This window comes from Rhodamnia argentea, chromosome 5 (genome assembly GCF_020921035.1).
Source record: "Rhodamnia argentea isolate NSW1041297 chromosome 5, ASM2092103v1, whole genome shotgun sequence".
Lineage (NCBI taxonomy): Eukaryota > Viridiplantae > Streptophyta > Magnoliopsida > Myrtales > Myrtaceae > Rhodamnia > Rhodamnia argentea.
In genome coordinates this window covers 16027594-16099682 of record NC_063154.1, presented here as the reverse complement: position 1 = coordinate 16099682, position 72089 = coordinate 16027594, and the positions used below count along the sequence as shown (strand labels likewise).

At 39.4% G+C, this 72089-nt stretch overlaps 3 protein-coding genes across 3 annotated transcripts; all 3 read left to right on the top strand.

Moving 5' to 3' along the window:
- The first annotated feature begins 43075 nt into the window (after window positions 1-43075).
- On the top strand, window positions 43076-49890 carry LOC115731316 (oligopeptide transporter 4-like). Its single transcript, XM_048278781.1, has 6 exons — window positions 43076-43703; window positions 44408-44505; window positions 47754-48317; window positions 48423-48675; window positions 48767-48949; window positions 49043-49890. The coding sequence occupies exons 1-6, from the start codon at window positions 43167-43169 to the stop codon at window positions 49655-49657; spliced, it is 2250 nt and encodes a 749-aa protein (XP_048134738.1). The 5' UTR covers window positions 43076-43166; the 3' UTR covers window positions 49658-49890.
- A 6065-nt stretch (window positions 49891-55955) lies between these two features.
- Window positions 55956-62751, top strand: LOC115746617 (oligopeptide transporter 4-like). Its single transcript, XM_048278780.1, has 6 exons — window positions 55956-56598; window positions 57307-57404; window positions 60351-60914; window positions 61020-61272; window positions 61364-61546; window positions 61640-62751. Exons 1-6 carry the CDS (start codon window positions 56062-56064, stop codon window positions 62252-62254), a joined length of 2250 nt encoding a protein of 749 aa, XP_048134737.1. The 5' UTR covers window positions 55956-56061; the 3' UTR covers window positions 62255-62751.
- Window positions 62752-67617: 4866 nt separating this feature from the next.
- LOC125315103 (magnesium transporter MRS2-3-like) lies at window positions 67618-71792 on the top strand. The gene is made up of 6 exons (XM_048279158.1): window positions 67618-68031; window positions 69661-69849; window positions 69943-70071; window positions 70908-71068; window positions 71168-71399; window positions 71508-71792. The coding sequence occupies exons 1-6, from the start codon at window positions 67618-67620 to the stop codon at window positions 71790-71792; spliced, it is 1410 nt and encodes a 469-aa protein (XP_048135115.1).
- The last annotated feature ends 297 nt before the right edge of the window (window positions 71793-72089 follow it).

Here is a 72089-nt window from a genome sequence, read left to right as displayed (position 1 = left end):
GCAAATGCGCACAGTTGTATGCGTGAATGACTTATTCACAAATATTTGATGGAAAATTTAAACAAATGTCCTTAGGGAACTTTTTAAGCCTCATTTGTATATTTGGATAATAAAAAATATACCATTTGAAGAAGATAACTTATTAACATGGGGAAAACTGTAAAAAAAGGCCTCAACCTTTGGCATTGATGTCAATTTAGTCACAAACCTTTTATTGATGCCAATTCAATCATAAATTTTTTATATTAATGTCAATTGAGTCCATTCCTGCTAGTTTTGACTAGAAATCGCTGACGTGGACGCCTGTTGTCCGACGTGGCACAATTGGCGCCGATGTGCATAATTTTAAATATTTTCATAATATTTTTTTAATTTTTAAAGTAAAATTTTTATTTTTTTTTCTTAGCTTTCTTTCCTTACACTTTTTTTTTATTGGCGGTCGGCAAGGGTCCCCAGCCGACCATTGCCTGCCTCAAGAGAGGGCCGTGAAGCCCATGCGTAATTCCCTATTAAAGGTTTATGGCTTAATTGGTACCAATGCAATATATTAATGACTTTTTTGACGATTTTTTTTTATTTACGTGTATAATTCCTTTTCTTATTTTTAAAGTATCTCAACGAATGTTATTTATATTTCTAGTTTACTTAACGATTTCCCAAACGAGATCCTAATTCAATTGATAAAATCATTAAAATAAAGGAAAGTCACAGGCCAATTGTGAAGATCTAAACTTTGGTCACGCGCAAACTACTTATGTACATGATTAATCAATCCACAGGATTAGAAAATAGGTGATACAATTTTATTAATTACTACAGAACTACTTTATATGTAGAAACAAAAGAAAAAATTATAGGAAACCAGTGACAAAACGTAATTATTAATTATTCTCCTTGCGAATTTTCAAATTTTAAAATAAGAATTTATCTACGGATTCGTTATCTACGAAATGGATTGTACAAGGAAGATAATTGCCAACGAGGCACTTTATGAAATTCGGGACTAATAGGGGAACTTTTGAAAGTTATGATGATAATATATTTAAGAACTAAAATTTTTATTTCAAGCTTTTCAATCTAAAGATTGTGACTTTGGATATATTTGAATCCTTCGGATAATTGCCAAAAAAGCCTTTAACCTATCTACAAATGTTGATTCAGTCCCAAACCTTTCATTTGACAAATTGAGTCTTAAACCTTTTGAAATTTCGACAACCAAACCAAACATCACTTCCCGAATTAGACTACCGGTGAGGATCGGAGTTACGTTAAAGCACTACATTATCGTCTCAACTTCAAGTTGAAACCTTTTAAAGATGCCATGGATATATGCGAAAGAGAGATGCTTCTCATGATTATAGCTTGAGGAGTGTACCCAACATGCAATCGAGTCAAGCCCGAAACAACCGGCTGAAAGAGCTTGTTGTTTCATCCGCAAGCAAATCACATCCTGACAGAACTTACTGACAACGACGATCGACATTTCCAAGTTCCCTCTTGCACTTTCCATTTTTTTTTTTTTTGGGTACTTCGTAACATGATTTTTAACATATTTTTCTTCAAATTTCAATTACACATGCCCTCCTACTATTACAACCAATGCTTAAAATGATTTATTTGTCCAACTTCCTATATTAGAGTGCAACTAGATTTTTCTTTTTGTTTAGGAATCAAAATTCTTGTGTGATTCAAAATTTCTAATTCTCTGAGGAGCTGTCATGTGATTATTAGCAAGTACAACTTTTCTTATTTCCAATTCTTGAGACATCACTGCATGAATTCTAATCATTTCTGCACAACGAGTTTAAAACTCTAATGAAAAGTCCCGATTCTTCAGAATCGTATAACATGCATAAGCCTCGTGATATGATTTAAACTCCATATCTATGCAAGGTGTCGCAAGTTCCATGTTCTCTTGGGCCGTGACTCCTTCGTCACTAGCAGCTTCAATTGAGCCGTTCATCTTTTCATTAGTCAAGTTGCCTTTAATGCGAGCTCCATCCATATGAGAGAAAATAAAACTTAAGCATCGTATCTCCATAGCGATAGAATACCAATTTAAATTTGACGTCGAGAAATATCTCTTTAATTTCTTGCTTGCAATCAATAGAAGCATAGGTTAGTGAACCTTTCTCCACACATGACTTAACCGATTTACCAAATCCTACCGCAATCTGAAATCCCGAGTATTGCTAGAGATTCAGTTATTGTTTAGGAAGCGATATCCACTATTCGCCGAGGAGATCAATATCCACTATTTCAAAAATCTCAGGGGAATCCTTCAAAAATTGCTTGTTGTTTGTATATAAATATTCATTGTTTACTTCCTTGTGAAGTCGTCGAATTTGAGGAGGTAACTAGATATCACTGAAGAAACTGAGAAGCGAGAACCATGGAAGCTCTGGGACTGCGACTGCCCCGGCTGTGGCAGCCACGGCGACCTCGCGATGATCTCGAATATATCCGACGGTGGCAGCCACCGCAACCTCGCAGTCTCGAACCAATCCCAGCCGCAGAAAGAGCAGCATGTTGTAATGCTTGTCGCCGGGTATTGTTGTTCGTAGCCGGGTTCTTCCTTGGTCTTCTTGTTGCCGACCCCGAGATACTCGAAAATCAATCGCCAACGGTGCACGTGGCCTCTCTTTCTCTCTCCCTTCCCTACGCGCCGTCACCCTCGTCCCCATCTGTCGTCAGCGGGAATTGGAGCGCCACTCTCTCGTTGAGAAACCGTAACCGGCGGAGTCAGCTAGCCTGGGACAACGCCCAGGTCATGCTTCTCTACCGCGACGAGTTCGTGGCGGGGATGTTTCTCGAGCCATTCAGCGTGGATGCAAGTGGGAACGCGACTCTGGAGACTGGGACGATCGCGTTCCACCGCGAGGTCGGGGACCAAGCGGCGCGGGCCATGTGGATGGACAGCGAAGACAATGGAGTGATGGAGTTGGAAGTGATGATTCTGCACAATGACGGGGGCTTGCATTACCGGTTTTCGTGGAGTAGTTTTCATTGCCGTGGTTTGAAGGTAGGGTTTTCGAGCCAAAACCAAAGCCGAGTGGGTTTGCTCTTCAGTGACTCGCCACACAAGTGCGGATAGGTTTCCATGGCCACTTTTGCTTCTTTCTTTCTTGATCCTATTAGGAGATTTTCATGTTTTAGATTTAGATGCGAATTCTCTTGACATATACACGCTAGTATATGAAAAAGTTTATGCCCGAATTCGCGATTTTCCACGGCTTATAGCCTGCGAGTTTTCTCTCGTGGATTCTCTAGACTTGGTTAATGTTTGATCGATCGAATTAGGCTAACCACATGTTGGAAAGTATCCTAAGATTTTATCTTATTTCAGATATTTTAAGGTTTCCCGTATAGATAGACCCAAATTAAAGATCAATAGATGGAAATTCTTTGGTCATACGAAAGATCCGATTGTTGGAACAAAGCTTGGATCATGACGTGTATCTGGACGATCTCTTTATTTGAAACGCCATATCTAAGAATCTCATTTTTATTATACTAACCACAATTAATGAAGCATTGTCATTCAAAAGAATGTTTAAAGAGGGTAGTTGGTTTAAGAAATCAATTTGAATGATCGTCAAAGGAGAGATTTAAATTCGCTTTTTTTTTTGTTGAAAATTTCGATGTTTACGGGACGAGCTAAGGATTATCTTGACGGTCTAAATCATGAGTTGATCAATGTTGTTAGCACAATCCCACTTGGCAAAAGATACGGACATTTCATGTTGGAATTCTCTGAAAAATAAATTGACATTGAAAGATAAATTTAGTATCAGGGCTTTTGTTGTCCTTGTCTTTTACGCGCGACTTCAGGAAGGCTTAAAACCACGCACGACAATTGAGTTCAAATTCGAGATGGTCTTGAATGATCACGTCAGCGTAGTCTTGGGTCATTCTGAATTGCACGCCACATGTTCGCACGATTACCTCTTTCCCTAATCGGATCAGGATATGGAGTTTTGTCGTAGGGGTTCTATCGTTGAAGTCTCCGGTGTTAAGCTAATTGGGTTTGTGTCGGGTCATAAATTGTCCTATCCAAATAGACCCACTTAACTTGTTTATGGCCCAATTATTATCATGAAAATCTAGTGACTCGTGTCCAACCCGACTCATATTTCTAAAATACTTACATATTTTATCTAACCTAGAAAATTTCATACCAAACCGACGTGAGAGTGCAGAGTGAGTCAGTCGGACATTGAATGATAGTGAAAGAAAATGAAGAGAGGGTCATAGAGGTGGGTTGACTCTAAGCAAGTTGTAAATCCATTTATAAGTTATTTATATAAATATAAGTAACTCGTTTAACAAGTACATTGAAAATGGTGTTTAAAATTAGTTTATGATCTATTTTGATAAGTCTATTACAGGACTATACTACATATTAGCATAGTATAGGATAATAGTACATTGAAATTGGTGTTTGGAATGATGCTGCACTTATGCTCTCCAATCGGCCACCGACGCCACGGGGTCAAAAACAGCAGCAGCACTCCTCCAAGAGACAGCAACAACATAGAGCTGCAAGGCTGCCCGATGATGAAAAATAGAGGAAAGCATAGTGTCAGAACTTTGAATAGGATGAATCTCACTGGCTGTGGTTCTCCAATCTATACCATTTAGGCAGTTGGGTCCTTCGGTTTTTTTCTCTTTACTTGGAGTGCAACCCAGTGAAGACTAAAGATAAACTCATCCCTTGAATAAGATAAGAAAGAGAGACCGAACAAAAGTTAAATGAGAATGCTCAGGACCCTATCATCCCGCAAGACAGCCGCGATCATTCTGTGGAGGCAGAGGCGGAGGAGGAGGTGGAGGTGCGTACTGAGGCGGTGCCATCGCTGAAGGATGAGGGGCTATATTCACACACATGATGGCGATTAGCAAACCTTGGCTTCTGTAAAGAGCTTATGAAACATGTAACACCGTGCACGCTTTCTGGACCAGCATTTGATCCATGATCAAACACTTTCCCGATTAGACGAATATGGTTGAAATTGTCCAAAAGAACACAGGCAGAGAAGGGGTCATTTCCATCATTTCCAAGTTGACGATGGTTAAGTGCAAGAAGTAAAGAAAACAGCGAGGATTTATAGGAAAATGGGAGGACAAAAGAGAGAAAAAGGCAAAGTAGACGCAAGAACATATCTTGGCCAGAATATGGGTATGGATTCATGCTGATTTCTGAGAAATTGCAGATGAAAATCTCTGAATCAAATAGAACAAGTGCTGATAGATCTGTTTGGATTTGGCCGAATGGGTTCTCTTTATACCAAGTGAGAGGAAGAAAGAAGGAAAGAAGAGACTGACCAAAGTAAGACATCTGAATCCCAAGACTCGGTCACATTTGGGGTAGTGCTCATCTCTCTTCTGGGGTAACCCCTATTGCATTTAATTGCATCTTAAGGGTTAAGATTGCTTAAGGGTTAAGACAATTAGTATGATTTTTTTTTAATCATGTTTTGGAAGATGTGAATGTTGCTCCTCAAATCGGATAGTTTTCTCGAAAAGTGCTCCTCTTCAGTTATTAAAAAGTGTCCTGATACATTCCGACAAGGAATAACTTTCGGCATTATCGCTCTCCCTATTTTTAGTGAACTTAACTAATGCTCTTAAGTGCTAAGGCACTTCCTGACAAGATATGTATGTCTGTATAGACGAACACACGGGTGTAAGTCCTTCCGACATGACATTTACGATAATGGAAGTGGGTTGCGTAACAAATGGATTGCGCAAGCTGTTTATTCTATAACAATTGTGATTGTAGTAGTAATAAAAAACAATATGGGATTCCGAATATGATTTCTACAAGTTCTAGTTAATTTCGAAACCTTAATTATTGTGGTTCATGGCTGTAATATGATTAAAACAAAGGTTAAGGCTATGCTTGATATCTATCTAGCATAAACTAGCCGCACTGGAATCTTAAATTGCTCCGTTGATTGTTTAAGGAGCTTGACAAGGAGCTGAATGGTTATTTCATGAAAGTGGGAGAATTACCAAAAAAGTCCTAAACCTATTTAATTGAGCCAATTAAGTTCTAAATCTTTTTTTTTTTTTGCCGATTGAATCTTAAACCTTTTGTAATTATGCTAATTCAGTCTATTTGACCGGTTTGATGTGGCAATTTTTTAATAATATTTTAATTTTTTGATAACTTTTTTTCTGTCCTTTCTTTTTTACTCTATTTTTTTTAGGGTTTGGCAATTTCATGAAAGTAGAAACAAATCAAAAAAGCGGGGACAAAGTAAGAGTGTTGCTAAGTGATGATACAACTGAATCAACCGTTCTTTATATATCCAAAATGGCTTTGACAGTAACAATTATTCCATTACTCATATCCCAATTTACAATTTTGATTTTGTGGGGTTCTTGCATATTGAGTATACTAGCTAGTACAGCAACTAATTCCGAGTATTAGACTCCTTACTATTTTTTTCTTCGTCGGTACATTTGCAATTAGCAATTTATTGAGTAGATCATACATATAGAAAGGAACATTCTGTCTTCAGAAAGTTTGTTTTCCATTTTCTAAATAAGGAGGTGCATTAATGAAGGGTGTCGACAAGGATCATGAGCTATTCACTCAAAAAAAAAAAATTAAAACAAACTTTCTTAAGAAGGAATTACATGGACTTTACTCCTCTCATTAGTATAGGATATCGATGAGAATCATATTTTGTAAGAGAGAATAGTTTATTCTAAGACACGTCATCTTGGTAATATTTGAACCAACTAAGATGATACAACCAAACTAATGAAAGGTACATTAAGTAACTATATGTTATGTAATATTCGCTTACCGGTCCATGAAAATACTGTTAAAAGTTACTCTTATGCCTTTGTATGGCCACGCACAGCATGAATTTTCAGGCCGTAATAGTTATACTCCAAGAAAACAAAAAGGAAGGAAAAATTGGAAGAAAAATTGAAATTTCGAAATTTTGAGGCATAATAAAAAGAAAGGGATTCACATGACACGTTCATAAATATTGTCCGCTTAGCTTCGGAAGGGGACGGAGCTCCAGAGACGGGCGCGATCGCGCTCTCCCGTGATGTCGGGAATGGGCGGCTCGGGCCATGGGGATGGACAGGGAAGACAATGGAGTGATCGAGTTGGAAGTGACAATTTTTCAACATAAGGACGGCAGTTTTTACTGCCGTGGTGTGAAGGTGGGATTCTCGAGCCAAAACCAAAGCCAAGTGGGTTTGCTCTTGAGTGGCTCGCCAAACAAGTGCAAATTGAAATAGGTATCATGGCCACTTTTGCTTCTTTCCCTGATCCTGTTCGGATATTTTCATGTTTTTAGATTAAGATGCGAATTTTCTTTGACATATACCGCTAGTATATGAAAATGTATATACCCACGTTTCACAGTTTTTTCGCAGCCGATAGCTGCGAGTTTAGTCTTGCGGATTCTTTAGACTTGGTTTATGTTTGATCGATCAAATTAGGCTAACCACACATATTTGAAAGTATTGTGAGATTTTTCTGGTAGATTAGTTCATGATTCTGGCTAGCAAATTCCATATCTTTTGCCAAGTGGATTTGTAGGGATAAGTACACCGTGAGTGCCATAACTTGTGTACGGCGTTCACTTGAGTGCCATAACTTTCAAAACGTTTACTTAAGTGCCATAACTTTCAAAAATCATTCACTTGAGTGCCATGTTGATGTGGATGTCCGAAAAGGGTGAGTTCTTATGCTGAATGACGATGCTAATTATCAATTTCACAACCATAATTCATTTATTGGAAACACCATATCTAAAAATCTCACTACGACTATACTACACACAATTAATGAAGCATTCTCATGAAAAAGAATGTTTAAAGGGGGTAGTTGGTTTTATATATGAATTTAATGATTGACAAAGGAGAGATTTAAGTCCGTTTTCGAAAATTGCGGAGCTAACGAATACCTTGACAATTTAAATAATAAGTCGATCAATTTTGTTAGACAACGCCATCATAATTCACTTTGCAAAAGATATGGACATTTCATGGTGGAATTTTCAAAAAATAAATTGAGATTGAAATCCTTCATGGATGCGCGCACACACTACGTTTTTATATTCTCCTATTAAATTAGGCTCATGCAGATCTCACTCTTGATTCCCGATACTCTCTTTCACTATATTATCCCTTGCAGATCCCACTCTTGATTTAATATTATTTCTTCCTGTTTTTTTTTTCCTTCTTTTCCTTTGTTTCAATTTACTAAAAGATAAAATTGCCCTCATCCCTTTCATATAACTTTTTTTTACCTAGCCGCTTCTCCTACACCAATAACATTTCAAGTTTCCTACATGCTTGTTTTCTTCTGAACTTTTTCTCCATTGTTGTAATTCGAACAACGCACCACTCATACATTAGAGTAAAAAAATGTTAGTTTTATCTGTAAATTATTGACTTTATTTCCGTAGACTATCCTCATGATGGTGAATTTTTTATTTTGATTTTCAATACAAGTTTACTATAATTTACTCAAAAATTGAATATTATGATTAATGTATGCGTTATTTACAATTTATCCATCTTTCATTATATTATTTTTTTTCTTTTCAATATACGGTTCTATAAAATTCTTATGCATTTAGAATTGACAAAACTTATGTGTTTGCAAAAGGTTTGGATGGATTTTGTTATAATGTGATTACAATTGCTACAAATTCTTATCAACAGTTAATTATACCAGTAATCAAGACAAAGATAAAATTCTATGTAGGGGTGAGCAAATCGGACCGACCGGACAAGAAACCGCCTGGACCGGTGGTTCGGTTCTCGGCTCTAGAGGGCGATGGTCCGGTTCCCGGTTCTTAAAATTAGAACCGATGGTCGGGCGGTTCGGTTCCTGGTTCCAAGGGCATATGGCTGGACCAAATCGTCTAGCCCGGACCCGTTGATTTCAAATTTTTTCCTAATTTTTTAAAAGTAGCTGCTTAAATATAGAGTTGCAATACCACATTCAAAATCTCAACCGCGAAAGTAGTCTCTTCACTTCCTAAATCTTGAGCACGGCAATGAGATCTGAAAAGAATGGAGACCCAACATCAGTGTTAACAACCACCAGCAATATCCTGATCCTAGTAAAATGACTTCCATCAGATGTCTGCACTTTACATAAACCATAGCCACACTCACTTATGTGGGTCAGTATCCCTTCCTTCTCTACTGTAGAAATATTTACAAACTTAAATTTTGTTTGGTGAAGGAATTTATCTAGATTTCGTGCATAAGTTCTTTTTTGGCATGTTACCAGTTCTATTGGACCACTCGAGAACTGGACCGGATCTGTCAGTTTGATTCCCGATTTCGAAAATTGAGAACCGGTACCACCAGGTCATGTTTCCGGTTCTTGAGGGGAACCGGACCAGACCGGGAACCGGTCACCCCTAATTCTATGTAATAATGTCTGGGCAGTATTTTCTTATGCATTTGTGTGATAATAATGGATGTTAGGAATTTTTTATGTGCTTAACTTTGTCATATTTTTAAATTTTTTGAAAGTATCTTTTAAAACATCATGCAATGATGGCATGAAAAATAAATGGTTATAGGACTAATGCATTCACCGAATAAAATGAAAGTTGAGCAGTTAAAAGTACATGGATTACAACATAATGACATATTAATGTTATAATTGAACGAAATTTGTAAAAACAACTAGTAAATGGTTCTTTTCACTCTTGTGCTTAATTTTTTTTTTTTGTTAGTTTCTTAGTAACAAAATAGAGAAATATCAACTCACTAACACAATGATTGGTTAGCTATCTAATAAATGAACTATTCTTTTGGAAGATGAAAACACCAATTTTGTTCCAAACGGAAAAGAAAAGGAAAAAAAAATCAAAAAGAAGAATAAAAGAAGGCAAGAAATAATATTAAATTAAGAGTGGGCCTGACATTGTTGTTTGAGAGGAGCATGGGTATTTCCATCTCTAGCAAAACGGAAACAAAAGAAAATGATGAAAAAAAGGAAAGAAATAATCTTAAGATAAGAGTAGGACCCATGAGGGTTAATGTAGTCAAATCAATGTGATAGGGGGTGTCGGGCTAAGTAGCACCGACACCGATACGGGACACGAGACACGACACGACACGACACTCCGACACGTCATTTCTAAAATATAGAGATTTTCGACACGTTGGGGACACGTTGTATATTAAATATATTTTTATATATGTATGATATATTATTATTTTTATAATTTTTTATAAAATAGAAAATTTATCAAAAGAGTTCTTATAATCAAAGAAAGCTCACACCATGAATACTCCTGTAATTTGATCCCAACCAGCCTAGAAAATTAAAAAAAAAAAATCCTGTTATCTGCACTCTTCCCCTCCTCTCTCACGTCTCCTCCCCTTCTCTCTTTACTTTTTAAAAAATCTCTGACACCTTTCTCCTCCTCTCTCTCTCTCTTCTCTGTCTCCCCTTCTTTTCTGTTTTGAAACTTTCACACCGAAAACCTCTCTCTCCTCTCTGCTGCACCCCGTCTCTTTACTTCCTGAAAAAATCTCCCCCCCTTTCTCTCTATCAATCCTCTCTGTCTCGCGAAGCCAACTACGGCATCGACCACCATGGATTTTGCTACTGCCTCTGTCCTCCGGCTCGTTCGCTCTCTCTGCTCGGCGCACACGAAGGCCGTTCTCTGCTTGGGCGCTCGCGTCACCAGCTCCCTCCCTCATCTCTCTCATGGCCCGAAACGCTCCTCCCCCTTCCCCCACTGTTCTCTGCCCTTTGGATCTGCTTTTCTCCGCCCTCTTTCCACCGACTCGCGTGTCCCCGACGTGTCGCTGGCGTTGACTACGTGTCGGACCTCCGACACGCGTTGACCGCGTGTCGAACGCGTGTCGGACCGTATCGGACGCGTGTCCGTATCCGACGCGTGTCCAACACCGACACGCCGAGGGGTTTGGCGTGTCGGTGCTTCATAGGTGTCAGGAGCCCGTAAGAGCGTCGAAATAGCGTGAGCCTTCTCTATACATATCCAAAATGGCTTGGAAAGTAACAATTATTCTATTTCTCATATCTCAATTCACAATTTTAACATTGTGGGGTTCTTGTATATTGAGTCCGCTAGCTAGTACAGCAATTACATCTGGATATTAGATGCCTGACTATTTTTCACTTCAGTGGTACATTTGCAATTAGCAATTTCTCGAGTAGACCATACCTAAAAAAGGAACATTTGGTATGAAATCTTTCAGTTTTGGAAAATATGGATTTGTTTAGCAATACCGTTAGGCTGGCATTTGATTGTTCATATATGAATTGGGATAGAATAAGATAAGGTGCTTCTGGATTAAGGAAAGCTGGGTTATTTTTCATTAAGGATATGCATTAATGATAGGTGTTAAAAAAGATCATTAGCTATTCACTCAAAAAAAGTTAAAACAAACTTTCTAACAAGGAATTAAGTTAATTTTACTCCTCTCATTAATGGAGGATATCGACGAGCAGGTTTTGTAAAGAATATATAGTAGAAAATTGCCCAAAAAGTCCTAGCTATTTTGTAGTTTTACCTATTCAATCCTAAACTTTTTTTATTTCTACTAATTTATTCTTTCTGTCCAATTTTGGCTAGAAATTACTGACATGGCGTGACCAACATCGAAGTGTTATAGCGGGCGCCGACGTAACCAATTTTCAGTAACACTTTAATAAAATTCTGAGTTTTTCTTATTTTTTCGATTTTCTCCCTATTTTTTTTTCTTTTCTTTGATTTTCTATTTGGCAGAGGCCCAGCAAGGCTGGTCGGGGGCTGCAAAGCCCTCGCTCGGTGGCCAGCTAGCTCCAGTGATCCTCGCTAGAGCTCGCCGACCACGGTAGCAATAGTTAGGGGAAAAAAAAAAGAAAGAGAAAAAAAAGGGAAAAATAATTTTGGAGACAGTTTATCAGGATGATGAGGATTGCATTATGCAGAAAAAGTTTGTACTTAATCGGATCAATTAAAAAGGTTTAGAACTTGATTGTATTCCGTACACAAGTTTTAGGAATTACGGTGCACTTTTCCTCAATCAGTTAGTTAAATTTATGTAACAAACCACATGATCCACGTGACCAACAAAAATATCTTTAGGCCACTTTTTACACCTCATAAATATATTTTGATTATTAAAAAAATCCTTTTTTTTTTGGTCGAAAACAAACCTTTCATTGATATAAGCTCAAGGGGGGAAGCCTGAAAGATGGGCCTCGCAGCAAAGGAGGTCCTGGACAGCACCGGGTGGATTGGATACCCAATTACGAGGTAATTCATCTTTCCTTTGCGTCTTGGCTATTCAATCCGCCACCATATTGGACCCTCAGAGGCAAAATAGCACTTGGGCTTTAGGGAAGTTTAAAAGCAAGTCTTTACAAGCAGATATTGAGCCATGGGCCTCCCACAATTCGGATCCTGGGTTTGGTATAGCCTCGGCTAGGATGAAACAATCTGAGAAGAAAGTCAAGTTGTCGTTTGTGGGATTGAAAGAGAGTCCTCGAACACACCGACTTTCCTTCTGAGGAGAGAGAACACAATTAAGCCCTTCTTCCATGGCCAAAGCTTCTACCATCAGAGTCGATGAAGCTTCTACCACTTCGTACGGTAGGGTTGGTGGGGTGGGGGAGGACTTTGTCGAAAGATTTTTTCGAGAAAAGTACACTAGAAGTGCCATAACTTTTGTACGGCGTTCACTTGAGTGCTATAACTTTCAAAACGTTCACTTAAGTGCCATAACTTTTAAAAATCGTTCACTTGAGTGCCATGTTGACGTGGCAGCCGGAAAAGCTGACGTGGCGGTCGGAAAAGTTATTGTAGACGCCGGAAAAGTTACTGTAGTATGCCGGAAAATTTACTGTAGACGCCGGAAAGATGACATGACATGCCGGAAAGCCGACGTGGCACGCCGGAAAAGTTCTTGTAGCACTCAAGTGAACGATTTTTGAAAGTTATGGCACTTAAGTGAACGTTTTGAAAGTTATGGCACTCAAATGAACGCCGTACACAAGTTATGACACTTCTAGTGTACTTTTCCCTATTTTTTCATTTCTGGCCTTCCACAAGGTTGTAGAACCAATCTTTGACTCTTCCTAACCCCAAGATTGAAAACTGCAGATTGAGTATTGAGACAGGTAGTATCTTTCGTCGATATAGATTATCCATGACTGGAAGGGCATTTTGACACAAATTCCATAGGAAAAAATTGATTTTTTGGGGGGATTTTGAGTTTCCATATTCCTGATTCTCGAATAGAGTGGTAGCCAGATTTAACGGGAAAAATCCTAAACATATGCATTTGGAAAAATCTCATTTGTAGTACGTAACTTTCTTAAATCTTGAACTTTTCTTTTTCATTTGAAAGTGTCTAACGAACGTTATTTCCTTTTTCTATTTAACTTGACTAATTCAAAAAAAGATCCTCATTCGATTAATAAAATCATATGTATTCTTATGTCGATAATAGGGAAGCATTTAAAACTTATGCCGATAATATATTTATGTCCTAAAATTTTTATTTTATACTTTTCAATCTAAAAATTGTGAATTTTGATGCATTTGAAACCTTCCAATTAATACTAAATTCTTAAATATGTGTACAAATGTCGATTTAGTCTTCAACCTTTTAATTTGGCCAATTGAGTCATACATATTTTGACAATTTGTCAATGTAGTATTTCCATCCAATTTTAGCCTGAAATCGTTGACGTGGATACCGGTCATCCTAAGGGCGTAGCCAACTTTAACTAACTTAGACAATTTATAAAAAAATTTCAATATTTCTAGATCTTTGTCTTTGTTTTTTTATTTTCTATTCTTTCCTTCTCTTTCTTTATTTTTCCCTTTTTATTTTTATTTTTATTTTCCTCCACCGGTCCGGCAATCACTAGCAGAGGTTGGCAGGACTCCCTTGCTTGGCTCAGATCTGGGGAGGGTCTCAATGCCCTCACTGTGACTAGCTAGGGCTGCCAATCCTCGCCTAGTCGGCAAGGGTAATTGACCCACAGTGAAAAACAAAAAAAAATTGAAACAAATAAATTTAATAAAAATTATAAAATTACCTACGTCCATCTTGGCTATCCTATTGATACAAATGACGTCCATGTCAGTGATTTCTAATCAAAATTGGTCAAAATGACAAAATTCATAAATTGTGAAAAATTTTAGTAGTAAATTGGCAAAATTAAAAAATTTAGGACTAAATTCACACCCGTATAATATGTTGAGGATTTTTTTCATTAATTTTACCAAATCTTTTCATCCGTCAGGTTTAACTGAAAAAAAAAAAATTAATGTTTTGTAAATTGTTGCGTAACACACTTGTTGGCCGCTGCCGAGCTTGTTGCGCTTGATATTTATCTTATTGTCCACGCGATCGTCAATTCGTCGCCAACAGTACAAGTGGCCTCTCTCTCTCTCTCTCTCTCTCTCTCTCTCTCTTCGTCCACGGCGTAGCCGCCGGCCATTAGCGGGAATTGGAGCGTCATCCTCTCAGTGAAAACCCCTATGCGGTGGCATCGGTTCAGCTCGGACCAAGCCCAGGTCATGCTTTTCTACCGCGACGAGTTCGTGGCGGGGACGTCTCTCGAGCGATTCAGCATGGCTCCAAGAGGGAACGCGACTCTGGAGACCGGCAAGATCGTGCTCCACCGCGAGGTCGGGGACCGGGTGGCGCGGGCGATGGGGATGGACAGGGAAGACAACGGAGTGATAGAGTTGGAAGTGATATTTCTACATCATGAGGACAGCTCGTTTAACTTCCATGGTTTGAAGGTAGGGTTTTAACCAAAGCCAAGTGGGTTTGCTCTTGAGTGACTCACCACACAAGTGTACCAAGGTTTCATAGCCACATTTGCTTCTTTCTTTCTTGATCCTGTTCGGAAATTTTCATGTTTTAGATTTAAATGCGAACTCTCATGACATATACCGCTAGTATATGCAAAAGTTTATGCCCAAATTCGCAGTTTTCCGCAGCTGATAGTTGTGAGTTTTGTTTCGCCGATTCTTTAGACTTAGGTTTACGCTAGATCGATCAAATTAGGCTAACCATACATATTCACAAGTTTTCTGCCATGACAATTGGCATGTTTAAAGAGGGTAATTAGTTTTAGAAATCAATTCAAATGACTCTCAAATGAGAGATTTAAATTCGTTTTCGAAAATTGTGATGTTTATGGGACGAGCTAACGAATATCTTAACAATCTAAGTCATAATCCACTTGGCAAAAGATACGGACATTTCATGGTGAAATTTTCAAAAAAATAAATTGAGATTGAAATCTTTCATGGGTGTATATACATGTATTTGTTTATTTAATTATTTATGTTCTCCGGTTAAATTAATCACAAGTCAAAATGCATCGGCAAGAACCCCACTAACCCTAAGCCGCCGCATATTCCTCTTCTTCATGTCATGCCTAGGTCTCATTTGCCAACGATATTGTCCGCTTTGGGTCGGAGCCCGCATAGTTTTGTGGGCTTCACCCATAAAAGGCCTCGTTGCAAGTTGAGGACAAGTGTCACACATGTATAGCACCTTGCCTCACCATACCCACACCCTTCGCCATCCTAGAAGGATGCTAGGAGCCACTCTTTGTCCAGGCACTCTAGCCCTAGCTACCACTCTTTGCCCTTGTTGGACGGGGTCATTATGGGCCCACTAGCTCCTGCCTGGTTCGTCCCCGAACTATACATTTTCGGCTGGGCTCTAGCACTGATACCAGTATGTCACACCCAGGAAAACTTGTCAATGATATTGTCCACTTTGGGTAGGAGCCCGCATGGTATTGTCCTTCCAGGCTTAGCCTAGAAAAGGTCTCATTGCAAGTTAAGGACAAGTGCCACACATGTATAGCACTTCACCTCATCACACCCAAACAATGTGAGATTTGATTCATCCTTGCCCCTTCGCCATCCTAGACGCTTGTCGGGATCTGCTCCTTGTCCAAGCTCTCTAGCCTCGACAACCACTCCCCACTCTCATCGGACCGGGTTGTTACACTTCATCTTCATGGCTTGAATGGGACAAGCTGCAAACTAAACCATAATAGTATCGTCCCCAACTTTAGTTTACACTATACTTTGCTTTCCTACTTTTTCAAATCTCAAATTTTTTTCAAAGTTGTCTAATTTACGAAATCATTAATTTTCCTTATCCTAAAGTATATCGTTTGACAAAGCATTCCAAGTAAATATGATGGCAACAACGAATCAAGGTGATAAGTTGATAGGCTCAGATTTAGGCCGACGAGGATCGCCCTCGTCCCTCGCGTGATGCCGACGATTACAAGGAAGGGAAGAGGGAAAAGAAAAAAGAATAAAAAGAGTAGGGAAAAGGAAAGAAACAAATTCAAAAAAATTAAAAAATATGGTTATGTTTTTTCTTACTAAAATACCCCTTCTCCGATGCCTAGATCAATCACCTGCTCGACGGCCGCCCAAAAGTCTTTATTTGAGACGACTTGGCCACTTCAGGCCCTTATTTAAGAAAATGAGTGCAGCTTGGACCCTTATTTCTTCAATTAATTTTACTTTTCTCATTTTTTTTTTGTAAAGAATCTAGAGCATTCGTTTTTATTAGAGAATAAAATTTTTCAAGAAACTTGTTTTTTAAAATTTGAACCAATTGAAATGACACAACCTTTGACCAAAAAAAGGAAAAAAAGAAAAAGAAAAAAGGACATAACCAAACTAATGAAAGTACATTAAGTAACTTTATCTAATATAATAGTTGCTTACCAGTAACCTTAGGATTAATTTTTGGTCAACTGAAAGGAAAAACCCACCAAAATTGAGGTGTCTACAGGAATAATTAGTCTTATATATACACGAGCGAGGACTCGATTTGCATCATGCAGAACTAATCGGCTTTAAGGTGGGTAGGTTCTAGATCTAAAGTCTAAAATCTAGCCTGTAAAATCGGTTTTTAGTTTTTGAAATCTAGAACCAGCTTGGAACCGACCCTAGCATTTTCCATGTTTGTCCGGTATGATTCTAGGGTCTACCCAGAAACATGTTTCTTTTTTCTTTTTCATCTGTTGCTCTTCTGTTTTATTTTTTTTTTAAATCAAGACAAATAGCAATTTTAGCAAAATAATATGAGTAACAAAATGGCTCAAAGTAAAAGATCGATACAAAACAAACAGAAATATATAGCAATGAGGAAGTTAAGCTCATTCCAGAAAAATAAATTGATTTCTTCCAACTTCGAAGAACATATTCTAATCAGTTCCCAAGTGAGTGAGTGGGTAGATTAAACACCAAAAACCTAGAACCTACTTGCACAGTTTAGTTCCAAAAATTTGGAACCAAAAGTCGAATCTGTTTTTCTTGGAGTCGGGAACCAAACATGTTTCTATGGGTAGTCTGGTTCAGTCCAGGATACAACCAGACCAATTGCATAGCCCTTGTGTCATGTACACTTGGGGAAAAATGTCAAAAAAGACCTTAAAATTTTATTGCATATCATTCTAGATAGAATTGCATGTTTAAATTTGACTGCATTCTAGGATAAAATCAAATAGATAAGATTGCATTTTTAATTGATTCCTAGAGTAAATTAGATTTCATTCTAGATTAAAATATGCATGTCTAGATAGATAATTATGCATAAATTGGTCTATGCTTAATAGGTTAGGGTCTAAGCTAATTTAAACCTTGAAATATGTGAGGTAACTATCATTTAGGCGTATTTTTCATTTAGGCCATAAATAGTTTCAAAAATCATAAAAAAAAATATCATGTCATGCCATCAAGCATTTGCGACGTTATTTGCCATTTAGAGTCATATGTTTTGGTTAATTAATTCATCATGTAGATTGCATGTTAGGATTAATTTCATTTGATTGCATGTCATTAGTTATGTAGTTTAGTTTGATTTAATGCTTAGGTCATTTTGCATTCATTCATGTAATTGCATTTTGATAAGAATTCATGCATTACATATAGATTATATTTCATTTAAAAAGTGAAAACCAAAAAGAGATAAGAATTGCTTGGTGCATAATCCCTGGATTACATTTATCTTGGACTTGGGTGTTTAATTAAATTGATTGTGCACCTGCATGATAGCCCGATTTAGGTTAAAATCAATCAAGATGTCCACTTAAATGTTTTTATAAAATGAAATGGTACCGAAAGTGCATTAGAGTAACTAGTGTAACCAGTAGTTGAATCTCTAAAAATTACTTATTATTTTTATATTATTACTTAGATTTGCTTCTTTAAATGAAATAGGAAACTAGATCTCTCATCCCACGAATTTTTCATAAGATTTGATGGGCACCAAGCAGATTTTTTTCTTTTTAAATAATTTGAAACCAAGCATGTTCTTAGGCACAATGAGAAAATTATCAAAAATCTCATAAACTTGTTGTAATTGTGCCAATTCAGTCCTTGCATTAATGACGGTTTAGTCATTCCTAACAATTTTGGTTGAAATTTGCCAATTTTCGACCTTGTCGACCTTTTGCAAAGCTTGCTTGCCGGTCACTAGTGAGGGTGAGTCGCGCCCACCCTTGGCGAGACACGACCTTGTCATTGCAGGGGTTGCGCCTCACCTAGTGACACCGACTTCATGCCTCGCCAGTGTCTAGCCATGCTTTGTCTTTTTCTTATGCGATATTACTCTCATGTGGTCATCAAAAAGCAACCAAGTGTTACTCTATGGAAATGTGAAGCTGAATATTTTGCAGCATCTTCATGTGTTTGCAAAATGGTTGAGAAGGCTTCTCAAAGAGATTCATGTGGAGTAGATGAAATCTACAAAGATCTTTGTCGATAGTAGTTATGCTACTGCTTTGGCGAAAAATCTGGCTTTTATGAATGAAGCAAGCATATTGATGTTCGATATCACTTCGTTTGAGAACCAAGTAAGAGAGAATGAGATTCAAGTCTCACATGTAAAGATGGGAGACTGAGTAGCAGACATTTTTACTAAACCTCTCAAGGTTGATACATTTTGGAATTTCAGGAGACTACTTGGAATGATAGATGGAAGAGAATTTGGTTTAAGGGGAAGTGTTTGAAATTAAGCCAAATTCATGAATATTGTCGATTGGCATGTGGATGTCCATTCGACTTCCAAGACAGATGCATAAACCAAGACTAGTCCGTAGCGTTGCTTATTGTAGTTGAGATTTTCAAGAGTCTGTTCATCTTTCGATGTCTTGTAAATGTACCATGACTGTTCATGTTTGTAGAGGTAGACGAAGAGTAATGTAACAATCCTACATAAAGGCGTGTTTTGTAACAATTTTTGTACGGTTGATTCACGGTGATTACATAAGAAAGCCTTTTTTTGGCTCCTTCTCCTTCTTGGTGTTTGTGAGTGCTTCTCGTTCACCTTATCCCATCAAAAGAGCTCGCACTGGTCTGAATTGCACGCCAAACGTCGCACGATTTTTTCTTTCCCTGTTCAGATCTTGATGTGGAGTTTTGTTGTAGGGAATTGATGGGTGAAATGGACATCTTGGTTTTGATTTGATTTGGTTCGCACTAAGTTCGTGTTTTTCGACCAAAAATAATAATAATAAAGGTTCGTGTTCATACTCATTGAAGGGCATAGGGAGTTGGATCTTGCGGTGTGGAACATGGATTTCCATGACTTGGTCGGCAGTGAATATTGGTAGAGCACTTTAGAACAGGAAGGGACGAGTTTGATGATTAGATGATGTAACTTCGAAGAGTTCATAGCGATTAAAAAAGGCAGGTTAAGATTTGATTTGAGCGGAGTTTTCCTACACTTGCACGCAGAAGTAGTTTCGTCGTCGCGGAAAGGCATCGAGTGTGCTGCGTCTTTCCTTCTCTCGCGTATCCATCAATTGATGTCAATTGGTGTTGAAACTCTTTCTCCGTTTCTGTACCATGATAATCGCAAGCCTAAATTTCATGTCTCGAAGGGCACATCAGAAGCCGATCGACAAGGCTTAGTTACAGGGCTTAGACTACATGTTATTGTTGTATCAGACAATAGCAGATGAAACAGGTGTTTGAAATGATGGTGCAGTTATCCTCTCCAATCGGCCACCGACGCAATGGTAGCAGACGCAAATGAGGGACAGGTCACAAACAACAGCACTCCTCCAAGACGCAGCAACAACAGAGAGCTGCCAGGCTGCCCAATGATGAATATAAAGAAAAGGATAAGTGTCAAATTTCGAATAGGATGAATTTCAACGGTTTTAGTTCTCTCATCTATACCATTCGGGCAATCCAGCGGAGACCAAATATGAATTTACCCTTTTAATTTGGACTAGAAAGAGAGATCGAAACAAAAGTAATATAAGAATGCTCAGGAACATACCATCCTGTAAGAAAGCCACCTTGATTCTGTGGAGGTGGAGGCGGAGGCGCGTACTGTGGAGGCGCGTACTGGGGAGGCGCGTACGGAGGAGGCGCCATCACCGGAGGTCCTTGATAAGGGCCTACAGCCACACACATGATGGTGACCATTAAATCTCGGCTTCTATAAAGAGCTTATGAAGCATCTAACATCGAAAACGCCATTCCGGACCAGCATTTGATCGATGACCAAACATTTTCCAGATTCGACGAATACAGTCGAAATCGTGCAAAGACCTCACAGGAAGAAAAGGGGTCCTTGCCCCCATCATTTCCAGTTGAACGATGGTTTAGCGTAAGAAGCGACGAAAACAAGAAGGATTCACCAGGGGAAAACGGGAGATTAGAAGAGAGAAAAAGACAAAGTAGATACAAGAACATTTACCTTGGGCAGGATATGGATACTTGGGATCGTTCATGCTGATTTTGCTGACCAACTGCAGATAAAAGTCTCGGAATCAAATCGAACAAAGTGCTGATAGATCAATGTTGATGTGTGTGGGGTGCTCTTTATACCTGTGAGAGGAAGAAATAAGAAAAGAAAATCCTTTAGACGCGGTCGCATCTTGGGTAGGTTCTTATCTCTCTTCTGGGGAAAGCCTTACCGCGTTCAAGTTGCCCAATGAAACAAGCCAAGATTGCTTAAGGGTTAAGGCGATTGGTAAGCTTTTTTTATTATGCTATGAAGACGTAAATATTGCTCCTTGAATCGAGTAGTCTTACCGAAAGATAGATGTACGCGTGTTGAAGAGGAAGATTAAGCAAATTTTGATTAACTTTTGGTCAACTGAAAAAATAAATAAATTATGGACAAAAATTATTAACTCTTTGTCTATCAAATACGAGCGAGAACTCAAATTGAGTGGGATAACACTTTGAGGAAAATTGACCAAAAAAGCCTTTGACTAATTGTACGGCAGTCAATTCTGTCCTAAATTTTTTGATTTGACCAATTTATTCTAAATATTTTGATGATTTGTCAACATAGTCTTTTCAGTCAATTTTAGCCGGAGATCATTGACATGAATCGGCGGATATCACTGCTGATGGTTTGAAGGTGGGGTTTTCCAGTCAAAACCAAAGCCAAGTGGGTTTGCTCTTCATTGGCTCGCCAAATCTTATTTTTAAATTTTCTGTCTCGGAATTTTTAATGCTTTGAATTCGAATACGAGTATTATAAGATATATTGTCAGTATATAATTTGCTGATGTAATAAAGACTTGACGCTAATCTTGTGTACAAATGGTTTTGTTGTCCTCGTCTTTTACGCGTGACTTCGATAGGGCGTAATACCATGAAGGTTAATTGAGTTCGAGTTCGAGTTCGAGAAAATTTTAGGCAGTCCCATGATGGATCTCACTAGATAGATTCGAAAATTCACTTTCTCTCTCTAATATTTCAAAATGGGCTTTGTTAACATAACAGTGTTTTGGCTACTATGAGTGTAATAATATATTTTGAGCCATAAATTATTAAAAAAGTGGACCTCATACCAATTTCTGATTATTTGTTATTTTTTTTTTTTTGCGCCCCAAAACATACTGTAATAACAGTGGTTTAAAGACAGCTACATTAGCAGCACAGTTGTATTCCGTCTTTGGGGAGTAAAGATGAACTCATCCCTCGAATTTGTATAAGAAAGAGAGATTGAACAAAAGTTTAATAAGAATGCTCGGGAACATAACATCCCGCAATACAGCCGCCTTCTGTCTTTGGAGGCGGAGGCGGAGGTGGAGGGGTGTCCCGTGGAGGTTTGGACTTCATCCAAATGTTATGGTTGAGAAAGGAAAAGATTAATGTTATGATTAAGAAAGGCAATTTTAAAACGTCACGCAAGCAAATTTTCATTGCTCATCAAGATGACTTGCCTGCATCTTTTAGAAAAGGTTTGGACTTAATCCAACCAATCAAAAAAGTTTAAAACTTGTTTGTATTTCGTATGCAAATTTTAGGAATTGTGATGCATTTTCCTTGATCAATTAGTCAAATTCCTGTGACTTCCCACACGATTCACATAACCAACAATAGTTCCACGATTTCCTCTTCTCTTCCTTCCTTTTCTCCTCTCCTTTCGCTATTAAGGACACGTATGGGAACAATTTTGCTTCAGAAATTAACATATGTCTAGAAGTTAATTTTTTTACTTCTACTCAGAAGCGAAAGGACACCTGGCCACGGGCCGGTGGAATAACCAGAACCGGCCTGTTGATTGGGACCGCCGGTTCCGAATCGGAATTGGCTCGGCCCCTCACGAGCCATTTACGGTTTAAAAAAAATTCGGAACCGGCGGTTCCGAGCAGCAAAAAAAAAAAACAAAAGGGAAAAAAGGCTCTCCCCCACCCCCCCCAAACGGCTCAAAATTGGGCCGAATCGGAATCGGCCCTTGAACTGGCCTGAACCAACGGTTTCGAATCGGAATCGGGACCACCCCTTCAAGGGCCGGTTCTAGTTCAAACATGGTCATGAACCGGAACCGCCGGTTCACGGCCCGTGGCCATGTCTAAGCAGAAGTTAATTTCTGATCGGAGAAATTCGTTTGGTAATCGTTGAAAGTTCATACTTCTGAAACACTATTAACACAAGATCTTCTATGAAATATTATTGTCGGTGACTGAAAATTTTTTACTTCATTTTTAACTTTTTAAATTTCTTTAAAAAATCATTTTTATTATTGAAAAATATTATTTACTTTCTAAGAAGAAAAAATATTATTTATTTTCTACTCCGGTGGCTGCAGACGGAGGCGGCATGCGGCGGAGATCGGCGGTAGACTGTGGTGGCGGGCGACGGTTGGCTAGGGGCAGTAGTGACGGTGGTCGGCGACACCGATTGGAGGCGTGAGGGGGGGTCACGACTAGCGATGGGCGGGGGTGGAGGTCGGCAGAGGAGGTTGGTGAAGGCGAGCATGGTCAAAAGGAGGGTGAAGAGAGAAGTCGTTCTTGAATCGAGAAGCAATTTTTTTTTTTTAACTTCTCAAATTGGAGGGAAAATAACTTTAAAAGTGAAAATTCACTTCATAAGTAGAAATTTCTTTCATAAGTAAAAATTTTGACCAAACGGATTTTTGCTTCAGAAGTTATATTACTAAACGGATTTCTGCTCCATAAGCACTTTTGGAGCAGAAATTCACTTCCATAAGTGTTACTCTACGCGCAATTATATGTGTGAATGAATTATTGTAGAAATTTTCAATACACCTTCCGACCAAAAAAAAAAAAGATACTTAATACACCGGTAGTTTAAGAGAACGCAAACTACTTTGATTTATTAACCCCACTCCCAACCCGCCCCCCCCCCCAAAAAAAAAAAAAAAAAAGAGGAAGTAGGTAACTTTCTTAACGTGTCTAGTTATTTCTAGTTTACTTAACGAATTCCCGGACAAGATCCTTATGCAATCGATAAAATCATTATAAATAAAGGAGAGATGGAGGCCAATAGTGAAGATCTAGACTTTGGGCACGCGCATGCTACTCACGTACATGATTTATTAAATCTATTACCACATAAGATTAGAAAATAGGTGATATAATTTTATTAGTTACTACGGAGCTACGTTTTATGTAGAAACAAAAGAAAAATTGGGGAAAAGTACATTAGAAGTGCCATAACTTGTGTACGGCGTTCACTTGAGTGTCATAACTTTCAAAACGTTCACTTAAGTGCCATAACTTTTAAAAATCATTCACTTGAGTGCTACATCGGAGCAAAATCATTCACTTGAGTGCTACAGTAACTTTTCCGGCATGCCACGTCAGCTTTCCGGCGTCTATAGTAACTTTTCCGGCTGCCACATTAGCTTTTCCGGTTGCCACGTCAACATGGCACTCGAGTGAACGATTTTTAAAAGTTATGGCACTTAAGTGAACATTTTGAAAGTTATGACACTCAAGTGAATGCCGTACAAAAGTTATGGCACTTCTAGTGTACTTTTCCCGAAAAATTGATAGGAAACTAGTGGCAAAATGAAGAGGGGAGATGGAGAGGAAATATTTACTTTTGTAGATAGTCATCTAAACATAATATATTAATTATTCTTATCGGAAATTTTAAAATTTTTAAAACCAGAATTTATCTACGGCGGAAAAATAATTGTGAACGAGGCACTCTATGAAATCCAGGACTAATAGAGCAACTTTTAAAATTTATGTGGATGATATATTTAAGGTGAGAAGTTTTTATTTCGTGTAAAGATTGTGGCTTTCGATCCATTTGAATCCTTCGAAATAATTACCAAAAAAGTGTTAAACCTATCTACAAAAGTCGATTCAGCCACAAACATTTAATTGGCCATTTGAATCTCAAAACCTTTTGAAAATTTGTTAATATAATTTTTCCCATCAATTTTAGACGGAAAATTATTGATGTGGATGCTAGTTATAATACGAGGCATGGTCGGTGCTAATGTAGACAATTCATACAATTTTTTTAATTTTTAATTTTTTTAACATACTACTTTTCTTTTTTCCTTTGTACTTTTTTTGTATTTTTTTTATTATTATCCTCTGCCGGTCCAAAGCCTCGGCGGTGGCTGACGAGCTCACCAAGCAACCCTTGCCTAGCATAGATTTGGCGAGAACCGCAATGCCCTCACTATGGCAGGCTAGGGCTGCCAAGCCCTCGCCCAATGCCGACAAGGGTTGGGCCTATAGTAAACAAAAAAAATAAAAATATTATATAATTTTGTCGACCTTAGTCTCGGCCATCATCTTGTTTAGGTCGGAAGGACTAAATAGGCAATAATGTTACGTGGACGGAGCTAAGACTAAAGTGGGCAATCGAGGTAATTGTTATTATTTAAATGCAACTTTTTGATAGGTTAGGATTCAAGTAAGTTGTTGCGATAAGTTTCAAATATCCTACAATATTTGTCCCATGAAATCCCGCAGATCGACTCAATGGAAGGATAGAAAATCGTGGATGAATTCTTTTGAATCAGAGTTAGATTAGATAATACTTTCGAAGCCGTTTCCTGGTCGAGTTCATCAACGCGATCTCCTCTTCTCTCTCTATAAAATCTCAGCCACATGTTTCCGAATCCAACCGAGAAGCAGCAAGAAGGACAATGGCGCATGTTTGTCGTTGGCTCCTGTTGATCGCCGCCTGTGCCGTGTCTATTGCTTCCTGTTTCGGGGTCCGGAGTTTTTACCTCCACACTTGGCCCTTCGAAGATCGGCGGGCGCCGGCGGTACACGTGGCCTCTCCCTCTCTGTCTCTTCCCTCCACGCCGGTGCCGCTGCCGGCCATCAGCTGGAATTGGAGCGTTGCCCTCTCGATGGAAAACCCTAAGCGAGGGGAAACGTTCGGCTGGGACAACGCCTGGGTCATGCTTTTGGGCGGCGAGCGCGGGGCCAACACCTCTCGAGAGAGATTCAGCGAGGCTCCAGGAGGGAAGGCAACACTGGAGACGATGGACACAGTCGAGTTCCGGGTGGCTCGGGGCCTTCGCCCGTTCCGACATCTCGTCCTCTCCCATGCCCAAACCCCAGAGAAGGCGAGGGAGAAAAGAATTTCCGAAAATTCTGAAACATGGGCTCTACATTGTCTACAAGACACATGCTGATCTCCGAATGGGGTGTTCTATTGCTTGACTTGGCAGGTCTAGGTCTAGGGTACTCAATGCTCTCTCGCCAGTGCACCTAGATTTTTTGTTTTTGTCTGATTCATATTTTATTCTATTGCACAAGCCAACATGTGTGCTATGTGCTTAGGTTGTGAAACCATGCTTCCTTTTTAAGCGTCCCCACCCCCAACTCCCCCGAAAATGGGGATTCGAACCTCAAGTGTCAACTGAGCAAGCCCCAACTGGATTGAATGGCTAGTTTTGCTTCTTTTTTTCTTTAACATGTTCGGAAGTTTTTTTTTTTTTATAACCAAAGTGTCTGGTTCGGGCCAGCTTGCGCGCATCTCTACTATTCATCGAGGGAGACTAGCACATCAACCCACCGCCATGCGCCATGGCCCCACACTTAAATCACAAATGCTCAGCTGGGGAATCGAACCTAGGATTAGTGCGCCTAACCACACAATCACTAGTACGCTCTAACCAACCGAGCCACCCATGTGTGGGTACCTGTTCGAAAGTTTATTCCCCCAAGTTCGTAGTTTTTTTTGTCTCATCCATTCTTTAGACTTTACTTGATCGACTAAATTAGTCAAACCATACATATTTGAAAATATTGTGAGATTTTTCTTGGAAAATGCTATCAGCACCGTACAATCTCAATCGTGGATTCACATATCATCACTTCACATATCATCACTGCGTGTTTTGCATAAAACACTGGAGGTCGTGTGAACAGAAATAACTTGAGTCCAAGCTAGCACGTTAGACATGTTTAAGGTTTTTTGTATGGATAGATCCAAATTAAACTACAATAGATGGACATTCAAGGGATGGCAAGACAGGCGACAGCAATGCTACAATCCTGTATCCAACCGAGAAGCAGCAAGAAGAATAACTATTTTAAAAGTTACATTTGAATCCTTCAAAATTACTTAATGTTTGCATATTATCACTTAGATTTCCTTCTTTTAAAGTTGCATTTTTTTTTTCGGGAGAGATTTCTTTAAAAGTTGCTGTTGAATCCTTCAGAATTACTACATCCCACAGCTTTTTGTATGAAGATTTGCTTGATGTTTCCGAAGAAATCTCACAAGGTAGAGTTTCCCTTTCAAATAATCTGAAACCCGGGGAAGCTCCCAGTTTCCTACATTAACAATAATGATACATATACACACATGCACGTGTACTGGATCAATCGAACTGTTCATCTTTTCTTCATCACTAGCATTATTTTTCTCAATCAAGTTTCCTTTTATACGAGCTCCATCCATACGAGATTACAAAATAAAAATTAAGCATTGTATCCCTCTCTATACACGTATATACATCCATATTACCGACTAAAATTCATATCGGGAAATACCTCTTACTTTCTTGCTTGCAATCAAAAGGAACAGAGGTTAATGAACCTTTCGCCACGACTTTGTTTTAATCGATCGCAAAGTTCTAATATAATTGAAAAATCTGAGTGCAATCCACTATTTGCTTTAGATCATTATCCACTAATTTAAAAGTTAAGGTTACACGTTATCACTTAGATTTGCTTCTCTAAATAAAATAGGAAGCTATATCTCTCATTCCATGCCCTTTTGTCTAAGATTTGATGTATATTTCTAAAGAGATTCCCGTTAGAAATTAAACCAAATTCATATAATTTAAAGTTGCCGATTATGCAAAGAGGTTCGATGAAGTTGAAAAGTTGTCAATGATGATTCATGATTGTCGATCAGCATGTGGATGGATAAATTAGGGAGACAAAGGGGAATTTCAAAATTTTGGAAAACAATAAAAAGGAAAGGGATTCACAAGACAGGTGCATAAATATTATCCACATGGCCCCAAAAGGGGACGGGGCTAATTGCATCATCCACACTTTGGGGAAAATCGTCCAAAACCATCCCAAACTTTTTTATATAACAGTTAATTCAATCTCGAATTTTTCCATTTTGTCAATTTATTCTAAACAATTTGATAATTTACTTATGTAGTACTTTCAGCTAATTTTGGTCGGAATCATTCTATGTGACACCGGTAGCATTGATATGGATCCTCTTATGCAACACGGCAAGCGCTGACGTTGACGATTTTCGGTAATGTTTTACATAATTTTCTGAATTTGTTTCTCTTTCCCTTTAATTTTTTTTAGATTTAATTTTTATTTTACTTTCCTTGTCCTGTTTATCTTCTTCCTCTTAAGCATGGCCCCACTGATCGAGAGTAATTAAGAAAGTACCTCAAAACTCGAACTGAACGCTCCAGCCATTGAATTCCTCCGTCTGGAAAGTCAATTTTGCTAGTTCACGCTCAATCACTCTCACTTTCGCTTCTTCTCTGCTTCATCCTCTCGACAAAATCATATGCGTTTTTCTGACCAGGCACTAAAAAGTAGTTGACGTGCTGGTCTAACCAGCGATGGCACGGCCGGGGCCGACTTTGACTATTTTTGTTACTTTTAAATTCTTTGAATTTTTTATTCTTTTCTCTCTTTCTTTTGGTTTTTCCTTTCCTTTCCTTTTTCTCTTTCTTGTCTTTTTTGTTTCTCTTTTTTTTTCCTCTCCGTGTGGTTAATAAAAAAGAGAAAAAGGAAAAGAAAAAAAGAAAAGGAAAGGAACAAACATAAAAAAAAGGTAAAATAAAAAATTTAAAATTTAAAAAATTACCCCGTTAGCGTTGACCGTACCACGTAACATAACTAGCACCGACTAGACCTTGTTGTAAGCAATTTTCCATGAAAATTGGCCAAAATGACTAAATTAGCAAATCGTCAAAAGGTTTAGGACTAAGTTGGCATAATTGAAAAGTTTATAACTAAATTGGTAAATTGTCAATATGTTTAGGATTAAATTAGCACAATTGATATACTTAGAACTGAATTGACCATCATATAATAAGTTAAGGACTTTTTGGATAATTTTTCCAAAGAACAACAGATTGTCCGACTGGACATGAATAATATAGGGAAACATATGTAGAGAAGATGATGGCCGGTGACCCAAAAAAAAAAAAAAAAAAAGAGAAAAGAAAATGAATAATAATATTTTAAAAGAAAATTACAAAAATAGTCAATGCTAGTGCTAATTGTGTCGTCGGACGGATGGCCTTTCAATCAACAATTTCAGGCAAATTTTGAACTACATTAATAAATCGTCGAAATGTTTAGGACTAAATTTGCCACATTAAAAAATTTAGTACTAGACTAGCTATCATACAATAGATTTAGAACTGTTTGAACAATTATCTCATACGCATTCTGATTAAAAGTGTTAGAGGCTGCTATGATAGTTTCTGTGATTATGATATTATGATACCTTGTTACCTTAGGTAGTCAATTCATAAAACTTGTAAATGGATTCATATATTCTTCATCTTAACACATACAATGATCACACAATCCACTCTTCCTCATAAATCAAGTAATGAATTATGTATTGTAACCATTTCTTTTGGATACAAATAGCTAAAAGAATTGCAACTAGTGAAGAGGTACTATCGGTGCATAAGGCTTAAGTAGGATGGGTACCAAATTAAATAAAGTTCGAAGTTGAATATATTTTGCTCTGAGTCTTGACTAAGCGGTTGGATTATGTTCATTATAGTTCAGTTATATTCTAACAAAATGAACAAAAAAGGGTTAATCCTAGACTCCATTTATTTCGCATGAGATAATGCTATGAAAATATTTTCCTAAAAATGAACATTTATATCGCTTATGATGATTAGTCATTGAAAAATGTCTTCACTATTGCCAACAATTTAAATCTATACATTTTCATGGACGATGAAGTTTTTTTCTTTGATTCATTGTAAGCAATACAAGCGATAATTTTTAGGAAATTTTTTTTCAAATCATTCATTTTTTGCAGAACAAACATACCCTTAGGCTCTGTTAATTACCCAAAAAATGTGATGTTTCGAGAAAATATTTTTCAAGAAGTCATTTTCCAGAAAAATGACAATATATTTTGATATTTGGCTGAAATCTGAAAAATGAACTAAAAAAATATTTTCCACCGTTTGGTATGAAAAATCAAATTTAATTTTCCTTTGTGAACTCCTTATAATTATTATTTTTTATTTTTTAATTTTCTTTACTTTTTTTTTAAGAAGCAAAATATTAATTGTTTTTTATTTTTATTTTTTCTCTGTTCTCCCCATTTTCTGTCTTCTTTCCCCGGTTGTGACCGGCCAACGAATGGCCACAGGCAAGCTCGGGCTCGCCGGGATTTGGCATGTGCATCGTAAATCTCGTCAGCTTGGCTCAGAAGTAGAACAAGAGGAACAAAAGAAAAAATGATAGGAAACTAGTGGCAAAATGAAAAGGGGAGATGGGGAGGAAATAATTACTTTTATAGCTAGTTATGTAAACGTAATTATTAATTATTCTCATTGGAAATTTAAAAATTTTTTAAATCAGAATTCATCTACGCATTCGACATCTACGTTCTGTTCATACTTGTTTGTTCTGTTTTGCTTAAGCAGTTTTTTTCCGGGGTGACAAAAGGAAGGAGTTTTTTTCTGTTGGGGATTGAGGGTTGAGAGTAGACAGTTGCAGCAAACCAAACTTATCGCGGGTAGTTCAATGAAAAACTTACTCTACAATTAGCATGGAAGCGAAGACAAAACAAGCTCGGCGACGGCAACGCTACGATCCCGAATCCAACCGAGAAGCAGCAAGAAGAACAATGGCGTCTGTTTGTACTTTCATCCTGTTGATCGTTGGCTGTGCCGTGGCTGTGGCTGCTGTCTTCGGGTTCATTGCGCTTCGGAATTTTATTCTCCGCACCATCTTGGCCTCCGCAGATCGGTGGCTGGTGATCCACGTGGCCTCTCTCTCTCTGTCTCTTTCCTCCACGCCGTTGCCGCCGGCCATTATCGGGAACTGGAGCGTCTCTCTCTCGGTGGAAAACTCTATGCGGGGGGAAACTTTCAGCTGGGACCACGCCCGGGTCATGCTTTTACACCGCGGATTCCAGCACGTGGCGGAGACGTCTCTCGAGAGATTCAGCGTGGCTCCCGGAGGGAACACGATCCTGGAGACGGGCACAGTCGCGTTCTCCCTCAAGGCCGGGGACCTAGCGGCTCATGCCATGACGATAGATAGGGAAGACGGAGTGATGGAGTTCGGAGTGGCATTGCTGCCTCCGGACGACAGCTTGCGTAAATGGTTTAACTGCGATGGTCTGAAGGTGGGGTTTTCGAGCCAAAGCCAAAGCCAAAGCCAAATGGGTTCGCTCTTGAATGGCTCGCCACCCAAGTGCAAGGGAGCATTGCGTACGCTATATTCCATGATTGTTAGGAATTAGTTTATACGGTGGTTTAAGGTAAAAGACTGAGCAAAGAAATAAGGATGAGTACACGAGGGGTTGTTGTCGGCAAGGAAAATCCCTGCTTTCGTCGGAGAGATTTTTTCTCTTTCGTCCTTTTCCATATAATTCTAGAGACTTCAATATTTTGCTTGTACTCTCTAGACTTTTCTTCGCACCTTCGTTGCTGCCTAAGACTAAAATTTTTCTAATATTATGTTTGACTTTTCTAGCTAATATCCACCTTGAAAATTCTAGAAATTGGATCACTAATTTAACCCTCCTCCTTGATCCAATTTCGGTGATACTACAAGCGTGTTCCGCAACACCTCAAACTTTGCTGGCGGTAGCACTTTAGTGAATATGTCCGTGACTTGATCTTCGGCCTTGCAATTTTGAGCTCGATCTCTCCATTATTTTGTACTTCTCGTATGAAGTGATATTTAAAGTTGGTATGTTTGGTTCTTCCGGGAAAGAAGGGATTCTTGGATGTAGCAATTGCGGACTTGTTGTCACAAAATATTGGAGTCGATTTCGTTTGAGCTTCTCCGATGTCTTCTAGAATTCTCCAAAGCCATAGTGCTTGAGTCGTGATTGTAGCAACCGCAGCGTATTCAGTTTCAGCAGTAGACTAAGCCACCGAGTCTTGTTTTTTGGATGCCCAATAGAATATTTCAGAACCAAGAGTGAATGCATAGTCGATAGTGCTCTTCTTGTCGTCAGTTGATTCTGCCCAATCACTATTAGTGTAGACGATGAGTAGTGGCCAATGGTGATAAAGCTTTGTGGCTACTCCACATATGTGTCTTCTTGAAGATATTCATTTGGCAATGCTCCTAGTTGTAAGTTATCCATCTCTACATTCGATGAGAACAAGTACAACTAAGGGCATTTTGATGGCTTGAGAAATATGGACATTGCTGGGAAAGAGGTATGCTAATTCGAAGACGAGTGCAAGTGTTGTGGCAAAAGATGCAAGGGATCATGGAGCTATGATTGAAAAAGGCATGCCACAAATTTCAAAAGGAATTTCGAAGTGCGTCCCAGACATGTTCCAAATATCGCGAAAATATATCAAGGGGGAGTGTTGGAAATTAGTTGCGAGAAGACTAGTATCGAGGTAAAAAATTGTGCATGGTGCTCGCTTTGGTGCGAAAAGTTTCTTCCGGATCACTTAAATGTCCAATCGAAGACAAAACGATCCCCTTAGTCCCTCTAGCGAGAAAATCCGTGCAAAATTAAGATGAGGCACTTTGAATTAAATTTCTAATATGAAGTGGTATAATTTTTAAAAAATTAAGTCCACCTAGACTTCTAAACTTAAAAAATAAAATAAAGAAATAGATAGTAAAAAAAACCAAAATTACAAAATTTATTTCAAATAAATCGAAAATTAGCTTAAAATTGTAACAAAAAAGGATAAAAATGAAAAAAACCAAATTGGTTAAACTTAAAATTTTTAAAATATTTTAAGTTTTTTTGTTAATTTTTATTAATCTAACTTTTTTTAAAGTTTATCCAATATTTTCCCTTTTTTGTAAAATTTTAAACCAAATTTTCAGTTTTAATAAAATTTGTATGCAATTTATTTTTTATTTTTTATACCTAATTAGATTTTATTTTTAATTTTTTTAAAGTTTAGCCAGGTTATTTTGTTCATATTTTTATTAAATTTAGAAATTAATTTTGAAATTAATTTTTAATACAATTTGTATTATAAATTTTATTTAAAATAAATTTAAAAAATTAGCTTCAAAATTAAAAAAAACAATGACGCATAACTAGCCCTCACTGCGTGCTTAACCATTGTAGATTTTTATTTTTAATTTTAGTTTTTTAAAAATTTTAACCTTATTTTTAATTTATTTCAAATAATATTTTTATTTAAATTTATTTAAATTTTTATTAATCTAATTTTTTAATTTTTTAAATTTTTTAAATTTTTTAAATTTTTTAGCCTTTTTCTAATTTTTAGCTTTTTAATTATTTTGAAATAATTAAATTTTTATTTTGTAACATTTTTTTTTTCAAATTGTAGCGTTTTTTTAGAATTTTTAGCATTTTTTCAAATAATTGAGTTTGTATTTTTTAATATTTTTTTTCAATTTTTAGAATTTTTAGAATTTAGAATTTTTTATATTTTTAAACTATTCGATTTTTTTTTAAAATTTTTTGCAATTCTTAGTCTTTTTTATTGTTGATTGGGCCTCTGGCGAGCCACGTCAGTTTCAAATATTAATAAAAAAAATGTCACATTAGATTTCCGGCTATGCATATCGGAGTTGGCAGTAAAAAAATTATTTTTCAAAAAAATTGACACTTAGGTGATCCGGACGAAACTTTTGGCATCAAAATAAGGGTTGTACATAATTTTTCACACATATACTAGTGATCCATTTTTCAAGGAGTCTCTAGTCCAAACTAGAGAAACCTAGAACTACGTGGAAAGCAAGCAGCAAGTTGAAGAGGCTCCAGATCTCTCATCCAAGCGGCCGCTCCAAAATTCTCTAATAAAAAATCAGCTTGCAGTGCAGTGACTAGTTTCGGAAACAATTAGAAGAGTGTGTAGACTTCCTCCACCGACTTAGGACTAGTATAAATAGGTAAGACACTCCCTCATTTGTACTAAGGAAGTGAGGGGAGCATAAACTGAAAAACCATGGCGTATTGCTCATCCATCGGCATCTCCTCTAACTGCTGTAACCATTTCTATCAACCAATCAAACTATCCCATGACCTACATTCCTAAAATTACCCCTTCTTGTCCCGTTTATTCCTACACTAAGTATACCATACTGTATACACTGGCGCATCACTAACCACAAACTATCACTGATATCAAAACCATGTTTTCGACCACATTTAAATTTCAACATCAATTTTATGATAAAATACAGTGTTCAAGGATCGACATGTTCTCGGTGAGGCCCACGTCTCAGATTTTTCTGCAATCCTTGTCTCACTCGCGTTGTTTCTTCCATAAACACCCGCTTCTTCTCCTTCAAGCTTTGACCTCACTCTCTCACTCCCCACAAGCTCTCCATGGTAGTGGCTGCCCTGTCCATGATCATTGTCGAGTCCTTCGCCTAGTCCGATGTCTTCGTTCGCCCTCACTCGCCGATCCAGTCTGTCGCCCTCTCCACCATCTTTGATTCCCAAACTCTATTTACCCTTGGGATTCAGTCTAGCACCCTCGTGCTGCTCGAAGTCATCGCCTCTCCCAACCTTCGGCTCCCTCCCTTGGATGGGTTATATCCTAAATCAAATCAAAACAATCACACAGAAAAAATAAAAAAAGAGGGATGATATACGAGTTTTACCCAAGTTTACTCTAGAATAGGGCTACGTTTTGCTAGGAGATTCCACTATTATTTTTAGGTTTACAACCACAATCATTGTTACAATGATCTCTTATACGAGTACAATATATAGGACTTAAAAAGGACCCAAAGCCCAAGCCTATCCAAATCCCTTTGATCCTACAATAAACAGGCCAACTTAAAACACAAGCCTAAAATCCAATGTTGTTTCAAGAGTGCTGCCCTGCCCTGCTCACTGGCGAGCAAGGCCACCGTTCACTCACTTGGGGTGGAAGCCCCGTCTGCTGTTTGAGTAGTAGGAAACTCGACATTCCATGCGCAGGAGTCACATGTCGTTGGTTCATACTTCAATTTTCCTAAACTTACGTGGGCGTGCCCGGTATGAGAAAAAAAGGGTGGCCGAAGTATTCGTCAACTCCAACACCTCGGTGACCACTCCAGATCTCATGTTTGTTTTATTGATTCTCTTCTGCCGTAGCCCGCCCGGAAAACCCCTCCTCTCAAAGGGATTTCCGCCGTCGCTGGGAGGTTTCGAGTGGGCAATGTGATTGGGGGCTCTAATCTATCCTATTGCCCCGCGAAAGGTTTGGATAATCCTAGTGCTGGCTCCTCGCTTTTGTAGACTCCCCATTTTTGCAGAAATTTGTCGAGAGAGAAGGTGGGGTGTCTATGGAAGAGAGAAGGTGAGTGAGAAAAGGATTTCTCAAAAATCTGAAACGTTGATCATTCGAATGGAGTGTTTTTTGCTGGCTTGGCAGGTCTGTTGTCTACAATATTTTCACACAAGTTCACCTAGGTTTTCATTTTTTATTTTTTTGGTAGCACTAAGGTTTCATGGCCACTTTTCCTTCTTCTTTTTTTCCTTTATCTTGTTCGGATATTTTCGTACTTTGAATATAGATACGAATACTTGTGACATATACGGCTGGTATGATAAAAAGCTTATGTCCAAATTTGCAGTTTTTCGTAGCTAATACCGATTCCTTTGACTTGGTTTATACTCGATTGACCAAATTAATCTAACCACACATATTTATTGAAAGTATTATGAGATTTATTTTAGATGGGTATTTTACGGTTTTTCGTATAGATAAACCTAAATTAAGCTACAATAGATGGAAATTCGAGAGATGGCTAGATACTATGTGTCGAAGTGGAAGATTAAGCTATTTTTTCTTTTTAGAAAATACTTTCTTGACAGTAATGTGAGGAACACTACAATCTCAACCGTAGATCCACACACTATCATCTCGTGTTTTGCATAAAATACTCATCAATTGGGAAATCATATCGTCATAAATAACTTACAGTACTTTTAGACTATTAGGCTAGCAACTTTCTCCCCCCTCTCTTTTTTTGTTTTTTTTATCACTAAAGTTTTTTCCATGCATTCGGTAGTGGGGCTTTTGTCGTACCTCTACCAAGGTGAGTTTAGATACTTTGTGCTTGGCACTGACGCCCTGTTCATTTGTCGACTACGAGATTCCCAAGGCCGGATGTCGCGCATGTAAGCAGTTAGCCAAAGTGCGGAATCGGCTTTGCAAGAGAGTGCATCTTTCTTCTCTTTAATGGAGAAAGGTAAGTCCTTATGATGACAACAACGCTAAGTACAAATTCCACAACCATAATTCGTTTAATTCGAAACACCATATCTAAAAATCTCATTGCTCCCATACTATAGATAATTAATGAAGCATTCTTATTAGAAAGAATGTTTGAAGACGGGAATTGGTTTTAGAAAGCAATTTAAATGATTGTCAAATGAGCTATTTATATGCGTTTTCGAAAATTGTGATGTCCACTGGATGAGCTAACAAATATTGTGACAATTTAAATGGTAAGTGTAACAATTTTGGGAGACAACTCTGTGATAATCCACTTTGCAAAAGATATGGACATTTCATGGTGGAATTTTCAAAAACTAAATAAATAGAGATTGAAATCCTTCATGGGGTGTATATGTGATTTCACTAGCATAACAGTTTTTGTTGTCACTGTGAAAATAACAAAATATTGTGGACTATAAATTATTGAAAGAGTTGATCTCATAATAGTTTTTAATTAATTTTTATTTTTTTTTCTTTTTGTGATTTAGAGACTGTTATTTTCATAATTATCGAAAAATGGTTACGTAATCAATTCGTATATATTTTCCTTTTAAATGAATCACAAGTCAAAATGGGTTGGCAAGAAGCCCCACTAACCCGAAACCGCGGCATATTCCGCTGAAAAAGACAATGGAACATATAAAAAGGATTCTGTTCATCCTGTCTTGATCTTCATGTCTTCAATGGGACAAACCACAAATCCAAAAGGATTCTCTACCCGAAACTTTAGTTTGACGTTATACTTTGCTTTCCTGGCCTTTTCAAATTGGAGATTTTTTCAAAGTTGTCTTATCTACGAAATCATTAATTTTCCTTATGACAAAAAAAAAATCATTTATTTTCCTTGTCCTAAAATCCTTCGTTTGACAAAAGCTTTTCTAAGTAACCGTGATGGCAACAAGGGCTCGAGGTGATCAGACCAGCGGATGAATATACCCGCAATGACATTGAACGCCCACTAAATCAATAACCTAGCCCCAATAAGAAAAAGGATCATAATATCTTGAATGATGTCACGACTTCGAGCTACTGAGACAAATCTCTAAGCATCCATTATTTCGAGCACCCCCCATCTCTTATAGAGGAACTTCTGACATCTACGAGTGAATGGAGTAGTTATGATTCCAATCGAATATTGAGTAGCGAGTGTGAAGCTCTTATGATATCCAGTTATTGGGAGAGTAGCTCCGCCGGCGACCCCTTCCAGTCCTCGCCCTTTTTTTTTTTTTTTCTTATAAAAACTTACAAATAGTTGGCATAATAGAATAGCTTCAAAATTATTGGGAGTGCAAAGTAGAAATGCGATATTTCATTAGGAGAGATTGCCAAGAGGGAGCCCAAATCTAAGTCCGTCAACATTTTTAGTTGGACTCATCCTCACTCAAAAGTTTAAGCCATCGAGTTATATGCCAATTTGGATATATTAATTGCTTCATACCACATCAATTCTCCAATATAAAACTTCTATAATACAACCGACACGTGTATCTCAATAATAATGAAGCATCAGACATTAACATACTTTCCCTTTCTTTTATTTTTCTTTTTAATTCGGCCAACTTGTGTCCTTTCTTGGCAATATAATAGTCTCGTTCCCATTTTGCACTAGCCCACTCAAAAAGAATAGTCACGTCCAATCTCTCCAGCATGACTCCCCAATTCAAGCTTCTAATCCACATTAAAAATGCCAAAATAGGCATTTCAAATCACTTCAAACCATGCACACAGATAAGCGAAACCCACTCAATAGTCAATACTCACACATATCCAACACCATGGGCGGTTTAGAGCTAGACGCCCCCGCCTTCCGATACCGCTGCCGCCACTGCTGCCAGCTCGAGAAAGCCAATGGCTGCGAATGATGTGGGAGACACCGAGGACGACCTCTAGCCCATCGAGCGAGTCCGCCTCACCGTGACAAACACCGACGACCTGATCCTACACATGTGGACATTCCGGATGTGATTCCTTGGGGTGCTCTCGTGCGCCCTGCTCTTTTCCTCAGCCAGTTCTTCGTGTATCGGACCGAGCCCCTCATCATAACCGAGATCACCGTGCAAGTGGCGAACCTCTCCATTGGATGGTTCATGGCGGCCGTGCTCGGCCTACGCGGTGAGCATCGTCGACACAATCAAGGCCTTCTATGTCCGGAGCCTCTCCTTCTTCGCTGGTTGGCTTCTCATAAGCACTACCCAGGTAAATTTCCTATGGGCCTTTAAATCAAATCTGCTTTGATAGGTCTCTATTTTTCTAATTTTCTCTTTTACTTTTTTGCATGAACAGATCTTTATTTTATTTTTCAGACTTGTGATTGGAGGTTCCCAAGTGGCCCTTTTTATAAGAATTCCACGCAAATTAAGTGACTTGTAGTTTGTTGCCCAAGGAATTCTATAATTGGAAAATTCTAAAATAACTATTTTATTCAGTTAGCTTTAAAGAGGAAGCAAACGAAAGGAATATTACGAAATATATTTTGCGTCATTGACATGTAATTGATTCAATAATTGAAGTACTTGAAGTATCCCATGAAATCCCGAAGATCAACTCAATTAAAGGAAGAAAATCGTAGAGGAATTCTTGCAAATCAGAGTTAGATTAGATAATGATTTCGAACCTGTTTCGTAGTTGAGTTCATCAAGGCCATCTCCTCCTCCTCTTTCTTTCTCTCTAGTCTCTATGGCTGCTTTTGGTCGTTCGGATTTCAAGTATGGATATGACGAGATAGGATAGAATAAGAAACGTAAGGATTTTGTCATATCCTATCTAATATTTGGTACACTACGGATTTAAAGCCGGATAAACAGAGGCAAGATGTAGATGAGATTGACTCTATTTTGCTGAAACATTAGGATGTTTTAGAAATTATGAGTTCCGGTAAGTGAATTATTGTTGAGCATAGATTTTTGCCATTTGAATTTGGACACAACATCAACATAGTAGACCTCGTAGAAGTGGGAGTCTTTATTTGGAGTCGAATCCTTTAAAAATGACCCACCGACCTTGCTCGTTGTCTTGTTGAGCGAGTAAACAAGTCTTGAACAATCTAATTATTAGGTCTCTTTTTATAAGTTGAAGATGCACTCATGCAAGTCGCACAAAAGAGTTATCTTGAAAGTTGACGATCAACCTCGAATTCTTCACAATATGTCGAGATATCTTTTGAATGTTAGAAAGGTTCAAGCGATTAAAGAATGACAGACATAATCTCATATCACGTCAAAAAATCCTTTAAAGAGTAAGGTCGTGGAAATACTCGGCTTTGCGGCAAGAGAACCTAGCCTAGCATCGCCGGAGAGGCGGCTACACTTAACAGTTGCCACCATTGGAGGGGTGGCTCGACATGGTGGAGATGCGGCCTGGTGTGGCGGAGGCGGCCCGGCGGGGAGGACGGGCGTGCTTATGAGAAAATTTTGGTTCCGCTCTCTTAAGAAATCCTATCGTGATCTATCACATCTCCTCTTTTGGATAGTTTTATCCAGTCTATATCCTTTTTATATCCCTTTCATCCTATCCCGGACAGCTACCAAACACAAGATATGATAAAACATATCTTATTCTAACTTATATATGAAACTGATAAGCGAAGACCATATAAGCTCAGCGACAGCAACACTACAATCACGAATCCAACCAAGAAGCAGCAAGAAGAACAATGACGCGTGTTTGTGCTTGCCTATGCCTCTCGTTGGCCGCTGCTAGGTTATTGCGCTTGTGATTGCTCTTTTCGAAACTAGGGCCTTCACATGTCGTTCGCCGGCTGTACACGTGACCTCTCTCTCTCTTTCCTCCACGCCATTGCCACTTGCTGCCATCAGCGGGAATTGGAGCGTCGCCCTCTCGGTGGAAAACCATATGCGGCGGCGTCGGTACGACTGGGACCACGTTGGGACGAAACTCGAGAGATTCAGCATCCCCCCAAGAGGGAATGCGACTCTAGAGATGGGCGCAGTCACTGTTATTTTGTGTCTCGAGTTTGAATTTCTACGGAGATGGATAAATCTTGAAATATGCAAGATTTGATCAGATTTAGCTTCGTGGACTCCTCTGGCCAAATAAAAGAAGTGCACATGTATATTCTGCTTTTGGAGTATATCTTGTGAGCCCACAAATCAATTATGGGGCCGAAAGAACAAATAAAAAAAAAAAGGGTTTTTTTTGCCACAAAAGGACGAAAAAGAGGGGAGGATAATATTTTATGCCCATTTGATGGCAGAAACGTCTTTGTCCATGAATAAAACAAAAGAAGGGTTTTGTGCTTTAATTCCCTTCTGCAGAGGCCGCACATAGTGACTCTAGCGGCGCACGAAAAGGAAGACTCTGACACCGCCAAAGCCACGTGGAGTTTGAAGCCTCAAAGAGAAGTTCGCACGAAGGAATTCCGAGAACACGATGATTTTGTGCTTCGTGAAGTTACATCTAAGTTGATTTATTATTTATAAATACATGGAGCTTGGGTGTAATTTAAGGTTGGAAAATACGAGCATATTGAGTGATTGTAACTACGATTATCTAATTATAGTGGATTGTTTTTATTGGCTCTATTTGTGGATGTAGGTACCGATATTCGGATCGAACTACGTAATCTCCGGTGTCCTTTATCGTTCATCGTTATTTTTCTGGACTTTTCGCATCGACTTATTTGTAAGGTCCTGGTTAGTTTTCGCGCATTATAGTTCAATAGTCACCTTCTCCATTGAGGCCGGGCACCGGGCGGGTCGAGCCATAGGGATGAAGTGGGAACACAATGGAGCGATGGGGATGGAAGTGATGGTGGTGCATCATGGGCGCGGCTTGCTTTCCTGGTTGGGATGGGATGGGAGTTTTGAGTGCCGTGGTTTGAAGTTAGGGTTTTTGAGCCAGAGCCAAAACCAAAGCCAAGTGGGTTTGCTCTTGGCCGGCACGCCATGCAAGTGCGTGCACTTGGGTTTCATGGCCATTATTGCTTCTTATCTTCGTTGTCCTACTCCCCGCTGATGGCTGTGAGTTTTGTCTCTTTTTTCAGACTTTGGTTTGTACTTGATCGACTAAATTAGGATAATCGTACATATTTGAAAGTGTTGCAAGCTTTTTCTTATTCGGGTATTTTAAGGTTTTTCGTATAGATAAGATCCAAATTATGGTACAATAAGTGAAAATTCCAAGAGATGGCAAGGCGCTTGTCCTCGAAGAGGAAGATTTAAGCCAATTTTGCGGTTACACGGAGATGGAAAATACACTTTACGAAAAATTGTGATGTCCATGGGACTGAGCTAACAAATATCTTGACAATTTAAGTATAAGTTCATCAAAGTTTTGTTAGACAACAATATCATAATCCACTTAGCAAAGAAATGGACATTTCATAATGGAATCCTAAAAATAAAAAAAAAATGAAATTGAAATCCTTCATGGGATCTCTCTTTCATATATGTAACTTTACCGATAGTTTGGTGACTATGAAAATAACAATAAATTGTGAATTATAAAATTTTGAAAGGTTGGCCTCATAATAATTTTTTAGTCAACTGTTATTTTTTTCACAATCACCTTTTCCATTAATCACAAGTCAAAATGGGTCGGCAAGAACCCCACTAACCCTAGGCCGCCGCACATTCCGCCGATGAAGACAATAGAATCTAGAAAAAAAAAAAGGAAAAAAGACAAAAAAAGAAAGAGGTGCTGTTCGTCCTCATCTTCTTCTCCATGTCTTCAATGGGACAAACCCACGAACCGAAACGAAAATAGTAAAATCCCCCAACTCCAGTTCACACTCCTTTTTCAAATCTCCAATTTTTTTTCAAAGTCTCCGTCTTATTTACGAAATCATTAATTTTTCCTTGTCTTCAAATCTTTCGTTTGACAAAGCTTTTTTAAAATCGATAAATAAATAAAAAAATAAAGCTTTTCTAAGCAAATGTGATGGCAACAAGGAATCCAGGTGACGTGACAAGTAGATGATTTTACCTGCAATGGCATTGAACGCACGCTAAATCAATAACTTTGCACCTGAATAAGTGCTTAAACTTCTTCATATGTACTTTGAGACGTAAAATTCAGGGTATTTCCTAAGATGAAGGGAAGAAAAGTATTTTCTTTTAATTTGGGAGGGTGATGGTGGAGAAGGTAGACTCCATGTCAATTTCGGTTGGCTACCGTCAGATAGGCAAGTATAATAACATCCCATGCCTGGAATGAGTTATCGAAGTTTCGATTTCTGCGTAATCGACCAGTGCTTCACACAAGGCTTGTTAACTATCTTGCTGGCTACGTTCCCCCTAGTTAACAAGCACTGTGCGTTTAGCCCCAAAAAACACACTTTTTGATTTCTAAGCACTCCAATGAAACTGTGTTCATAGGTCGTTATACTTACGAGTGTACTGAATAGTTATGGCTTCGATGGAATATTGAGTAGCGAGTGTGGAACTCTTTAGTTGAGTATGCCTTGAATTCTCTATAGGCTTGGGCTAACTTTAGGGTTTGAGTATTATTTTTCTCAAATTATTTAGGTTAAGAAGTAGAGACGGAAAAATAGTCTTTAGGTTTTTAGCCACTTTTTGTAATTCTAGAATTTCTATATTGGATTTTGCTTCTCCTCTCGCCGTGGTTTTTCCCGCAAGAGTTTTCCACGTAAATCTGTATTTGTTTATTTTTCTCAGTTTTTATTTCAGTATTATTTCCGCATTGGTCATAGCATCACCCGATGACATTCGGAAGATTAGCTTCGCCGGCGCCTCCTCGCCCTTTTATTTAAAAAAAAATAATAGTTTGCATAATTTAATAACGAAGCATCCGAATGTAAACTAACTTCCCCTTTCTTTCTTTTATTTTTCCTTTCAATTTGGCCAACTTGGGTCCTCCCTTGGCAATAATTGTCTCGTTCCGTTTTTGCACTAGCCCACTCAAAAAGGATAGTGACGTCCAGTCTGTCCAGCGTGCCTCGACCAGTCAAACTTCCAATTTACATTAAAAAGGCTGAGCTCAGCATTTCAAAATCGCTTCAAACCATACACACACAACCAAATCCTCCTCAATTCTCTTACATATCCAACGCCATGGGCAGTGTAGAACTAGAAGCCCTGCCTTCTGCCGTCGCCAACTCGAAAAAGCCGATGCCGGCGAACAACGTGGGTGACGCTGAGGACGACCTCTCACCCATTGAGGAAGTCCGGCTCACCGTGACCAACACCGACGACCCGACCTTGCCCGTGTGGACCTTTCGGATGTGGTTCCTCGGGGTGCTCTCGTGCGCCCTCCTCTCTTTCCTCAACCAGTTCTTCGCGTACCGGACCGAGCCCCTCATCATAACTCAGATCACCGTGCAGGTGGCGACCCTCCCAATCGGACAGTTCATGGCGGCCGTGCTCCCCGTGGCCGAGTTCCGGATCCCCGGGCTTGGACCGAGGACGTTCTCGCTCAACCCGGGGCCGTTCAACATGAAGGAGCATGTGCTCATCTCCATCTTCGCCAATGCCGGGAGCGCATTCGGGTCGGGCTCGGCCTACGCGGTGAGCATCGTCAACATAATCAAGGCCTTCTATGTCCGGAGTATCTCCTTCTTTGCTGGTTGGCTTCTCATAATCACTACCCAGGTAAATTTCCTATGGTTAAAGGACTTTGGCCTTTCATTCAAAAAACTTTTGATTGGTCTCTAATTATTTTTTTTAAATATTCATTTGAAATGGGGTCTCTCTTTTGCTTTTCTGCATGAACAGATCTTTATTTGTTTCATATTCTTTAGCTAGTGATTCGAGGTTAGATTCAGATCAAATTCTAATCGCCAGCTGCGAAACACAAAGGGCAAACAGGTTTATATTCTAATCATCAGAAAGGCCTCAAACAACTAGGAAGCCAAACTTTACAATATAAAAAAAAAATCCAAAAGTATCTAGAGGTGGCCGTAACATGTGGACCCCTATTAGCATAAAATATTCCTAACATATTTCCATCTACAAGGAAAAAATTCGTAACAGGTGAAGTTGCTCGAGCAAATTTTTGTTAAAAGTTATGCTACTCAAGTGATTGAACGAGAAGATATGGAACAAAAAGAGCGTCGTATGGAAATTATGACATATCATAATCTTCGAGTTTATACTATTGACTCACTCATTTCACCTTGAGATTGCAAAAACCCTAGGTTTTACTCTATATTGTATGTTTTCTTCGATAGAAATCTAAGATACAAACTATTAAAATTTGAAATTAGACAATAAAAAGTGCATGAAATGAGTTGTTGTTGTGATTATTTTTATTGGCCAAAGAAAATGCTAATGATGCGAGGAAAAGAGAAGTGCAGGTGTTGGGTTATGGATGGGCGGGGCTGCTGAGGAAGTACGTGGTGGAGCCTGCTCACATGTGGTGGCCTAGCACTCTCGTTCAAGTCTCCCTCTTCCGGTTAGCAATTTAATATCCATTTTATTTGTTAATTTTTAATAAAATTGCGGGAATTGCTCTTTCTCCATGAGATAATTAATAATGTCTGTTGCTCGAAATTAAGAGTTTATCTTAACCATCGACTCGCTACTCAATTCTTCACTTTAAATCATGACGTAAATGATAAGTTGGGTCAATTACCTTCTCTATACTAGATGGGTCTCCATCATGCCAGAAAGGAAATCTAATACTAATAAGGAATATACTACAAAAACCCTCAAACTAATATAAATGTAATAAATTCACCTTCCGTTAATTTATGTTAAGTTTTCTGATCAAATTCCCGAGTCGGACGACACGTGGCAGTTGACAGGTATACCAAGTTTGGTGTTTTTAAACTCCGCTTGTCAAATGCACGTTCAAAAGGGGGAGGAGAAGAATAAAAAAAAATCTGAAAACTTCTATTTGAGATAGAAAACTCATTTCGTGTCTAAGGGGGTCCTAGGCTTGTGAGAAAAAACATGTAATGGTTGAGTGCGAATCTCTTTCGAAGACTATGTAAACTCTTCCGATAACTCCATATCACCTAATAAATCAATTTTAATAAGAGAGATTTCTTATTATATTTAATGTCTCTTTCTTTTTCGCCCTCGTTGCCAAAAAAAAAAAAAAAGATTCGAAAAAGAAAAGGGAAAAAGCTAAGTCTTAGGAATCCATGCCTACGACTTGGACATTCGCCTTCGTATTGGTAATCTCTTCCCATATTCTTTCACACACTTGAGAAATTCCTTTTATTACGCTTGACTTCGCGCCTTGTTATTTTCCACACCCGTGAGCTGAAAACGGAGGAATAGAATTTAATTACAACTACGATATGGGCACAAAGCTGTCGGCATGTCCGGCTTGACCAGCCCTAGTTGTTGCTGTTGCTGTAAATGATGCCCACAGCTCATGGCCACTGGACTATAATGAAGTGTAGTTACAGATACAATGGAATTCAAATTGGTAGGGTCATTGGGTCGCAATCATGCCCCACAGTCCATGGCACGACACAAGGAATTTCTCCTGTCCATCACACCGTAGAAAAAGAAGAATTCTATAAGGAATCAATTGTGATTTCTCTATTCCTCCATTTGTTTACAAGGCTATAAGCACACTTATATACAGAGAAAAGAATTAACCCTAATTGACCTACAAATTAGGGGATATACATAGAAATAGTATAAAATAAGAAGAACTCTTCCTATTTTGAATCTAATAGACAGCTCATGTTAACACACACGAGAAGATTCGCACTGCGATGTGAGGACACTAGTGGACGTAGGTAAGGGAAGCAATCGGGCTAGTTACCGGCAATTTTCGAGGCTTACCGGCATCTAGAATTGATCGCTTCTAAATGCCAGTGTCTAACTTAGACAGGTCGGAGGAGAAAAAATTTTTAGCATCTAGCTCAAGAGGTGGCTCGAGACGAGAATTTCACTTGGAATTTAGATTGATCGGCCCTTTTTTTTTCCCATGGCGATTACTTTGAGTGTTACACTGTTAGAGTGTGTGCCCGACTGCCCTCGCCGGCCTCCTCGGTCCCGTCGTTGCATGGTGGGGATGTTTATTATTGATCGCATTAGTTCAGTGCTGGTTTAATGACTATAATAAGAAGAGTAGCCCACGGGCAAAGGACGGGGGCAAATGGTCCATGGCCGATCTATTAGGGTGACTCGCGTGATCCATGGGGTGGGGACGACCAATTTGACCCGGTTCGGGTTCCAAGTCAACGGCGTTTATAGTCAACAGTCAACACACGATCCGACACATGGGCCTACGTGGGTGGTCCTGAATCAAGAATTTTAGGTCAATGAGCTTGATGAAAAAACATATGAAAAAAAAAATTCCTATATAACGTATTTACATATGACATAGGTTTGTCGTTAGTAGTTGCGATCGATTTTTAAGTGAGTAGATTCTAGACCAAGAAGTTAGATAGATACTACCACATTAGAGTCGATTCTTAATTTTCGGAACTAGGAACTGAACCTGTTAGCCCAAGGATCATTGTTTTTTCAACTTCAAAGACACCATATCATGTTGACCAAAATGAAAAATGAGAAAGTGCTTAAGAGACTTAACTTATAATTTAAGTTTGAACCACTTAAAATTAAGGATGGGCATTAGTTCTGTGCAGCCGGTGGGATCCGGAACCAAACTAGTCGCGGCCGACTCCCAAACTTTTTATCTAGGAATCAAACAAGTCCCTGTATGAACCAGCCTGGAATCAATCGGAAATTGTCTATGCAGTTCTCGGGTTGAACTGGACCGGTTGCTCACTTCTCAATGTCGGTCAGCTTTATCCGTGACTAATTTTTATGTCGAAATTCTTGATATTAGACTTTTCTTCATTGCCTTACCAAATTTTCCCCGGGAAATTTACCTCTTTCGATTCAGAAGTAGCAATCATCATTCTCCTTAATTAGTTCCATCTGGATTCATAAACAAAGTCAAAGATTTCTAGATAGCTCCGCATGCAAATCACCAGAAAAGATCTTAACGAGGATAACCATCGAGGTCAAAGAAGTGGAAATTTTGGAGTGCATCTTTCTGACTTTTCCTGTGAACATGGTTACGTGCATTCTCTACTGTGGTCTGCTCCGCTGAAATTTCTATAGCTGTCACGTAAGGTCTAATAAGATCGTACCAGCAATTCTTACTTTAGCGAGGAAATTAAGGAGCGTTTTGCTCTCGAAATGCAACTTAAGCAGGACGATGATGCCGGAACTTCAACGCCGAAATTGGATCTGGCTGGCTTGAGAGATAGTGAGGACTAGCGGTGTATGACCCTGAACAATGTCAGCAATGTGAAATCTGTCCCATTACGAAAAACCTGGACGACAGGATCTCGAGTTAGAGCTCAGTATGACGTATATCTGATGTCTAAGCGTAAGGCAATCAATGGCAATTAGGAACGAGACAGAGCAAGAGACCCAAAGCACCGTTCATAAGTACGACTATCAATGTTCAGTTTGGAAGCTTTGTCTTAGGAAGTTATAATTTGATTCTGAACTTTTTGAGTATCCGTATTATGAAGTTCAGGAACTGTCGAAGTGAAGTTCAGGAACTGTCTAAGTGTTTTTTAGCCATGCCATAATGAAATGTGATGTCGTTATGATAGTCGGCACTTTTCGAGGATGCATTTGCTGGTGATAAGCTCAATCTGCAATAGTAATCATGTTCATCAGATTGTTCGTCATCTGAAATCGGTAATATGGATTTCGCAGGGCTTTGCATGAGAAAGATGATCGACGCATGTCGCGGGCAAAATTCTTTGTGATAGCCATGATATGCAGCTTCTCGTGGTACGTCGTCCCGGGCTACCTCTTCCCGACAATCACAAACATATCCTGGATCTGCTGGGCCTTCTCCAAGTCAGTCACGGCTCAGCAGATCGGGTCCGGGATGCAAGGGCTCGGGCTCGGAGCGCTGACCCTCGACTGGACAGCGGTCGCGTCCTTCTTATTCAGCCCTCTCATATGCCCGTTCTTCGCCATAATGAACGTCTTTGCAGGATACGCATTGGTGGTGTACGTTGCCATCCCGTTAGCGTATTGGGGATTCAATTTGTATGGCGCAGATAGATTTCCCATCTTCTCATCGCACTTGTTCACGAACCAAGGCCAGACGTACAACATCTCGGCCATCGTGGACGAGAACTTCGAGCTGGACGTGGCCAAGTACGGGGAGCAAGGACGGATTCATCTGAGCATGTTCTTCGCTCTCACTTACGGGTTTGGTTTTGCCACGATCGCGTCCACACTGACCCACGTTGGCTTCTTCTATGGAAGGTACTAATTACTCTTCATCTGATTGAATTTCTGGATTTCGGCCTTTATCCTACAATGTGAATGAAATAGATTCTGAAATGTTCATTGCTCGGACAATGGGAGCAGAGAAATTTACGAGCGGTATCGTGCCTCGTACAAGGGGAAGGAAGACATCCACACGAGATTGATGCGAAGATACGAGGACATACCTTCGTGGTGGTTTTATTTGTTGCTCGCTCTAACTGTTGCGGTGTCTCTCGCGCTCTGCATATTCTTGAACAAGCAGGTCCAAATGCCATGGTGGGGACTTCTCTTTGCCAGCGCCCTCGCTTTTATCTTCACTCTTCCAGTCAGTATCATCACCGCCACGACGAACCAGGTCGCATCTGCTAACAAAACACAAACTCGTCTTATCGCTTGGAATCATAAATCCTTATATATTCATGGCCAATACTTGATATGACTTACAGACGCCGGGATTGAACATTATTACGGAATATATCATGGGGGTGATATATCCGGGTCGACCGATAGCAAATGTGTGCTTCAAGACCTATGGCTACATGAGCATGGCCCAAGCTGTGTCCTTCCTCAATGACTTCAAGCTTGGACATTACATGAAGATCCCTCCAAGATCAATGTTCTTAGTTCAGGTACATTATATTCCTGTCTTATGACTCAAAATCTTAGCTGCTGGAAGTGTTTTGGCTGATTCTTGAATGCAAAACCCACCGTGGTTGATGTAGTTCATCGGCACGATCATTGCTGGGACCATCAACATGGCCGTGGCATGGTGGCTTCTCAATTCCATCACCAACATATGCCAGGATGAGCTCCTGCCGCCAGACAGCCCCTGGACGTGCCCGGGCGACAGGGTCTTCTTCGATGCCTCCGTCATATGGGGCTTGGTAGGGCCCAAGCGCATCTTCGGGGCCCAAGGGAACTACCAGGCCATGAACTGGTTCTTCCTCGCCGGCGCGGTGGGCCCTTTCCTAGTCTGGTTGCTGCACAAGGCGTTCCCGGACAAGTCCTGGATCCCCCTGATCAACCTCCCGGTGCTCCTAGGGGCGACCGGTTACATGCCACCTGCCACGCCGTTGAACTTCAACGCGTGGGTCCTCGTGGGAACAATATTCAATTTCTTTGTCTTTCGCTACCGGAAGCAGTGGTGGCAGAGGTACAACTACGTGCTCTCGGCAGCGCTGGACGCGGGAGTGGCCTTCATGGCGGTGCTTTTGTACTTTTGTCTAGGAATGGAGAACAAGGGACTGAATTGGTGGGGAACAGGCGGCGAGCACTGCGACTTGGCGAGTTGTCCGACCGCCAAAGGGATATCTGTGGATGGATGTCCGACCAAGTAACATAAATGCATCAGAAAAATGCACAATGAATACAATAGGAAAAAGTTTTAAGCTAATGGAGTCTGATTACAGGAAATGTAGATGTCTGTTATACTTCGTTTTTCTCACACGTCACCAAACTTGTGGATTTTACTCGTTTGCATTATTTATTGGATAGAAGTATGATGAATGGTTTCAGTATAGTACTTCGCTTGGAGATACAGAGAGGAGGGTCTGGATTTATTAAAGCTGAAGTTATCAAAATGTTATCAGCAGCCACGGTCGTTGTCTCTATTGGGGATGATCCTAATCCTCGACTCAGGGGGCTTCTAGGGATTTTTGCATGGCTTAAGACTCATTCATTCTTGTAGGGAAATTTTTTTGCAGTAGCGGTGCTGCAGCTGCACATACTAGTCAACTCTCGATCTTCACTGATTAATTCAAGGTCAAAGGCCAGTTCTGAGATGCGTCTATGTATCCGGAACAACGGAATGTCGATACAATACCAAGCTCCTTCACAATACAAATTTCGAAAAACCGTGCAAAGTAGAACGAATCGACAACTCCCTAATCATGAATGATGGCGAAGCAGCAGTTGCTCAATAACGTAAGGCCGAGCTATTGATTCTTCGTCTTTCAAAGAAACCGCTCAACAAAACAGAGGTCTAATCATACAAAACAAACTCCACTATTTATTTTGTCATCGTAATTCAAAAAGTAATTTGTCTTAAAAAAGTAGCCAAAATTGTACCATTTATAGGGCGAAACCCCTAACCTAACTTCCATCGTTTCCCATTCAAAATGCAGCAAGTAATAATTTTGAAAAATAGCACATCATATGTGATTTTTCATACCTGGGATATATATCACTTACGCAATCACTTGGAGGTTGACTTTGACGGGATATGAGAGGGCTTCAATTTACGGACAAGCGATCTTGTCGGGTCATGAATCTGTAAGAAGAGATATTAACGCCACGTAGTAAGCTTGAAACCCAAACAAATCCAGGCAACACCCTTAAAGTTCTTACATACTATAGCCATTGTATTCTTCCACGTAATTAGTATCTTATTCATGAACAAGTACGCAAGTGTTTAGTTGTTTTCTTACTCAAGCGGATTGGGACCTAAGCTCTGAATTTGCACGAAGACATTAGTAGTTGATGGAGGCATTGGTGGTTTTATCATTTAGGAATAAACACAAGCAGGTGGAGGGCAGATTCAATAAAAGAATAAATTCATGCAAATTAATGCGAAAATCATAATGCAAGAAACGGAACTGTCAGCACTATGAATATAGTCAATCAGGTGGTGGGAAGATTCAAAAAGAGAATAAATTAAGTGAACCCCAAATGCAAAAAACATAAATTTGGATTGCCCATACCAGGAATATACACAAACAGGTGGTGGGCAGATGCAATAACTAAATCTATCAACAACAATATGACCCGAATCGCTTGAGAATATAATCAGCTTTGAACAACCAATAACATAACTCCAATCAAGCTTTATGTAAGCGTACACAAAGAAATACGTTGTTCATCCACTTTATTCAAGCGAGTTGAGTGGAAGCTCTCGTCAAATGCAATCCATAGAGAGAATGAAGAGGGACTTACAGACTTTTTGGTAACTCTAATGTAGAACTATGAACCGGGCCATTTACCGGCTTTCACTTAAATTCCTTACCGCCTTATATTTATCAATCATTCTGAGAAACACTTATTTCTCCTATGGAGTTATCAACTAGTATTTGGTTACCCTTTTCCATTTGATTTACTTATAACAAATAATTTTTTTTTTCAGTTTACCGATTTTTTCTGTTAAGTTGCCACTTCTATTTATCTAACTTGCCAACTTGTTAATTTTATTTGACTTTTTTCGGAAAGAGAGCCGCTATCCCCACAATCTGTCATTATTTTTGACTTCACGATCTTTCAATTAATGAGTATTTTATGTAAAACACGAGGTGATAGTGTATAAATTTACGGTAAAAAATAACCAACAATACCGTTAGATTGTCGTGGAAGTGTTTCCTTTTTGGAAACCACCAATCTCCATTGGAGTAATTACCGATTTTCTCTAATTAAATTACCAACTATTTGCCCCAAATTGTTGCTTGAGTTAATTGGAAATACTTATTTTTTTTTTTTAAGATATCAAATTCTCTTATCGAAGAACCGAGAAAAAGCTTCCTTAATCTTTCACAAACTTTTATTTATCATTTTTTTATGGATAGCTTAAATTTACCAACTATTATATCAACTTACCAACCTTCATTCGAGTGAGTTACTAACTTTTATCCAGTTAACTCAACTTTGTGATGCTTTCCAACATTTGTTAGTTTTTTCTTCTGTTAACTTGCAACTTTTACTCGCATCACAAACTCTTTTCGATGAATAACTCTTTTTTTTTTAATTACCAACCTCAATTAGAATGATTTGTTGATAAAAACTGTTAGATTTTGAAGATGACAAAATTTGTCTTGAAAAGACTCTGTGCGTACTTTGACGACATTTTCTATGTGTATATATATATATATTCTCGTGCCAAGTTTTATATAAAGTAGATTTCATGGACGGAAGGAAATTCTATAATTCATTTATAAGTTGGTATATCCTAATATTCACGCGATCCTCAAAGTTGTTACAATCTTATTCATCAATATATTCAAGTTATGTTATCTCTCACTAACAAGTCATGATCTAGGTGGAATTCCTTTCCTAAGTTATATTGATTGTCAAACAATATTAAACATTATCTTCGTAATTTTCCATACGAAAAATCTTGATAGAATGGCGATCACTATGAAGATAATTTCCTTTCTTAGAGACTCAATTTGTGGGTTCAATGATTTGATTGTATGGGCGAACGGATCCTCTTAAATCTCTAATCTTTCAATTTCAACCGCCACGTGATCTTTTTCATCAAAGCCGACGGCTTTCGGAGATTAATTCTCATGGTTGTTCTATTCAATGGGAAGCTTAGAGGACCATGAGTATTTAAAGGAGCACAAGGCATTGTAGAGGTAAAGAGCGATCAAGAGTTCAACATCCATATTTCTAGAGTGCTATACATATTCTATATTATCTTCCTTGGATGAACCTTGTAATTCTTTGAGAGGTGGTGTGCAGTGTTTAAAAGTGTGTAGACTGAGAAAGTTTTGGGTAGAAGTAGCACTCAATTGCGTGTTGAAGTGCTTGAGTATAAGACCAATGACCCAGTCCAATGAGGGTGGGGAGTGGTCGCTGAGGCTATTGGGTATAGAGAAGGAGCAGCTTCCGGCAAGCTTCTATGATAACGAAGGGGGCAGAAATAATCGAATTGTGCACTAAATAAGGGCAACGCGATTCTGGAATATATATATATATATATATATATATATATATATATATATATGAAAATTGAAATTAATTCATGGAGACGCCTTTTGACGTTGTAACAATGTTGAGCTTTAGAATTCCAAAGTTAACGTGTTAAGGTGGGAACACTCCAAGGATAGGTGACCTCCTAGGAAGGTATGCATATGTACGCTAAAGGACAAAATCGTGTCGTTCAGTATGGGACCGGCCAAAGCAAACCACACCTCAATGAGTTAGTCTAAGAAGTCACAATATAGTATTAGGGTGGGACCACCTCTACTAAGTATGTGATTTGGAAACAAATTAGGCGTAAGCTGGTGGCCTATAAAGACTCGGTTCGACAAGGGTGCGGAGTGGTCGCCGGGGCTATTGAGTTTGGACAAGGAGCGGCTCTTGATAGGCTTCTAGAATGGTGAAGGGGGCAGGAGTGAATTGAACTGTGTATTGAAATGAGGAAAGGAATTTTGCAATTCTGAACCCAATTCACGTACCGCTTTACCATCTTGGATATATCAAAAGAAAAAAGGGGTTATTGCCCTTGGGTCTTACTTTAACCCGTGTAGAGCTTTTCTCGCGATGTATATGTAAAATTGGAAATAACTCACGGTGGCGCCTTTTGATGTAATGACAATACTTAGTTTTGAAATTCCAAAGTTAAGCATGCTCAAGTGAGAGCACTCCTAAGATGGATGTCCTCCTAGGAAGGTGCCCACTTGTGTGGCAAAGGACAAAACAGTGAGGCTTGGTGTGGGATGGGTCAAAACAGACAATAGGTCAATGACTTAATCTAGGATGTCATAATAAGCTATCACATTTTACTGCAATCTCTAATTTGATTGTTTAGTGGAATCAAGCCAATAGGCTCTTGGTGTAGGAGAGTGAACATAGGCTTAGCATAAGCTGTTACTCGCATATGTTTACAGTTTAGTATAATCACTTATTCACCCCCTTTAAGTGATAGTGTTAACAAACAACATGATTAACAACTTTTCTCTTATCAAGCTACCAATTAATTTTGTTTTACCAACTCTTGCCTGAGATTGTTACAACGTTTCCCAAACTTGGCTAGGTCAAGGTGGAGATTTGAATTGCGATTATGCTAAAGTACGATAATTTATGAATTAAATAGGAGCATGCCTTATGCTGTAAGGTTACACATGAGTGGGCAATTTTTTGAGGTATATGCGTGAGGGCGTTAGTAAAAACAAATCCCCCGGCAGGAATGTAGCAAATGGTGGAGCCGTTAGTATAGGATAGTTATCATGCTTTTGAGTGAGAGTAAATCCAACTAGACATGTTAATAAACTCGGATTTGGACTGCCTCAGGGCGTTCTTTTCGGATGAAAGAATTAAACTTAGTCCCATATAAGGCACATTTGATCCAAGGGTGTTGACGAATTGTAACCATCTCCTCTCTAGAATTCTATATACCTTTAGGTTACCAAAATATCTAGATATTTTATTGAAAGATACTTTAAGGAGAGTGCAGAATTATATAGGAAGATAGTTTCTCTAGAATTATCTAGAGAAAGAAACATCAAGGCAGATGTTTCTAGGAAGTTATATCTAAATATTTTGCCATATACAGATACATAATTCTGGAGGTAGAATCACTTCGTTGTGTTATTCAACAATTGATTTCAGACCTGTACTTTCGAGTTCAACAATGGGCTCGGCTGCGCATGGATATTTTTACCATGTATGGAGCTCCTTCCAATGCAACATGGGTATCCACGTCTGTACAAACCACCCAGTGAGGGCCGTGCCTGTGAATCACCTGCCTTGTTAAGCATGTTCCACCCGAAACTACGCATTTCAGGCTCATCGATTACAACAAAAACTAATCTTAATTCGTGCCTTCCAATGTCGACTGTCTTTGCATCATTCTCTGATAAATTACTCTCTAGCATGAAACCCTATTTCTTTTCTAGATAAGATCAAGGTTATTTCAATCTCGAATTCATCATCTCTCTGATGCCACAGGGAAGAGAGAAGAAACATAATGCCGTACTGTCATCTTTCGACGAACCAGAAGAAGGACCTCGACCCAAACCCGCCTCTGACGCCAGTGGCCCACTTGACGGGCCATCGGCACCGGAAGAAGGGCATAGGGATCAAGACCTGGCTTGTCGTCGACTCGGCACGCGAGGCCCAGCTCATCGACGCGGGGAAGCACTTGATCAACTGGCAGACGGGGCTCTCGGCGCGGGACCTGCAGATCCTGGATCCATCGCTGTCCTACCCATCGACCATGACGGGGCGGGAGAGGGCGCTGGTGATCAAGCTGGAGCACATAAAGGGAGTGATCACGGCCAAGAAAAAGACACTTCTTGATTTCTAAGCACTCCAGTGAAACTGTGTTCATAGGTCGTTATACTTACGAGTGTACTGAATAGTTATGGCTTCGATGGACTATTGAGTAGCGAGTGTGAAACTCTTCAGTTGAGTATGTCTTGAATTCTTTATAGGCTTGGGCTAACTTTAGGGTTTGAGTATTATTTTTCTCAAATTATTTAGGTTAAGAAGTAGAGACAAAAAAGAGTCTTTAGGTTTTTAGCCACTTTTTGTAATTCTGGATTTTCTATATTGGATTTTGCTTCTCCTCCCGCCATGGTTTTTTCCGCAAGAGTTTTCCACGTAAATCTGTATTCGTTTATTTTTCTCAGTTTTTATTTCAGTATTATTTCGGCATTGGTCATAGCATCTCCCGATGACATTCGGAAGATTAGCTTCGCCGGCGCCTCCTTGCCCTTTTATTTTTTAAAAAAAAAATTAATAGTTTGCATAATTTAATAACGAAGCATCCGAATGTAAACTGACTTCCCCTTTCTTTCTTCTATTTTTCCTTTCAATTTGGCCAACTTGGGTCCTCCCTTGGCAATAATAGTCTCGTTCCGTTTTTGCACTAGGCCAGTCAAAAAGTATAGTGACGTCCACTCTGTCCAGCATGCCTCGACCAGTCAAACTTCCAATTCACATTAAAAAGGCTGAGCTCAGCATTTCAAAATCGCTTTAAACCATACACACACAACCAAATCCTCCTCAATTCTCTTACATATCCAACGCCATGGGCAGTGTAGAACTAGAAGCCCTGCCTTCTGCCGTCGCCAACTCGAAAAAGCCGATGCCGGCGAACGACGTGGGTGATGCTGAGGACGACCTCTCACCCATTGAGGAAGTCCGGCTCACCGTGACCAACACCGACGACCCGACCTTGCCCGTGTGGACCTTTCGGATGTGGTTCCTCGGGGTGCTCTCGTGCGCCCTCCTCTCTTTCCTCAACCAGTTCTTCGCATACCGGACCGAGCCCCTCATCATAACTCAGATCACCGTGCAGGTGGCGACCCTCCCAATCGGACAGTTCATGGCGGCCGTGCTCCCGGTGACCGAGTTCCGGATCCCTGGGCTTGGGCCAAGGACGTTCTCGCTCAACCCGGGGCCGTTCAACATGAAGGAGCATGTGCTCATCTCCATCTTTGCCAATGCCGGGAGTGCATTCGGGTCGGGGTCGGCCTACGCGGTGGGCATTGTCAACATAATCAAGGCGTTCTATGTCCGGAGCATCTCCTTCTTTGCTGGTTGGCTTCTCATAATCACTACCCAGGTAAATTTCCTATGGTTAAAGGACTTTGGCCTTTCAATCAAACAACTCTTTTGATTGGTCTCTAATTAATTTTTTTTAAATATTCATTTGAAAGGGGGTCTCTCTTTTGCTTTTCTGCATGAACAGATCTTTATTTTGTTTCATATTCTTTAGCTAGTGATTCGAGGTTAGATTCAGATCAAATTCTAGTCGCCAGCTGCGAAACACAAAGGGCAAACAGGTTTATATTCTAATCATCAGAAAGGCCTCAAACAACTAGGAAGCCAAACTTTACAATATAAAAAAAAAATCCAAAAGTATCTAGAGGTGGCCGTAACATGTGGACCCCTATTAGCATAAAATATTCCTAACATATTTCCATCTACAAGGAAAAAATTCGTAACAGGTGAAGTTGCTCGAGCAAATTTTTGTTAAAAGTTATGCTACTCAAGTGATTGAACGAGAAGATATGGAACAAAAAGAGCGTCGTATGGAAATTATGACATATCATAATCTTCGAGTTTATACTATTGACTCACTCATTTCACCTTGAGATTGCAAAAACCCTAGGTTTTACTCTATATTGTATGTTTTCTTCGATAGAAATCTAAGATACAAACTATTAAAATTTGAAATTAGACAATAAAAAGTGCATGAAATGAGTTGTTGTTGTGATTATTTTTATTGGCCAAAGAAAATGCTAATGATGCGAGGAAAAGAGAAGTGCAGGTGTTGGGTTATGGATGGGCGGGGCTGCTGAGGAAGTACGTGGTGGAGCCTGCTCACATGTGGTGGCCTAGCACTCTCGTTCAAGTCTCCCTCTTCCGGTTAGCAATTTAATATCCATTTTATTTGTTAATTCTTAATAAAATTGCGGGAATTGCTCTTTCTCCATGAGATAATTAATAATGTCTGTTGCTCGAAATTAAGAGATTATCTTAACCGTCGACTCACTACTCAATTCTTCACTTTAAATCACGACGTAAATGATAAGTTGGGTCAATTACCTTCTCTATACTAGATGGGTCTCCATCATGCCAGAAAGGAAATCTAATACTAATAAGGAATATACTACAAAAACCCTCAAACTAACATACATGTAATAAATTCACTTTCCGTTAATTTCCGTTAAGTTTTACTGTCTAATTGCTAAGTCGGACGACACATAGCAATTGACAGGTATACCAAGTTTGGTGTTTTTAAACTCCGCTTGTCAAATTCACATTCAAATGGGGGAGGAGAGAAAAAAAAAAATCTGAAAAATTCTATTTGAGGTAGAAAACTCATTTTGTGTCTAAGAGGGTCCTAGCTTGCGAGAAAAAGCACGTAATAGTTGAGTGCGAATCTCTTTCGAAGACTATGTAAACTCTTCCGATAACTCCATATCACCTAATAAATCAATTTTAATAAGAGATTTCTTATTATATTTAATGTCTCTTTCTTTTTCGCCCTCGTCGCCAAAAAAAAAAAATCGAAAAAGAAAAGGGAAAAAGCTAAGTCTTAGGAATCCATACCGACGACTTGGACATTCGCCTTCGTATTGGTCGTCTCTTCCCATATTCTTTCACACACTTGAGAAATTCCTTTTTCCACATGCGTGAGCTGAAAACGGAGGAATAGAATTTAATTACAATTACGATATGGGCACAAACCTGTCGGCATGTCCGGCTTGACCAGCCCTAGTTGTTGCTGTTGCTGTAAGTGAAGCCCACAGCTCACGGCCACCGGACTATGATGAAGTGTAGTTACAGATACAATGGAATTCAAATTGGTAGGGTCATTGGGTCACAATGACGACCCACAGCTCACATGGCACGACACAAGGAATTTCTCCTGTCCATCATACGAGAAGATTCGCATTGCGATTTGAGGACACTAGGGGACAAAGGTAAGGGGAGCAATCGGGCTGGTCCCGGCAATTTCCGAGGCTTAACAACATCTGGAATTGATCGCCCCTAAATGTCAGTATCCAACTTGGACAGGCCGGAGGAGAAAAAATTTTCAGAGCCTCGTCAAGAGGTGGCCTAAGATGAGAATTTCACTTGGAATTTAGATTGATCGGCCTTTTTTTTTTTTTTCCCATGGCGATTACTTTGAGTGTTACACCGTTAGAGTGCGTGCCCGACCACCCTCGCCGGCCTTCTCGGTCCCGTCGTTGCGTAGTGGGGATGTTTATTATTGATCGCATTAGTTCAGTGCTGGTTTAATGACTATAATAAGAAGAGTAGCCCACGGGCAAAGGACGGGGGCAAATGGTCCATGGCCGATCTATTAGGGTGACTGGCGTGATCCATGGGGTGGGGACGACCAATTTGACCCGGTTCGGGTTCGAAGTCAACAGGGCTTTTGGTCAACAGTCAACACACGATCCGACACATGGCTACGTGGGCGGTCCTGAATCAAGGAACTAATTTGCGTTGCAGACTCATCGTCCTGTCTCAATCCAACGTGAGGCAGGGAGGGAACATCATTTTTGGGTGCTTCCAAGACTTTTATGTCAATGAGCTTGATGAAAAAACATATGACAAAAAATCCTATCTAACGTATTAATATATGACATAGGTTTGTCATTATTAGTTAAGTGAGTAGATTCAAGACCGAGAAGTTAGATAGATACTACCACATTATAGTCGATTCTTAATTTTTGGAACTAGAAACTGAACCTGTTAGCCCAAGGATCATGATTTTTTCAACCTTAAAGACACCATATCATGTTGACCAAAATGAAAAATGAGAAAGTACTTAAGAGACTTAGCTTAGAATTTAACTTTGAACCACTTAAAATTAAGAACGGGCCTTAGTTTTGCACAGTCGGTGGAATGTGGAACCAAACTGGTCATGGCCAATTCCCAAACTTTTTATGTAGGAATCGAACAAGTCCCTGTATGAACCGACCTGGAATCAATCGGATATTGTCTATGCAGTTCTCGGGTTGAACTGGACCGGTTGCTCACTTCTCAATGTCGGCTAGCTTTACTCGTGGCTAATTTTTATGTCCAAATTCTTGATATTACACTTTTCTTCATTGCCTTACCAATTTTTCCCCGGGAAATTTACCTCTTTCGATTCAGAAGTAGCAATAATCATTCTCCTTAATTAGTTCCATCTGGATTCATAAAAAAAGTCAAAGATTTCTAGATAGCTCCGCATGCAAATCACCAGAAAGGATCATAACGAGGATGACCATTGAGGTCAAAGAAGTGGAAATTGTGGAGTGCATCTTTCTGACTTTTCCTGTGAACATGGTTATGTGCATTCACTACTGTGTTCTGCTCCGCTGAAATTTCTATAGCTGTCACGTAAGGTCTAATAAGATCGTACCAGCAATTCTTACTTTAGCAAGGAAATTAAGGAGCGTTTTGCTCTCGAAATGCAACTTAAGCAGGACGTTGAAGCCGGAAATTCATCGCCGAAATTGGATCTGGCCGGCTTGAGAGATAGTTAGGACTAGCGGTGTCTAACCCAGAACAATGTCAGCAATGTGAAATCTGTCTCATTACGAGACCGGGACCATGGGATCTCGAGATAGAGCTGAGTACGATGTAGATCCGACGTCTAAGCATAAGGCAATCAATGGCAATTAGGAACGAGACAGAGCAAGAGACTCAAAGCACCGTTCATAAGTACAACTAGCAATGTTCATTTTCGAAGCTTTGGCTTAGGAAGTTATAATTTGATTCTGAACTTTTTGAGTATCCATATTATGAAGTTCAGGAACTGTAGAAGTGTTTTTTAGCCATGCCGTAATGAAATCGGTAATATGGATTTCGCAGGGCTTTGCATGAGAAAGATGATCAACGCATGTCGCGGGCAAAATTCTTTGTGATAGCCATGATATGCAGCTTCTCATGGTACGCCGTCCCGGGCTACCTCTTCCCCACACTCACAAACATATCCTGGATCTGCTGGGCCTTCTCCAAGTCAGTCACGGCTCAGCAGATCGGGTCTGGGATGCAAGGGCTCGGGCTCGGAGCGCTGACCCTCGACTGGACCGCGGTCGCGTCCTTCTTATGCAGCCCTCTCATGTGCCCGTTCTTCGCCATAATGAACGTCTTTGCAGGATACGCATTGGTGGTGCATGTTGCCATCCCGTTAGCGTATTGGGGATTCAATTTGTATGGGGCGGATAGATTTCCCATCTTCTCGTCGCACTTGTTCACGAACCAAGGCCAGAAGTACAACATCTCGGCCATCGTGGACGAGAACTTCGAGTTGGACGTGGCTAATTACGGGGAGCAAGGACGGATTCATCTGAGCATGTTCTTCGCTCTCACTTACGGGTTTGGTTTTGCCACGGTCGCGTCCACACTGACCCACGTTGGCTTCTTCTATGGAAGGTACTAATTACTCTTCATCTGATTGAATTTCTGGATTTCGGCCTTTATCCTACAATGTGAATGAAATAGATTCTGAAATGTTCATTGCTCGGACAATGGGAGCAGAGAAATTTACGAGCGGTATCGTGCCTCGTACAAGGGGAAGGAAGACATCCACACGAGATTGATGCGAAGATACGAGGACATACCTTCGTGGTGGTTTTGTTTGTTGCTCGCTCCAACTGTTGCGGTGTATCCATCGCTCTGCATATTCTTGAACAAGCAGGTCCAAATGCCATGGTGGGGACTTCTCTTTGCCAGCGCCCTCGCTTTTATCTTCACTCTTCCAATCAGTATCATCACCGCCACGACGAACCAGGTCGCATCTGCTAACAAAACACAAACTCGTCTTATCGCTTGGAATCATAAATCATTATATATTCATGGCCAATACTCCATATGACTTACAGACGCCGGGATTGAACATTATTACGGAATATATCATGGGGGTGATATATCCGGGTCGACCGATAGCAAATGTGTGCTTCAAGACCTATGGCTACATGAGCATGGCCCAAGCTGTGTCCTTCCTCAATGACTTCAAGCTTGGACATTACATGAAGATCCCTCCAAGATCAATGTTCTTAGTTCAGGTACATTATATTGCTGTCTTATGACTCAAAATCTTAGCTGCTGGAAGTATTTTGGCTGATTCTTGAATGCGAAACCCGCCGTGGTTGATGTAGGTCATCGGCACGATCATTGCTGGGACCATCAACATAGCCGTGGCATGGTGGCTTCTCAATTCCATCACCAACATATGCCAGGATGAGCTCCTGCCGCCAGACAGCCCCTGGACGTGCCCGGACGACAGGGTCTTCTTCGACGTCTCCGTCATATGGGGCTTGGTGGGGCCCAAGCGCATCTTCGGGGCCCAAGGGAACTACCAGGCCATGAACTGGTTCTTCCTCGGCGGTGCGGTGGGCCCTTTCCTAGTCTGGTTGCTGCACAAGGCGTTCCCGGACAAGTCCTGGATCCCGCTGATCAACCTCCCGGTGCTCCTAGGGGCGACCGGTAACATGCCACCTGCCACGCCGTTGAACTACAGCGCGTGGGTCCTCGTGGGAACAATATTCAATTTCTTTGTCTTTCGCTACCGGAAGCAGTGGTGGCAGAGGTACAACTACGTGCTCTCGGCAGCGCTGGACGCGGGAGTGGCCTTCATGGCGCTGCTTTTGTACTTTTGTCTAGGAATGGAGAACAAGGGACTGAATTGGTGGGGAACGGGCGGCGAGCACTGCGACTTGGCGAGTTGTCCGACTGCTAAAGGGATATCTGTAGATGGATGTCCGACCAAGTAACATAAATGCATCAGAAAAGTGCACAATGAATACCATTGGAAAAAGTTTTAAGCTAATGGAGTCTGATTTCAGGAAATGTAGATGTCTGTTATACTTCGTTTTTCTCACACGTCACCAACTTGTGGATTTTACTCGTTTGCATTATTCATTGGATAGAAGTATGATGAATGGTTTCAGTATAGTACTTCGCTTGGAGATACAGAGAGGAGGGTCCGGATTTATTAAAGCTGAAGTTATCAAACTGTTATCAGCAGCCACGGTCATTGTCTCAGTTGGGGATGATCCTAATCCTCGACTCAGGGGGCTTCTAGGGATTTTTGCATGGCTTAAGACTCATTCATGCATGTAAGGAAATTTTTTCCAGTAGCTGTGCTGCAGCTGCACATACTAGTCAACTCTTGATCTTCATTGATCAATTCAAGGTCCAAGGCCAGTTCTGAGATGCGTCTATGTATCCGGAACAACAGAATGTCGATACAATACCAAGCTCCTTCACAATACAAATTTCGAAAAACCGTGCAAAGTAGAACGAATCGACAACTCCCTAATCATGAATGATGGCGAAGCAGCAGTTGCTCAATAACATAACGCCGAGCTATTGATTCTTCGTCTTTCAAAGAAATCGCTCAACAAAACAGAGGTCTAAGCACACAAAACAAACTCCACTATTCATTTTGTCGCCGTAATTCAAAAAGTAACTCGTCTTAAAAAAGTAGCCAAAATTATACACTTTATAGAATGGGCTGGAGAGAAACCCCTAACCTCACTTCCATCGTTTCCCATTCAAAATGCAGCAAGTAATAACTTTGAAAAATAGCACATCATACGTGATTTTTCATACCTTGGATATGTATCACTTACACAATCACTTGGCGGTTGACTTTGACGGGATATGAGAGGGCTTCAATTTACGGACAAGCGATCTTGTTGGGTCATGAATATTTAAGAAAACATATTAACGCCACATAGTAAGCTTGAAACCTAAACAAATCGAAGCAACACCCTTAAAGTTCTTACATACTATCACCATTGTATTCTTCCACGTAAGTAGTATCTTATTCATGAACAAGCACGCAAGTGTTTAGTTGTTTTCTTACTCAAGCGGATTGGGACCTAAGCTCTGAATTTGCACGAGGGCCTTAGTAGTTGATGGAGGCATTGGTGGTTCTATCATTTAGGAATAAACACAAGCAGATAAAGGACAGATTCAGTAAAAGTATACATTCAGTCAAACTCAGTACGAAAATCATAATAAGGGAAATGGAATTGTCAGCACCATGAATTTACTCAATCGGGTGGTGGGAAGATTCAAGAAGAGAATAAATTAAGTCAACCCCAAATGCCAAAAACATAAATTTGGATGGCCATACCAGGAATATACACAAACAGGTGGTGGGCAGATGCAATAACTAAATCTATCAACAAGAATATGACCCGAATCGCTTGAGAATATAATCAGCTTTGAGCAATCAATAACATACCTCCAATCAAGCTTATTTATGTGTACACAGGAAATACGGTTGTATATCCACTTTACTCGCTCGAGTAAAGTGGAAGTTCACGTCAAATGCAATCCATAGAGAGAACGAGGAAGGACAGAAAAGGGAGACTTACAAAACTTTTTGGTAACTCTATTGTAGATTTACGGGCTTTCACTTGAATTTCTTACCGTCTTAAACTTATCAACTAGTATAAAAAAGGAAAATGATTTTCTGACAGATCTGTCGGATATAGTATAATTTTAACCGTAGATCCACACACCATCACCGCGTGTTTTGGATAAAACTCTCATTGATTGGGAGAACGTATGATCGAAATGACCGACAAGTACTATTAGATTATCGGGCTAGCATCCCTCCATGAAAAATACCTATTTCTCCGATCAAGTTATCAACTAGTATTGGGTTACCCATTTCATTTAATTTACTTGTTACAATTTTATTTTTTTCAGTTTATTGATCTAACGTGCCAACTTCTTAATTTTATAAACTCTTTTTGGAAACCACCAATCTCCATTGGAGTAATTACCAGCTTCTCTAATTAAATTACCAACTATTTACCTCAAATTGTTGTTTGAGTTAATTGGAAATACATATTTTATTTTTTAAGATGCCAAATTCTCTTATCGAAGAACAGAAAAAAAAAGCTTATTTAATCTTTCATAAACTTTTATTTATTTATTTTTTGTCGATAGCTTAAATTTACCAACTATTATGTCAACTTATCAACTTTCATTCGCGTTACTTGCCAACTTTTCTCTTGTTAACTCAAATTTGAGATGCTTTCCAATATCTGTTAGTTTTTTCTTCTGTTAACTTGCAACTTTAATTTGCCTCACCAACTCTTTTCAATGGATAACTCTTGCTTTTTTAATTACCAACCTCAATTGGAATGATTTGTTTATAAAATCTATTAGATTTTGAATATGACAGTTTCTAAATCGCCAGAAAAGACTTTGTGTGTACTTTGAAGACACTTTCTATATATATATATACTCTTGTAGTCAATTGTCTGCCAAGTTTTATATACTAACAGAAGCAGGTTTCATGTACAGAAGCAAATTCTATCATTCATTTATGATATATCCTAATATTCACACGGTCCTTAAAATTGTTATAATCTTAATCATCAATGTACTTATGTTATGTTATCTCTCACTAACATCTCATGATCTAGGTGGAATTCCTTTCCTAAGTTATATTGATTGTCAAACAATATTAAATATTATCTTCACAATTTTTCATATGAGAAATCTTGATTGATTGGCAATTACCACGAAGATAATTTCCTTTATTAGAGACTCAATTTGTGGATTCAATGATTTGATCGTTTGGGTGAACAAATCCTTCAAATCTCCGATCTTTCCATTTCAACGGCTATGTGATTTTTTTCATTCAATGGCAACGGCTAGCTTAGAGATTAATCCTCGTGGTGTTTCTATTTAACGGGAAGCTTGAGGGACGAGGAGTATATAAGGAGCACAAGGCACTGTAGAGGTAAAAAGAGATTAAGAGTTCAATATCCATATTTCTAGAGAGCTATACATATTCTATATTATCTTCCTTTGATGAACCTTGTAATTCTTTGAGAGGGGTTATGCATATAGAAGCAGCACTCACTTCTGTGTTGAAGAGCTTGAGTATAAGTGCAATGACCCGGTTCAACGAGGGTGGGGAGTGGTCACCGAGGCTATCGGGACTAGAGAAGGAGCTACTCCTAGCAGGCTTCTATAATGACAAAGGGGGCAGAAATGAATCGAACTGTGTACTAAACAAGAGCAAAGTAATTCTGGAATACATATGTGAAAAATGGAATTAACTCATGGAAGCATCTCTTGACGTAGTGACAATGCTTAGCTTTAGACTTCAAAGTTAAGCGTGCTAAGGTGAAAGCACTCTTAGGATGGGTGGCCTCCTTGGAAGGTATCTACATGTATGCCAAAGGACAAAACCGTGAGGCTTAATATGGGATGGGCCAAAGCAAACAATAACTTAGGAAGTTAATCCAAGATGTCACCATATAGTATTAGAGCGGGACCCCCTCTAATAGGTACATGGCTCGGGGACAAATTAGGCGGAAGCTGGTGGCTCGTAAAGACCCGGTCTGACGAGGGTATGAAGTGGTTGTCGGGGCTATTGAGCTTGGACAATGAGCAGCTCCCGGCAAGCTTCTAGGATGGTGAAGGAGGCAGGAATGAACCGAATCGTATACCGAAACGGAGGAAAGCGATTTTGGAATCATAGTGTTTTGAACCCAACTCACGTACCTCTTTATTGTCCCGGATGTATCAAAAGAAAAAAGGGGTTATTGCGCTTGGTGCTTACTTTAACCCGTGCAGAGCTTTTCTTGAAATATATGTGTGAAAACTGAAAATAACTCATGGATGCGCCTTTTGACGTAACGACAATATTTAGCTTTGGAACTCCAAAATTAAACGTGCACAGGTGAGAGCACTCTAAGATGGATGGCTTCTTGACAAGGTGCTCATATGTATGGCAAATGACAAAACCGTGAAATTCGGTATGGGATGGGTCAAAACGGACAATAGCTTAGTGACTTCATCCAAGATGTCACAATAAGCTATCACATTTTACGGTTATCTCTAATTTGATTACTTAGTGGAATCAAGCTAATAGGCTGTTAGTAGGGTGAATGTAGGCTTAGCATAAGCCGAACCGCTATAAATGATTTTGCATTGCTCTCAATTCCCTTACTTGCTTCTATTTACAGTTTAGTATAATCACCTATTCACCCCCTCTAAGTGATAGTGGTAACAAACAACATTATTAACAACTTTTCTCTTATCAAGTTACCAATTAATTTTGTTTTACCAACTCTTGCATGAGATTGTTACAACATTTCCCAAACTTGGCTAGGTCAAGGTGGAGATTTGAATTGTGATTGTGCTAATGTACGATAATTTATGAATTAAATAGGAGCATGCCTTATGCTGTAAGGTTACACATGAGTGGGCGATTTGTTGAGGTATATGCGTGAGGGCGTTAGTAAAAACAAATCCCTCGGCAGGAATGTAGCGAATGGTGGAGCCGTTAGTATAGTATAGTTATCATGCTTTCGAGTGAGAGTAAATCCAACTGGATATGTTAATAAACTTGGATTTGGACTGCCTCGGGTGATCTTTTCGAACGAAAGTATTAAACTTAGTCCCATATAAGGCATGTTTGATCCAAGGGTGTTGACGAATTGTAGCCCATCTATTCTCTCTAGAATTCTAAATACCTTTAGGTTACCTAAATATCTAGATATTTTATTGAAAGATACTTTAAGGAGAGGGCAGAATTATACAGGAAGATATTTTCTCTAGAATTATCTAGAGAAAGAAACATCTAGGCAGATGTTTGTCTAGAAGTATGTAGGAAATAACTTCTTTAGAAAAATTTAGGATGTTTCTAGGAAGATATATCTAAATATTTTGCCATATAAAGATACATAATTCTGGAGGTAGAACCACTTCGTGGTGTTATTCAACAATTGATATCAGACCTGTACTTTCGAGTTCAACAATGGGCTCGGCTGCGCATGGATATTTTTACCATGTATGGAGCTCCTTCCAATGCGACATGGGTATCCACGCCTGTACAGACCACCCCAGTGAGGGCCGTCCCTGTGAATCACCTGCCTTGTTAAGCATGTTCCACCTTAAACTACGCATTTCAGGCTCATCAATTACAACAAAAACTAATCTTAATTCGTGCCTTCCAATGTCGACTGTCTTTGCATCATTCTCTGATAAATTACTCTCTGTAGCATGAAACCCTATTTCTTTTCTAGATAAGATCAAGGTTATTTCAATCTCGAATTCATCATCTCTCTGATCCCACAGGGAAGAGAGAAGACACATAATGCCGAACGGTCATCTTTCGACGAACCAAAAGGAGGACCTCGACCCGAACCCGCCTCCGACGCCAGTGGCCCACTTGACGGGCCATCGGCACCGGAAGAAGGGCATAGGGATCAAGACCTGGCTTGTCGTCGACTCGGCAGGCGAGGCCCAGCTCATCGACGCAGGGAAGCACTTGATCAACCGGCAGACGGGGCTCTCGGCGCGGGACCTGCGGATCCTGGATCCATCGCTATCCTACCCATCGACCGTGACGGGGCGGGAGAGGGCACTGGTGATCAAGCTGGAGCACATAAAGGGAATGATCACGGCCAAGGACGTTTGGCTGCTCAACTCCAAGGATCCCGCGGTGGTTCCTTTCGTGGAGGAGCTTAAGCGTCGGTGCTCGCATCATTATCAAGCCAATGCCATGAAGGTTTGGAGTTATATTTTTGAACATATCAAAGAAATAGACTCTACATCGATGGCATCTGATTGATTAGTCCAAAGTCAGCATTTGCCACTTTACATCATGAAGCTGAGAATTGTTTAGCTGCTCTTGGAGGACACCGTCCTCGTCCGCTCATGTCAATCACGGCGTTCGATATGGAAGAACTAATAAGAAACCATCGTAATGCTTGGCTCACTGTGATTTCTGGTGTATGCTATTAGACATCCTTGTCGTTGTCCTTTGGTTTAACGCTCAATGTTGCACCTGAATTTTCAATTGGTTTGATCGGACTATTGAACTTTTGTCCAACATGAAACATTGTTCCTAAACTTTAATGGATTTGATTTAGTTCGCGAGTGATTCTAGTAAGTTCAATGTAAACTTTATCTCAAGGCTTCATTTGTTTCAAGGAAAATGAATGATTTTGGTAATATTTTCTTAAAAACGACCATTTGTATCGTTTAAAATAATTAGTCAATGAAACATATTTAATTGTCGACAATAATTTATGTTTAAATATTTTTGTGGACAATTAAAATTTTCATTTACTCATACATTTTTGTAAGAGATATAAGAGATTATTTTTAGAAAAATATTTTACGAATTATTCATTTTCATGAAACAAGCATGCCCTAAGAAAAGCTTCCAAAATCGAGACAAACTCACTCGCCTTATACGAACCATGTCATCTTCTTACTCAAGTTTCGAATCGAGATTGCTTGAACTAGAAAGGATAGATGATTTTAAGGTTTACTTTTCTTCTTCTTAAACGTGTGAAATCAGCAACATAGCAGAGTAGTTCCCGTGTCCATTAATTTCACTCCCAAAGTCAAACTTTGCATCTTTTTTAACCGGAAAAAAGAAAAGAAACTTTGTCGTAACTAGTGCAGCTGCAATCTAGGACGCCCTCTATCATTTCACAAGATAGCCTGAGAACTATCATTTCTAATCAATTTTTTTTCAATCAGAAATTCGTCCTCTCACCATCTCTTTGGGGATTAGACTGTGTAGCCATTCCTGGTGAAGCAGTACTTTGTTAGTTTGATTTATCCAGTATTCAACTGGAGCAACCCACACATCATACCCCAGATACCGCCTCCCTCTCTTTTGTCGAACAATATCGCTGTGGACCGACGATCCGAACAGATATCACCCGAGTAAACGATTATCCGTAAGCTAAAACTAGTTGATTCGTGAAAAGCTCTGATAACATATATCGCCCATGAACATTTGTTTTTCTGAGTTATGGTAGCCGGTAACACTTAAAAACTCGATAAGAGATTTCATTTTCCTGTCATTTTATTTTTTGTGGTCATTTTTGCGTAGGGTTTTGTTAGCATAACAGATTTCGGGTTATTGTGAGAATAACAACATATTGCGAGCCACAAATTCTTGAATGAGTGAACCCTACAGAGATTTATAACTATTTATTTTACTTTTTTGTGGTCCAAAATAGACTATTATTTTCACAGTAGATTAAAAGGCTATCACTCCATCATTTCTCATAATTATTTGTTATTTATTATTATTATTTTTTTGCAACCCAGAACAGACAGTTATATTCTCACAATCGATTAAAAACCGTCACTTAATCATTTCTCTTTCTCATAATAGCTTGACAGAACCGGTGGTGATGAAGAGCAATCTGAGGAAGCTTTACATCAAGTTTTCGAAGCTACGCAAGAGAACATATCGCACCCTCGAGGGGTTGAGCATCAACACGACAGATCAGAGACTCTTCCTTTTGAGTTTGTGGCCTTAGAGGCATGCCTTGAAGCTGCATGCTCTAGTTTAGATGATGAGGTAAAGGGCTCTGGTTTTTTTTTCTGCATTATCTGCATTACAGAGCAGCATATTGTCCTTATCGTTCCTCAAATTATTTGCTGGGGAATTTAGGCAAAAGCAATCGAGCAAGAGGCTAATCCTGCTTTGGACAAGCTAATTTCGAAGATTAGTACCCGGAATCTCGAGCGTGTCCGGCAGATTAAAGCTCGATTGGTCATGTTGACAGGACGAGTTCAAAAGGTTTGAGTCTTCCACCCTGCAGAATTCTGTAGAATTTTCCTCACTGCCAGTGAACTTCGATTAGTCTTGGTAAGAGTAAAAAAAAAAATAATGGTAGAGAAAATGATCAGCAACTTTCCAACCTGAATTAGAGTGACTTACCAACTTTTGTAAGAAGTAGATGATCAACTCTCATTTGAGTTCCTTATCAATATCTCATGTTTTATTTTAAGTTACCAGTTAATCTAGCATGTTACCAAATTTCATGTGCCTAGTAATTATTTTTATGAATTATCTGCCGAAATCATATGACACGCCAGCTTTTCTAGATATATGAAATTTGGTAACTCAATAAATTGGTCAGTAGCTACTGTAAGAAAAGTAAATAAAAGTGCATAAATTATGAGAAATTTTTTTGTTAGAGACCAGAATTGTCAATGTAACCCATACAAGCATTTGTCCAATTTAAGTAAGGGTACATCTTAGTTGGCATCTCAAAAATAGGTCATCTAGACACTAGTATTAGTCCATCTAAAGGAGTAATTGAGTTAGCTTTTTGGATTTTGTGAGATCACGACTAGCTAATCTAAATATTTAAACTGTTAAATGAATGCATTATGTAATATTGAATATCATAACTCTTCCCATCGCTTTTTTAGTCTATGAAAATATAAGATTGGGGTGGGGGAGGCATACAGAGGCCGCCTAGAAAGTGCTATGATACAAATGCAAAAGAGTCACAATCAACTAATTTAGAAGTTTAATTTGCTAAATGAAAATGTGATTTTGATACCAAATTGTCCGTGACACGATTAATTGGCAAAATCAATTCACTGTGGATCACTTTTTATCTCTAGATAAAGGACGAGATCGAGCATCTTCTTGAGAACGATGGAGACATGGCAGAGATGTATTTGACCGGCAAACCACTCCAAGGTGAAAAAGACGAGTCGTCTTCTTCTTCTTCATCGATCACTGTAGAGGAAGATGAACTTCATGAACTATACGAAGAAGAAAGGCAAGCATTCTACATCTCTAGCATCATGTTGTCGATCACGGTCGAATAATTTCAAATCTTTTTCTATTTTTTCAAAGCCTTTTCCACTTAATCATGCAGGAATTACGACGGAGACGATATAATCAGGGCAGATGAGAGTGCGAATGCTTCGGGGAACTCGTTGAATGATGATGAAATGGAGGAGGGGATCAAAGATAGCAACTCACATGGTGGCTTGAGCATGAGCAAGCGTCTTGATGGCTCAAGCAAGCACCTTGATGTGGCCGAATTGGAAATGCTCCTAGAGGCATACTTTGTGCAGCTTGACGGCACACTCAACGAGCTATCCGCGGTACGAATCTCAAACTTTAAACTCGAACGCGTGCGCAAGCACGCAAAGTCTTAACCACGAATCCTATCCAATTCCTTAAAAACATGTTCATCTTGTCTCTGTTGAAAGTTAAGGGAATACATTCAAGACACGGAGGACTATGTGAACATAATGTTGGATGACAAGCAAAACAATCTGCTGCAAATGGGAGTCGTCATATCGACGGCGACGTTATTCATCACCATGTTCATTATTGTGACTGGGATATTTGGTATGAACGTCAGAATTGCACTCTTTCATCCTCCGAATCCGACAATCAACAATTTCCTTTGGACAGCAGGCGGATGCACCGTCGGGACGATTGTCTTGTACGTTATTGCAATAGCATGGTACAAAAAAAAACGGTTTATATAGCTAGCGGGTCGAGTTCAACATCGCTTGGAGAATGTTTTGTGTGGAAACACATATACGGACAGTATGTGTGGTATAGATACAGGAAAAGCATATGTTTTTACAGTATTTGTTTAAGTTGCAAACACTCATTTAAAATCCACGCATCAAAATTTATTTGATAGATTTCGAATTACTTTTTCTATTAATGTACACCTTTTATTGAAGTTACTGAATTTCATATCTGTTTGTCAATGTTAACTTTATTTGAGTTATTTATCAACTAGTTACGATTATTGTTTGAGACACTTACGGGCGTTG

Bases quoted from the DNA above. Each gene is read 5' to 3' on its own strand.
- LOC115746617 (XM_048278780.1), top strand. From the start codon at position 56,062: ATGGGCAGTGTAGAACTAGAAGCCCTGCCTTCTGCCGTCGCCAACTCG. The intron at 61,273-61,363 runs GTCGCATCTGCT...TATGACTTACAG, and splicing joins TCACCGCCACGACGAACCAG to ACGCCGGGATTGAACATTAT. The intron at 61,547-61,639 runs GTACATTATATT...TGGTTGATGTAG, and splicing joins GATCAATGTTCTTAGTTCAG to GTCATCGGCACGATCATTGC.
- LOC115731316 (XM_048278781.1), top strand. From the start codon at position 43,167: ATGGGCAGTGTAGAACTAGAAGCCCTGCCTTCTGCCGTCGCCAACTCG. The intron at 48,318-48,422 runs GTACTAATTACT...CAATGGGAGCAG, and splicing joins GTTGGCTTCTTCTATGGAAG to AGAAATTTACGAGCGGTATC. The intron at 48,676-48,766 runs GTCGCATCTGCT...TATGACTTACAG, and splicing joins TCACCGCCACGACGAACCAG to ACGCCGGGATTGAACATTAT.
- LOC125315103 (XM_048279158.1), top strand. From the start codon at position 67,618: ATGCCGAACGGTCATCTTTCGACGAACCAAAAGGAGGACCTCGACCCG. The intron at 70,072-70,907 runs GTTTGAGTCTTC...TTTTATCTCTAG, and splicing joins TGACAGGACGAGTTCAAAAG to ATAAAGGACGAGATCGAGCA. The intron at 71,400-71,507 runs GTACGAATCTCA...CTCTGTTGAAAG, and splicing joins CACTCAACGAGCTATCCGCG to TTAAGGGAATACATTCAAGA.